This window comes from Canis lupus, chromosome 32 (genome assembly GCF_003254725.2).
Source record: "Canis lupus dingo isolate Sandy chromosome 32, ASM325472v2, whole genome shotgun sequence".
NCBI lineage: Eukaryota > Metazoa > Chordata > Mammalia > Carnivora > Canidae > Canis > Canis lupus.
Window position 1 is genome coordinate 36002905 of NC_064274.1, and position 72089 is coordinate 36074993.

General features: G+C 34.9%; 1 pseudogene; it reads left to right on the forward strand.

Annotated features, from left to right (window-relative positions):
• Positions 1 to 28510: 28510 nt before the first annotated feature.
• Positions 28511 to 28728, forward strand: LOC112671755 (ubiquitin-like protein 5; annotated as a pseudogene).
• The last annotated feature ends 43361 nt before the right edge of the window (positions 28729 to 72089 follow it).

Below are 72089 nucleotides of genomic sequence, written 5' to 3' on the forward strand. Positions count from 1 at the left end.
ATTGATTTTTTAAGTGCCAGCCTTTATAACCATGTCCTACTTATCTATGACATAAATTAAAATAATTGACAATATAAACAGTGAAATGATCTCATTCCTGCATATGATTTAAATTTTAAGTAGACTTTTAAGCTAGCATTAGTTTAGCACTGTCTCCTAGGACTTGCTGACATTTAAACAAAATATTAGAAGCTGAGTTATTGCTACTCTTTTGGGGTAGGATGATTTAAATTTTGCTCATAATAGAAGATTTTTTTAAATAATATTGTTTTTAATTTTAATTCCAGTAGGGTTAATGTGAAGTGTTATATTCATTTCTGTTACACAATATAGGGATTTAACAGTTCTATACATTACTCAGTGCTCATCAATGACAAGTATACTCTTTAGTCTCCATCACTTATTTTTCCCATTCTCCTGCCCACCTCCCCTTTAGTAACCATCAGTTTGTTCTCTGTAGTTAATAGTCTGTTTCTCAGTTTCTCTCTCTCTTTCTCACTCCCTCTTTTTTCTTTGCTCTTTTGTTTCATTTCTGAAATTCCACATATAAGAGAAATCATTTGATATTTATCTTTCTCTGATTGACTTATTTCATTTAACATTACACCCTCTAGCTCCATATCATTGCAAATGGCAAGATGTCATTCTTTTTTGCAGCTAAATAATGTTCCAGTGTGTGTTTGTGTATGTGTGTGTGTACACCTTCCTGGTCCATTTATCTATTGATGGACACTGGGGCTGCTTCCATAATTTGGCTATTTTAAATAATGCTGCAATAAACATAGTGATGCATGTATCCTTTCAAATCAGTGTTTTCATATACTTTGGATAAATACCCAGTAGTGCAAATACTGGCTCTTAGGGTAGTTCTATTTTTAGTTTTTTTGAGGAGCCTACATACATCCTCATTTCCACAGCGGCTGCACTAGTTTGCATTTCCACCAATAGTACAAAAGGGTTCCCTTTTCTCACATCCTCACCAACACTTGTTTCTTGTATATTGATTTTAGCCATTTTGACTGGTGTGAGGTGATATCTTATAGTATTTTTGATCCATATTTCCCTGATGATGAGTGATGTTGAGCGTCTTTTCATGTGTCTGTTGGCCATTTGGATATCTTTTTTGGAGAAATGTCTGTTCATGTCTTCTACCCATTTTTAGTTGGATTATTTTTTCCTTTGATGTTGAGTTGTATAAATTCTCTATATATTTTGCATACTAACCATTTATTGAATGTGTCATTTGCAAATATCTTCTTCCATTCAAGAGGTTGCCGTTAAGTTTTGTTGATTGTTTCCTTCATTGGGCAGAAGCTTTTTATTTTGATGTAGTCCCAATACCTTATTTTTGCGTTTATTTCCCTCACTTCAGGAGATATATCTAGAAAAAAGTTGCTACAGTGGAAAGAGAAATTATTGCTTGCTTTCCCTTCCAGGATTTTTATGGTTTCAGGTCTCACATTTAGGTCTTTCATCCCTATTGAGTTTATTTTTGTGAATAAAGTAAGGAAGTGGTTTAATTGTTTTCTTTTGAATGTAGCAGTCCAGTTTCCTCAAACCATTTATTGAAGAGACTTTTTCCTATTGGATATTATTTCCTGCTTTGTCAAAGATTAATTGACCATGTAAACATGCATCTGTTTCTGGGTTTTCTATCCTGTTCCTTTAATCTATGTGTCTATTTCTGTGCCAGTACCATATTGTTTCGATTACTACAGCTTTGTAGCTGATACATCCAGCTTTGATTTTCTTTTTCAAGATTGGAGTCCTTTGCAGTTGCATACAAATTTTAGGATTATTTATTCTAGTTCTGTGGAAGATGCTATTTATATTTACTAGGGATTGAATTACATCTGTAGATTTCTTTAGGTGGTATGGATATTTTAACAATCTTTTTCCTTCTAATCCATAAGCATAGAATATCATAATATTTGTGTCATCTTCAATTTCTTTCATCAATGTTTTATAATTTTCAGAGTACAGTTTTTTTATCTTCTTGGTTAAGTTCATTTCTATATATATTTTTTAAATTTTTGGTGCAATTGTAAATTGACTCGCTTTCTTAATTTATTTTCCTGTTGTTTCATTATTATTGTGTAAAATGTGATGGATTTCTGTAATTGATTCTGTATCCTGCAACATTACCAAATTAATGTATCAATTCTTGTGGTTTTCTGCTGGAGCATTTAGGGTTTTCTATGCATAGTATCATGTCATCTGCTAACAGTTAAATTTTACTTCCTTCTTAGCAGTGTGGATACTTTTTATCCATTTTTCTTGTTTGATTACTGAGGCTAGGATTTCCAACGTTTTATTGAATAAAAGTGGTGAGATGGACATCATTACCTTATTCCTGACCTTAACAGGGAAGCTTTCAGTTTTTCACTATTGAATATGATGTTGGCTGTGGTTTTTCATATATGACCTTTATTAAGTTGGGTTATGTTTTCTCTAAATCTACTTTGTTGAGGGCTTTTATCATGAATAGATCTTTTGGTTGGTTAAATCTTTTTCTCCATCTGTTGAAATGATCATATTGTTTTTATCTTTTATTGATATAGTGTATCACATTGATTAATTTGTGAAAACTGAACCGCTCTTGTATCACTAGAATAAATCCCACTTGATCATGGTGAATATGTTTTTTAAAGTTTTTATCTATTTATTCATGAAATACAGAGAGAGAGAGAAGTAGAGACATAGGCAGAAGGAGAAGCAGGCTCCCTTTTGGAAGCCCTATGTGGGACTCAATTCCAGGACCCTGGGATCATTAACTGAGCTGAAGGCAGATGCTAAACCACTGAGCCACCCAGGCATCCTGGTGAATAATTTTTAATGTATTGTTGGATTTCATTTATCAATAGTTTGCTGAGAATTTCTGCATATATGTTCATCAGAGATATTGGCCAGTAGTTTTTGTTTTGTTTTATTTATTTATTTATTTTTATTATTATTTTTTTGTGATGTCTTTAACTGGTTTTGGTATCAAGGTGATAATGGCCTCATAGAATGAATTTGAAAGTTTTCCTTCCTCTTCTATTTTTTTTTTTTTGAGTAGTTTATTATTGCCTTTTTTCTACTGTGTTGGGGTTTTGTTTATTCTTCTTTTTCTAGGTCCTTTAGATGTAAGTTAAGGTTGTTGGAGATTTTTCTTGCTTCTTGAGGTAGGACAATATTGCTATAAACATCCCTCTTAGAAACACTTTTGCTGCATCCCAAAGGTTTTGGACCATTGTGTTTTCATTATTTGTCTCCATGTAATTTTTATTTCTTTTTTGATTTCTTGGTTGACCTATTCATTGGTTTGTAGCATGCTATTTAACCTCCATGGATTTGTGCTCTTTCCAGATTTTTTCTTATGGCTGATTTTCTAGTTTATAGCGTTATGGTCAGAAAAGATCAATCTTTTTGAATTTGTTGAGATTTGTTTAGAGACCTAATATGTGATCTATTCTGGAGAACGTTGCATGAGCACTTGAAAAGATTATGTATTCTACTGTTTTGAGATGGAATGCTCTGATACATTCCGTTAAATCCATCTGATCCAAAGTGTCATTCAAAGCCACTGTTTCTTGTTGATTTTCTGTTTGAATGATCTGTCCATGATATAAGTAGTATATTAATGTTCCTTACTATTAATGTATTACTTGACTACTTTCTTTATGCTTTATGCTTTATGTATTTCAATGCTCTCATGTTGTATGCATAACTATTCACAGTTGTTATATCTTCCTGATGGATTGTTCCCTTTATTATTATATAATGTCATTCTTTGTCTTTTGTTACAATCTTTGTTTTAAAGTTCATTTTGTCTGATATAAATATTGCTACTCTGGCTTTCTTTTTACATCTGTTTTCATGAAAAGTACTGCTCCATCTCTTCACTTTCAATCTTCATGTGCCTTTAGCTCTGAAATGAGTTTCTTCTGGGCAGCATGTAGATAGGTCTTATGTTTTTAATCATTTCATCACTCCAATATCTTTTGATTAGAGCAACTAGTCCATTTAAATTCAAAGTCATTTTTAATAAATATATATTTATTGCCATTTTGTTATTTGTTTTATGGTTCTTCTTATAGTTTGTCTTTGTCCCTTTCTTCTCTTGCTCTCTTCTCTCATGATTAGTTAGCATTCTTAAGTGGTATACTTGGATTCTTTTCTCTTTATCTTTTTCATATCTGTTACTAAGTTTTGATTTGTTGTTAACAGTTTGTATACAACATGTTTTGTATATGACAGTCTATAGTAAGTTTATGGTCTATATTAAGCAGTATATATTAAATTTGAACTTTTTTTTTTCTTTAAGACATTCTTTAATCCTGCCCTCCCCATGTTTTAGGTATATTGTACCATATTTTATATATTTTTATTTTGAGAATCCTTTGACTTATTTTTATAGATACACTTATTTTTCCTGCTTTAGTTCTTCCTATTTTTCTTATTCTTGCTTATGGTCTTTCCTTTTCACTCAAAAATATCCCTTAGCATTTTTTTGTAGGAATAGTTTAACTTTAACTTTTGTTTGGGAAATTCCTTATCCCTCCTTATATTCTGACTGACAGCCTTCATGGATAGAGTAATCTTGGCTGCAGATCTTTTTCCTTTCAGCACTTTGAATACATAATGCCCCTTTCTTACAGTCTGCAACATTTCTGCTGAAAAATCAACTAATAGCCTTATGGGGTTTCCATCCTATGATTGCTTTCTTTTCTTTTGCTGCTTTTAATATTCTCACTTTATCACTACTTTTTTTTTCCATCGAAAATACTATGTATCTTGATATGGCCCTCTTTGGGTTGATTTTTTTTGAGTGATCTCTGTGCCTCCTGGATCTGGATTTCTGTTTCCTTCCTCAGAGAATTTTTTCAGCTATTATTTCCTCTTCAAATACATTTTCTGCCCCCTTTTCTTTCTCTTCTCCTTCTGGGATCCCTATACTGTGAATGTTATGACCCTTCATGGTGTTGCTGAATTCCCTATCTATCCTCATTTTACATAATATTTTTCTATCATCCACTGAGTTTGATTACGTTCTGTTACTCTGTCTTCTGGGTCACTGATTCATCCTTTACTGCTAAAATAATGTTATTTCTCCTGAACTCCTAATCTCAGTAAAGAAAACTTTTGGAGAACTCAGAGAGGAAGCGCATATATGACAATACTGGTTTCAGCAGTTACATTAAAGCATTGTAAATACACAAGTCTCCACCAAGACTTGGGGAAAACTTTTTTCTCACTGACTTTATCCTTTCCATTTGACAATCACCCATTGAAATTCAGCAATATATTGTAAACTGGGTAGCTTAAAAAGAATACACATTTATTTCTCAGTTTTGGAGGCTAGGAAGATCAAAATCAAGGTTCTGAGGCAGGTTCACCATCTAGTGAAAGCCCACTTCTTTTCACTTTAACCTCAAATGGCAGAAGAGGCAAGAGACTACTCTTGTAGTCTTTTTTATAAGTATACAAATTCTACTCTCCTCGACTGGAATAGCATACTGGTGGCAATATCAGAGACTTAATTACTTCCTAAAGGCCCTCACCTCTGAACACCAGCACACCAGGGATTAGGTTTCAACATATGAATTGGGAGGACACTATAGCCCATAACAGGTATTTAGATATTTTTGTCATTCAACAAAACCACAGATTATGGAAAACTATCTCTTTTTAGGTCCTAGATATTCTAATTTATCATAGCTTTCATCATTATTTCACTGTTATAATCATTTATCTAGTACAATTATACAATTATCTAGATGTACTATATATGCTTAAATTTTCTTTTATAATTTTAGTCTTCTGTATCTCTTTTTTATCTCTCATTATATCTTCATATCTTCTATATCTTATATCTTCATTACATGCTTACCTATAATTGGGCCATTAGCTACCTCCTCTCTAATATTGGGCACTTTAATTAAGTACTTTATTTCAACAAATATTTCAGCAAGTATATTTTTATATCCAAGAATGTTTTATCTATGATTATTCTTTATGGTAGCCTGCTCTTAAAATCATATGCAGTATCATCTTAACTGTATATAAAGCTATTGATTATTAGTTTTTTTATCCTTAGTTTTATTCATTTTCTTTGTAATAGAATTTTTTAACCTACTGTGCCACAGACATTAAATAATGAACTAATTAATTAACAAAATAACTAACTAGAACATATCTCTACTTTTATTTTGATGCACTTGTAGTTAGATGTGCCCTCTAGCTCAGCTCTAATAACAACAGTGAACCTTCACTGTGTTCCAGTAGCCTATGCCAAAGCTTAATGCTGTTATATATTTTACCACTGAGAGAAATTGATACTCAGAAGACCTGGGCATCTTGCTTAAAGTCAGAGTGCCAATATATGGTGGAGCCAAATGGAACATTGGCATTTTAGTTTCAAATTTGTTGTTTATAATCATTATAATATATAGTCCCTTATAGAAACTACCCAATGTTATGTTTTTATTACTAAAATGCATCTGATAAGAAAGGAACAGTTAATGTTACTAATCAAAGGATGTTCTATTATTTTTTTAATATTTTATTTATTTATTCATGAAAGACAGAGAGAGAGAGAAAGAGAGAGGCAGAGACACAGGCAGAGAGAAAAGCATGCTCCATACTGGGAGCCCGACATGGAACTCTATCGGAGGTATCCAGGATCAGGCTCTGGGCTGAAGGTGGAGCTAAACTACTGGGCCACCCCGGCTGCCCAGGATGTCCTATTTTTATAGTAACACTTCTCTGCCCCCCACCAAAATGCACAAAAATTTTATATAGGAATTACTTGATATGGATTTTGATCTTCATGCATATGGAATAATACAAAAATATAGGTTTTCAATAATCCACACATCAAGCTTATAAAATAATATAAAATTTAGGATTTTTTTCATTTATTCATTCATGAAAGACACAGAAAGAGAAAGAGAGAGAGAGAGAGAGAGGCAGGCAGAGGCACAGGCAGAGGGAGAAACAGGCTCTATGCCAGGATCCTGATATGGGACTCGATCTCGGGTCTCCAGGATCACGCCCTGGGCCAAAGGCAGGCACTAAACCACTCAGCCACCCCAGGATTCCCAAATTTAGGAATTTAAAGCTTAGTTTTATTTTTAAGATAAACTGATATACTTTGTTTAGCTGTATATTATCAAAAAACCACAAAATCAATATTTTCAAGTTTTTGAAAAATACCTATGATTATTGATCATTGTATTTTCAAGCATAATGAAATACCTTTAAAATATATTTAGGGCAACCCTGGTGGCGCAGCGGTTTAGCGCCGCCTGCAGCCCAGGGCGTGATCCTGGAGACCGGGGATCGAGTCCCACATCAGGCTCCCTGCATGGTGCCTGCTTCTCCCTCTGCCTGTGTCTCTGCCTCTCTCTCTCTCTCTCTAGCTGTGTCTCTGTGAATAAATAAATAAAATCTTTAAAAAAATAAAATAAATAAAATAAATAAAATAAAATAAAATAAAATATATTTAAACTAAATCAGTATAAGCTTGGAATAGAGACATAATTATAACCAAAATGTAATATACTTTATATGAAATTAAGTCTAAAAAAATCTGTTAAATAATAACATTCCTGAAGATTAGAAAAAAAAGGGGGGGCACATGTTTTTTTGTTTGTTTGGAATTTTACTTATTTATTCATGAGAGACACAGAGAGAGAGGCAGAGACATAGGCAGAGGGAGAAGCAGGCTCCCCACAGGAAGCCCTGTGCGGGACTCGATCCTGGGTCTACCAGAATCATGCCCGGAGCTGAAGGCAGCGCTAAACCGCTGAGCCACCCCAGGCTGCCTGGTACCTGTGCTTTCTAGATGTCCTACAACTACAGCTTAAATCTTGCAAAAAGTGCCTGTTAAAATCCCTAGTTAAAAAAAAAAAAAATCCCTAGTTAAGCCCTATTTTCAATGAAGTAAACTGCATTAATTAAACTGGTAACAAAACTGTTGACACTGGCACAGTCTCTTCAGTTGTGAATTAACTACCAAGAAACCCACTTGTAATGTCAGCCTTAACTGATATGAAATAGAAATTTAAACCCTTATTTGATACTTACTTCTATCTGTCCTATTTAAAGCTATTAAAATGATCTCAATATGAATACTAAGATTAGATTTATGAAAAGTGTTCAGTAACTTCACATATTGGAAAGTGCAAAAGTGGAAAACTCTAATTTGAGAATAAATTAAATACAACAAGATGATTTAGAAATTGTGAGCAAGAGCAGTAAGATTTTATAAAAGTGTCAAATACCTACAGCCTTCTCCAACATCTTGGGAGTGAAAACTAAATCTGAGACAGGTTTATCTAGAAGGCCTTGTGAAGACAAAATGGAAGCCACTTGCCAATAGCCCTAGATGATGAAAAAGATGGAGATGATTGATGCCCACACTGAAAAGGAGAGAACAAAGAAGGAATGCAGCTTACAGAATACATTTAAGCAATACATTATTACAGTGCATTAAGAGATTTTAGGCAAATATGCGTAAATGAAAATTGACTTCAAATTCATTAATTTTACAAGTATCTACATCATAATAGTTGGTTTTACCTGTCCTTTCAAAATTTTGTCTAAAATAGATTTGGAGTAAGTTAAGTCACACACAGCTATATTTCCCCCAAGAAAAACTCTACTAAGAAGTTTTGGAAAAAAAAAAATACAGTCTCTTGAGACTTCTGTATTCTAAGATGAAAGGATTTGAAACAGAAAAATTTTCTAAGACAACTAGAAGTGTGTGTGTGTATGTGTGTGTGGTAAAGTCTAGTTAAGCTACTTCATGGTATTGCTGCCTTAGCATGCATTTTGTTTGGTCAGGATCCCACATTAAAGCACATGTGCTGGATAACAGTTCAAGCAAATGGAAGTTTCTTTATGACTCCCCCTCTAGTCTTTGTGATCATTAGTCTCTCCTTTCTCCTAACACCTTCCCCTTCAGTGTCCCTTAGGGAAGAACATAGGCCACAAAAAAATAAGAAAATATGACAAGACCCACTCTAAAAATTTTTCATACAGGATAAAAAATATGCAAAAACTGAGAAATGCAGAAATAAATGAAGAGTAGAAAAAATATATTGCTTTATATCAAATCCATTATTTCTCCTGTCCTCTTGTTTATAGTGATCTTATGGTTTATATAACTTCATGTATTAAGTGAAATTACCCTGAGGCCGAGAGATCTTTTTCCAAAGCCCAATGATATATTTCCACCGGAACAATCCTTGGCATTTCAGAGTCAACCTGCCCAAAATTAGATTCATAATCTTTCCTCTGCAATCTTCTCCTTCACCCAAGGCTCCATAGAATTTAAAGGCAACATCATCCACAACGTCACCTCCAGATTTAGTTTTTATTCTTCCTAACCTTAATAATAAATAAGATTTGTGGGTTTTGCTTTCTAATTATTTTTTAAACAATCTCATCCTCTCCATTTCTACTCTCCTGGCGTAATTATCATGGCTATTTTGATAGTCTACTGCTCCCATTGGTTCTTTCTTTCTTTCTTTCTTCTTTTCTTTCCTTCTTCTTCTTTCTTTCTTTCTTTTTTCTTCTTTCATTTCGTCCTTCCTTCCTTCCTTCCTTCCTTCCTTCTTCTTCCCTTCCTTCTTTCTTCTTTCTTTCGTTCTTTCTTTCTTTCTTTCTTTCTTTCTTCTTTTTCTTCTTTCTTTCTTTCTTCTTCTTTCTTTCTTCTTTCTTTCTTTCTCCTTTCTATCTTTCTTGATTTATTTGAGAGAGAAAGCACACAGAAGAAGAGGGAGAAACAGACCTCCCACTGAGTTGGGAGCCTGATGTAGGGCTCAATCTCAGGACCCTGGGACCATGACCTGACTGAAGGCAGATAACTAACTGACTGAGCCACCCAGGCACCCTGTTGGTCTGTTTCCTTTCCTAGTAATGATGGTATTCATGCTGCTGCCATTTACTTTTCCAGCATAGATCTGATTATGCTTCTTTTATAATTAAAGCTTAATTTTACCACCTCACATTATAATGTAATTTTAGAATGTAAGACCATTGCAGTGTGGACCACCAACTTCCTTGGTAGTCATTTCCTTAACTGAACTTATATTCCAGCCATACTAGTTGACAGTTCTTAAACACCCCCAATCACTACCATCCTCACACCTAAGGATACACAATGTGTCTACTTTATGATATGTCTTTACTATTCGTTGCTTATGAAATTTTATTCATTAACTAAAACAGGGAAAAAAGCTATCATTTTTTTCTGAATTTTTTTTTCTCAAATGCTGCCCATTTCCTATCTGTGTTACAGTCAAATTTTCTCATCTAAAATCTCATGCAGATATTTTCAAAAGCTGTGAAGTATACTAAAAAGATCACTAGAATATTAGACTTCTCCTAAGAGAATTTACTTTTAATCTCTCTCCTTCACTTTATACTGATATGACTTCAGAGAAGGTGATTATGTGACACCTGGGTGGCTCAGCGGTTAAGCTCCTGCCTTTGGCCCAGGGCATGATCCTAGAGTCCCAGGATCAAGTCCCACATCAGGTTCCCTGCATAGAGCCTGCTTCTCCCTCTGCCTAGGTCTCTGCCTCTCTCTTTCTCTGTCTCTCATGAATAAATAAATAAAATGTAAAATAAAAAAAGAGAGAACGTGGTTATCCATTTGGGAAATTGGTATTTATCTCTGTATACAAGAAAACTATATCTTTTTTTTTAAAGATTTTATTTATGCATTCATGAGAGACACAGAGAGAGGAAGAGACCTAGACAGAGGGAGAAGCAGGCCCTCTGTGAGGAGCCCCATATGGGGACTGGATCCCTGGACCACAGGATTACGACCTGAGCCAACGGCAGATGTTCAACCGCTGAGCCACCAGGTGCCTGAAAATTACATCTTTTAAAGGTAGTTAAATAAAATCTAGTATAGAATATAAACCATAAATTGTTAAGAATCTATTTATTTAATAAAAGGAAAATAATCATAATGAAAACTAATTTGCCTGTAGAACTGGTGAATGCATCAGATCTTTTCAAGAAGTATTGCAATTTGTGTGAATGTGCCATGCATAATTCTAAGCATTTTATCATTAATAACATTGCTAATCCGTGTGGCAACCTTACAAAATTGGCAATACTGCGACCCGCATTTTACATATGAGAAATTATAGATATGCAAGGTTAACCTGCCTGAGACCAAATAGCTTCTAAATGGTCCAACCGGAATTTGAGCACAGGCACTCAGACTACAGGACTCCATATGGCCATTAAATGTAAACTTAAAGCTACTTTGGTATTTGTGCTATTTCCCTAAAACTTTCTCCCTTGTTTACAGTCTGCTTGTATTTTGGCTTTTATGTCAGATGCTTTTTTTTTCCTGCTTTGATCACAGCTTTTGAAATTTCGATTTGAAATTCAAATCTGGTGGCACAGTCAGTTAATCCTCTGCCTTTGGCTTAGGTCATGATCCCAGGGTCCTGGGAATAAGCATACTGTCAGGCTTCCAGTTCAGTGGAGAGCCTGCTTCTCCCTCTTCCTCAGCCCCTCCCCCAACTCATGCACTCTGTCTCTCTCTCTCTCTCAAATAAATAAATAATTAAAAAAGAAAAAGAAATTTAGGGGCTCCTGGGTAGCTCAGTGGTTGAACATCTGCCTTCAGCTCAGGTTAGAGTCCTGGGATCAAGTTTCATATCGGGCTCCCCTCAGGGAGCCTGGTTCTCCATGTTCCCCTGTCTCTGCCTCTTTCTGAGTCTCTCATGAATAAATAAAAAATAAAACCTTTAAAAATAAAAAAAGAAAAAGAAAAGAAAGAAAGAAGAAAGAAAGAAAGAAAGAAGAAAGAAAGAAAGAAAGAAGAAAGAAAGAAAGAAGAAAGAAAGAAAGAGAAAGAAAGAAAGAGAAAGAAAGAAAGAAAGAGAAAGAAGAAAGAAAGAAAGAAAGAAGAAAGAAAGAAAGAAAGAAAGAAAGAAAGAAAGAAAGAAAGAAAGAACGTTAGATTTGATCTAAACCCCTCCACCCTTCCCAATTAAAACCACTACAAATGGCATTAAGTGCTACAACTAGCATGATTCATTCATGTCACTCCATTTCTACTGATTCTAACTTTCACTTGACCAGTTGTTTGACCAGTAACCTTCATAGGAAGTCATTATTCTAATTTTTCAAAGGAACAAGACAGGTTGTACTACTCTGATTTTTTAAATAAGTCAACTATAAGAAATATGTAGTTAGTTTAATTCAGATTTTCAAATTAGAATCAAGTTCCATAATGAAAATGATTAATGCTTTGCATAAGGCAGAGAGTTTCTTTTTTTCCTTAAGACCTCATTTATTTATTTGAGAGAGAGAAAGAGGGAGTATGCATACACACACATACACACACACACACACAGTGAGGGTAGGGGCAGAGGAAGAAGCAGACTCCCTGCTGAGCAAGGAGCTCTCTTCAGACTCCATTCCAGGGCTCTGGGATCATGACCTAAGCCCAAGGCAGACGCTTAACCAACTGAGCCACATAGGTGCCCAAGGCAGAGTTTCAGTATTGATTTCCCATAAAAACAATTTACATATGCGAGCATCCCAAATTAAGTTTTCCCTTATTTCTAAATGAAAGAGTAGTTGTCCTGAATCTATACTTGTATCTTCATACACTTTTTTTATAGAAAAAAAATACCCAAGAAACCTAGAGAGACAACTCTGGTTCTGCAGTAATATGACTTTTCATTTCTGATAGTTTGATGTGATAAATCTAAATGCAATATTGTGTTTTATTTTTAAACATCAAATTTTTTCTGGTTTTAAGAATTTTTCTTCATATCAAGATTCTTAGCAACTCTTTGAGAATATAAAAAATAAAATACAAATGCGTGAGGCAGAAAATATTAATCTTTTGCTTTCTTTGCTGAGGATAAATTTGTAGTAAAAATAATTAACTGGCAATTTAAATAAAAATTTAAAGAGGTTATAAGGAATGCTATCAAGCTTCATTAAGGACACAAAAAGCAATGTCCTAATCTCATATATAGGAAGAACTTCTGATAGGATAAAAAGAGTGTAAAGCATTTCTTCCCAGCTTTTCTTTTGGTACATATATCGTCAGCTGTAATGCTTGAATGATTAAACTCCCTCAGGCAAACCAAACCGAGAAGGATATTCCGATCCCCTGGAGAGCAGAAGTATCTGTATTACCTGTTATTCTACTTCAGTCTTCTAGCAGCAAAGAAAAGGTGTGGCATTTGTGACTCCAATTTAAAATTGATTCTAGGGACAGAATGATCCTAAAGTCCAAGGACAGACAGAGCAGTGAATGCAGCATAGTGTGCTGGGCATCAGCGTTTAATGTTTTATGGGAACTGATTATAGGGAGAAAGAAGTTAAAATCATTCTATTCATCTGTGTCATAGGACAAAATAACCGTTCAGTAATATGCTATTAATCCTGACAAGATTCTTCCAAAAATAGGTCTTAGAAAATTTAACAGAATTTAATCCGGTCATTCTGGTGAGCACAAAGCTAGTAAACCCACGTGCATGGTCACCATGCTCTTGACATTAACTGTTCATAGTAGTATAGCTTCTATCATCTATTGTTGAAATCTGAGCAACAATGAGGCTGTTGACCTACAGAGAAAACGGATAGCTTCTTCGGTGCAGGGGAGAAAATAGATGCTCATAACTGAAACAAAATAGTCACATAAACTCTCTTGGTCTAAATTTACCTACTTGCTAGCATAATGAAATCATTACCCTTATTTACAGTTACTACGCTAATGAGCAGAATGTGCATGATCTGTTCTACTTGGACAGAATCCAAACTGCATTTTTTAGACAATGAGGTTTCAACATTTTTCCTATAACAAGAAAGTCTTCCTCTAGCACACTACCAACTACCTCCAAACTCACCAATTTGTATACTGTAAATATGTACAGATTTTTATATGTCAATCCTACCTCAATAAAGAGTTTAATTTTTAAAGTAAATAAATCTTTAAAAGTTGTGTTCAAAAGTAATTGTTGATTGCAAAATAATTTTGTTTTTTAAAGTTATTCTTGTATATCTTTTTTTTTAGTTGGAGAATTACTCCTTTATGCATCTGCACTAATTTATGATCTATTTTTTAAAATGATCAGTGTTCCACATTGTCCAGAATGGAGGTCCTTACTAAGAAATTGTAATAAATTTGAATTTATATATAGTCACTACAAACAAATAAGAATATAAAATGAAATCAATTTTGTAATAACTAATTCAGCACCTCTTTACTGAATGATAGTGCTCGCAGCTCTGTGGGAATAGAGAACATGCCACCCCAAAATATGCTAGTCTGGCATAATGACAGTTTTGAGTAATAGGTGCTTGAAAACAGCAAATATAAGAGAAAAACATTTCTTCTTTTCTTCTGACTTTCTGACCTTCCTTTTTTCCCTAAAATCAGGAGATGCTTTTCTCATGTGAAGGATGTCCTTCCTATTCCAGAAGGAAAGTAACATTCTTGTCATCAGGATGCCATGGAGTGAAACCTAGAGAATTCCACATAAACAGCCTTTCTTAAAATAAATCTAATCTTCCTTTCACTTCCCCACAAAGCTTAGTTACTTTTCTGCAATTGCCTCTCTTTGTTCAACCTAATATAAAAACAAGTAGGTTTTGCCATTTGGGGAGGGGGGGTCATTTATTATGAAGGCTCTTGTGTCATATGAAATTTATATCAAATATATTTGTATGTTTTTCTCCTTTTAACAGTCTTATATCAATTTAATTCTCAGGCCCAACCAAAAAAATGATAATAATATGAAGATAAAATTCTATCTCCTCAGTGACTCCAATCCAAGCCAATTTCTACATTCAGTCAAGGAAATGTATAGGCATTTAGGCATACAAACAAAATAGCAAAATTTCAAATGAAGGTAATTAAAACCAAGTATGCAGATCAAGTGCCTGAAAGCAAATAAATACAGGATTAAGCAAGAAAGCCATTTTTTTCACAGATTCTTTTTTTTTTTTACAGATTTACATTCATTAAAGGGAAAATACCATTAGGATCATTGGGGAATTTTTCGGGTAATGTTAAAGACCTGGTTACTTTTTTCATTTTCTAAAATATGATAGTAAGTTGCTTAAAGTGGCTTAAAGGACTAATAATACAAACAAGCCAACGAAAACTACAGAAAATGGATGTTCCCCAATTCATACTAGTTCTACAGAAATACAGAAGAGAGCTGATATTGTTAGATTATAAATAGAGCAGAACCTGCTATGACTCTGAGGTCATTACCTGCCAGGTCTGACCATCCCCAAGCACTCAGAAAGTCTGCCTTTGGTCCCTCTCACCTGCCACTTCCTTCACTCACCAGGCTCTGTTCAACCACAAGATTATCATATTGCATAATTTGATTTTATATTCCATTTGATAAAACATTTTATTTTGTATTCTATCATGTTACTAACAGCGGATAGATATTCAAATAGATATAAATACTACAAAAAGCCATTTGGTTGATAACAATACTCCCAGATGCAGTATATTTAAGATTCTTTAACTGTTTTTCAGAAGTTCAAAGTCTTCTAAAATAATTTACATGCCAGCGATTCTATAAATACTTACATTTCAGTACAAATGGGAAATTCTTTTTTCTTTTCCCCATACAGAGGGCATGTTATTTAACACAAATTTTCATGCCTACTCACAGAGTTTTAATTTCATAGCTCTGGGTGAGAAATCATCATCTTTATTTTTAATCTTTGACATTTTAATTATTTTATGCCTTAGTGTCGGCTTCCTTGGGTTACTCTTGTCTAGAACTCTATGTGTCTCCTGAATCTGGATGTCTATGTCTTTCCCCAGCCTAGAGAAGCTTTTAATTATTATTTTTTTAGCCACTATTCCTTCAAATAATTTTTATGTCCCTTTCTCTCTGTCTTTTCTTTCTGGAACCCCTGTAAGGAAAATGTTTGTTCATTTAATGTCCAAGAGATTTCTTACCCTATCCTCATTTCTTTTTATTCTTTTTTTTTTTTCTTTTTGCTCTTGAGCTTGGGTGCATTCCATTACCCCATCGTCCATATCACTGATCCACTTTTCTGCATCCTCTAATCTGCTGTTGATTCCTTCTAGTGTATTTTTCATTTTTGTTACTACATTCTTCAACCCTGACTAGCTCTTTTTTATATTTTCCCTTTGTTGAAATTCTCACTGAGTCTATCCACTCTTCCCTCCAGTCTGAACATCTTTATGACCATGACTTTAAACTCTTTATCAGATAAATTGGTTATCTATGTTTTATTGAGTTCTTTTTCAGGATTTTTTCTTGTTCTTTTGTTTAGAGCATATTCTTCTGTCTCTTCATTTTATTCCACTTTGTGTTTTTGTGAATTGGTAGAATGGCTATTTATAAACTTGAAGCAATAGTATTATGTGTGGCTGTCCCCTGTGTAGACTTTGTGCACCTGGTTACTTTTACCTTGCTAGAGCTGTGGCTGGCATGAACTGGAGGCCCTGTGGCACTCTGTGCTAGGGCTTCCCTGGTGGGATGGTCAGAGCTGAAGTGGGTATAGGCCTGGGTGGTCCTGAGGCTCTCTGTACACAGGGTGCCCTGTTAGGACAGCTAAAGCTGAAGTGGGCACAAGCTGAGGTGGGAGTCCCATGGCTGTCTGCAATGAGAATACCCTGGGGAGAGAGCTGAACTGAAATGAGTGCAAACTGTGGTGTCCTGGAGTGGTCTATGCAGAGGATGCCCTGCTGGGGCAGCTGGAGTTGAGGCTGTCATGGACTGAAGGGTGGTTCCCAGGATGCAATGGGAAAATATTCTTGATAGGAAAATAATCATGATGCTAATGATAATGGTTGAAGATGTGGTCAGAATAGTGTTGATGATAATATTTTTAAAAGTTCTACTGTAGAGAATGGAAGGTTCAGACAGGCTAGCATTATATTTCAGAATAAAGGCAACATCATATGAAGATCTAAACTCTTGGCAGATGTGTCATTTCAAGCTGCCCATTTTGGAACAGGTGCACATAAATAAGGTACAATATAGAAATGGCACATAAATAAGGTACAATATAGAAATGGCTCCCAATCAAGTTCCCGAAGCACTACTGTTGTAGCCATTTAACTTTCCCATAGTTTTATCTTCAAGGTTGTCAGGAAAAATAGATTGCTTTTTGTCCCTTGTAACTGAAGAGAAGCATCTATAGTGAAGCATCCCAAAGGTGAGGACTTCATATTCATCTTCAATTTGGGGAAGAAATCCAAGTAAGGCCAATGTATGATCATCAAGAGAGAAAGAATAATAACAATTTTTATTCACTGTATGTTTACTATCTCCTGGCCTACAGCACTGAGCTAGGTACTTTGTATATTACTTCAGTGAATCTTCAGAAAAATACTATTAAGTAGATAACATTACTATCATCATCATCTCCATTTTTAGAAAAATAACCCAAAACAGAAACAACTTAATAGCTTGCCCAAGGTCACACAGCTGGTGAATGACAGAGCCAGAAAATGACAAAAGAGGCCATTCGACTCCAGATGTCATGCTCTTAGCAGCCAGACTATATTGCATGTGTTTAATGACATTTATGCAAACAATTCCTTCACATCCCCTGCCCCCTCATATTACCTTCAGGAGAAAAAAAGACAATTCATTTTCTACATTCTTTTTTACCTTAATTTTTTTCAAAAGTTTTTAAGATCCCCCTTCAAAGATTCTGGGTTAAATAAAACTCTCTAATCTTTAAATTTCATTCTTTTCATATATAACTAATATATAATACAAACTACTTAGAGCTTATAGAGGCAGCTCATCTTTCCTGAGCAAAGTAAAAATCTGATAAAAGAAATATAATCTTTATTGGAAATTTTTCTCAATACTTAAAAGTAATGTTAAAAAGACTATGGAAATTTTGACAAAGAAGAGAAGACACACAGAATATATTACCTTTAATTGATGATTAGAGTCAATGTGGCTGAATGAATCTCATATATCTCCTATTGTGGAAGGGCCTGGGGCAGAGAACAAATTAGCAAGTGACAGTGTTTTATCTGTTACCCACACACTTAATTGTAACAATTTAATGATATGGTTGCACTCATACACTCTGTTAGGAGTTTTTAAAATCCCTGGATTTAATTCATAAATAAGATATTCTCTAGACACATGGTAACGTGAAAACTCATGCCCTTAATTGTAGAAGAAAAAAAAAAAAGTTAAGTCCTTATAGCAATTGCTAGAGAGGACAGGCAATATTTAGTGAATGAATAAATTGTCATAAAGGAAGTTTAAGCAGAATAGTATCATGTTTACTCTGAAAATAGCTAGCCTGCCAGTATATAGGGTCATAGATTTCCATAGTCAGTACTTCACAGATTTTGAATACTTTTAATCCTCATTTCCATGGAGACAGATTTTCAGGTTCTTAAAATTTCAAACACATTTTTGTAAGATGTTGGAAAGTTCAAAGAAAAATGAGAGAATCTAATGCATGCTAATACAAATCTATCTTTTAAAATATCTTGAGCAGCCTGAGTGGCTCAGCGGGTTAGCACTGCCTTCAGCCCAGGGCATGATCCTGGAGTCCTGGGATTGAGTCCCACGTCGGGCTCCCTGCATGGAGCCTGCTTCTCCCTCTGCCTGTGTCTCTGCCTCTCTGTCTCTCTCTCTCTCTCTCTCTCTCTCAAATTTTAAAAATAAATAAATAAATAAAATCTAAAAAAAAAATCTTCACCTTAAAGTACATATTGCAAGTCAGATTCCCCAGGAAGTGGACCCTAAAGGAAAGAGAGTGTGATAGATATTAATTATTGAATATTCTCAGGATTCACACCTGTGGTTAATTTCAAAATAAGCATAGTGAATACATATTGATTTTTAGGCAGTATGAGCTTGGGTTTGTCCCTAAATTTATTACTTAATAAATCTATATAATTTTCCAATAAGTCTTTTGGGTTCTCGGTGAATTCCTTTTCACCAAAGTTCTGTGTTAAAGACGGGAAGGACTGTCTCTCTTCACAGTGCTGGGAAGAAAAACTCTGGGAAGCAGCAGCTGCCGGGTCATGGTCTATGCAGCCAACGGGTATACCGGGGTTCTGATTTACTGGGAGGCAGGGCCAGCCTGGTGAACTGAGAGGCTGTCTGGTCCAAGACACGAGAGACCTGAGGGTTTGAAGTCTTGATAGCACAAATGTTTCAAAAGACTTATTTGCAATAAACCTAACTACTCTTGGCTAATTAAAATGAAAATGAAAAATGAAAAGGGATGCCTGAGTGGCTCAGGTGGCTAAGCGTCCACTTTTGGCTCAGGTCATGACCCTGGGGTCCTGAGATCCAGTCCCGTCAGGCTCTCTGCTCAGAGGGGAGTCTGCAGGTCTCTTCCTCTGACTTTCTCCACTTCTGTTCTCTCTCTCATTCAAATAAATAAATAAAACCTTGAAAAAACTTAAAATTAAGTTAAATTAAAAGTCCCCCATTGAGATTCCTTCCAAAAGGAATTTAGCAAAGAATGTTAACAAATGCAAATAGTATTTATAAAAATTAGAGTATTATGAAGTATATAAATTTCTAAAGAAACTAATAAAATATTGGCTGAAAAGAATTTTAGATTGTCCTAGAATTAAAATATGCAGGAAGTTGCCATAACCATTACAGTATTATCCAAACACCTTCCATTTCAAGGGAAAATACTGACCAGATTTGGGCAGCAGGTACATTCATTGTCTAGACTGTACTTGGCAGTATCTGTCAAATGGGAGAAGCAGAGAAAAATGTCTATCAGAAGCCAACAATTATTTTCTTCTTCTCTTGACACAGTATCTGGGTCATTTATCTAGAAAGCACGCTATTGCTTTTGACATCATAAGCTCTGTAGGAATCCTGTGTCCCTTAACTTCTACAAGTCTTTTTTTTTTTTTTTAATTTTTTATTTATTTATGATAGTCACAGAGAGAGAGAGAGAGAGAGAGAGGCAGAGACACAGGCAGAGGGAGAAGCAGGCTCCATGCACCGGGAGCCTGATGTAGGATTCGATCCCGGGTCTCCAGGATCGCGCCCTGGGCCAAAGGCAGGCACCAAACCGCTGCGCCACCCAGGGATCCCAATTTTTTTTACAAGTCTTTTTTTTTTTTTAATTTTTTATTTATTTATGATAGTCACAGAGAGAGAGAGAGAGAGAGAGAGGCAGAGACACAGGCAGAGGGCTGTGTCCCTTAACTTCTAAGAGTGAAACCGGGAGGATAGTAGAAGCATTTGGCCAATTATTTCAGAAAACAAAACAAAACAAAACAAAACAAAAACAAACAAAAAAACAGTAACATAGAAGGGTCAATAATCTCAAAACGAATATTTTTAATGAACTTTGTTTCATCTTCTGATTCATCATTCATGATTGGTGTATGCATCTTTTATAAAATAAGTAATTGTTAAGGAATTAAACTGGTACTGCAATAATGATAATTATCCTCATTATTTCCATGACTCAGCAAATTATTTTGACTTAATAGATACTACAAATCTGTTACACTTGCAGTAAATCCTTTTGTAGAATGACTTGTTCCAGTAGGTAATTATTGCATAATACTTTCTTATTATAATGTTGATTCTAATCTTATAGGAACTTAGAAACTCAGTCTTAAGGTAATACATTTTTTATCACTCCTCCTGTTAACTTTCATCTCATTGAATGCCATTCTCTTTCCTTTGAGTTATAGTACATATATTCTTAAATCTTTATACAAAATTTCTCCTAGGAGTATAAGCACAAAAAATACAAAAAAAACAAACACCAAAAAACTAATCTTTAACAAATCTCTATCTCCAAAAGTTCAAGACCTAAACTTTGCCATATTAATATTGATGTTGCAGTAAACAGGTATTTATGATGTTTTATTTCCATGAAAATGACATAAAATTGTATTTTATAGTATATAACATTTATTCTCTTGTAAAACTCTCTAATTGTGCTTTTCTTTCTTTCTTTTTTGGTATGTTTGTTACTGGTGAAAGAGTCTGTGTTGTGTGAGGTGAGGTCTCTGTCAGGGATCTGCCCTCCATGAAAGATAGCAAGAAGGAAAGGAGCAAGCAGGAAGCAGTTCATTAGAGTGAGAATACACTCTCCAGGTGGGAGTGTGGGCAGGTTCCCAGTGATGGAATGGCTCCTGGGTTGTTTTGGGATTGGATATAATCAAATCTCTCTGGGCTGGGAGGAGCTATGAGATAGAATGGGGTGGTCTCTAATGAAGGCCACTTCTAATCAATTGGGGAACTCCTCCCACAAGCCTGGAGGGGGAGTTTTTAAACCTACAAGTTTTCTACCAGAACTCTTATGGTTCAGCCTTTCTCCCTGGGTTGTAGGGGATAGGGGTGTACTGTCAATGCAAATATATTATAATAAGTCTGGGGTTTACCCTGAGGCAGCAGTGGAACAAGAGAAGCAGGCTCTGCACTTACTACTCTGGATCTCTCTGACCCAAGGTCTTGGAAGGCACAAGGTCAGAAAGTGGTACTCCAGGGCTTTTAATGTGTAGCTTATTTATCAGGGTCCTTGCCTCAAGTTCCTGTCTCTTTGATACGGAAGAGCTTGGTTCCTGTCTCATGGAGTCAAAGAATGAATCTCACAAAGGAAAGTGAGTAAAAGGATAGAAGTTTATTAAGTGAGGATACAGAGAAAAGTCTCAGAAGTTAGAGGGGTCTTAACAGGGTTGCCACTGAGGGCTTGTAGGGTTGGTCTTTTATCGAGAGCCTCATCAGGGAACCTAAATTCCTTTAACATATCCATTGGTACCACCATTCACTAATGGCTTACTCCCTTTTTAGAGTCTGATGAATTTTTTGTTGGTTACAAGTAGCTGTTATAACAAGACACCCTCCCCGCCCACACCTAGGGCAGAGTGATCTGGCTTGTTCCCTTATGTCTGGTTTCCTTACACCTCAGCATTTTGGGGATTTTTGTGAGCTAGCTTCCATAGCCCCCTACCGAGCCCTGCCACGCCCCATTGTCCCTAATTCATCTTTCCCCTTCAAGGATTTAGGACTCTTCCCTCCTGTTATTCCTTCCACTGCTCTGATCTAGCTTCTTCCTAACATTTTACAGATATCAAAAGAAGAAACACCTAGCAGTTTGTGAAATTAATTCACAAACCAATATAGTTCTTCCCTATTCTCTAAGAATTTTGGAGAAAAGTTTCTTGCAAGTCACAGAGTCTGGGGACACTTAAAATATTAGCCTGTACCTTTCCTTTTACTTGCATAGTTAACATTAAACAGAACAAAGAGCAAGTGTCTTTAAGTAAAAAATAAGTTTATTTGGGAATAGCAAGAGCAATTGCAACTTGGGACAAACAAGGTATGCTGAACCATGGACAAGTCTGAAGATACAAAGGGAAGTTCAGCTTGTACTAGCTTTTAGGAGGAAATTGGTTGAACAGAAGTTATTGAAGCAGAGCAAGAGTTTGAGGTTATGGCAGTTTCTCATTGGCTGCATGGGTTGGATGCTGTTGCAGTGAGGGAACTGTTCCTTCTTTTCCTTAAAAGAGAAGATAAAATTCCTAAAAATATATCATTTCTTTTGAATTAATCCTTACTTTCTAACTACTAGTTATACTGGCTGCAAGAAGTAGTATGTGGGGGGAGAGCTCCCCCTTCAGGGTTTCCTGACTCAACTTAAATTTCCTTTATTATTTTATTTTAATAATTTAATTTAATTAATTTAGTTTTATTTTATTATTATTTTTTTTCACAACAGGTTCTAGAAACTCTGTGGAGAAGAATTTGAAATTAGACACTGTATTACTTTCCTCATGATACCATAACAAATGGCTAGAAATTTATTATTTTATAGTTCTTGGAGGTCAGAAGTTTCATGTGGGACTCACTGGACTAAAATCAAGATATCTACAGGCTGATTTCCTTTCTGTAGGCTCTAGGAGAGAATGTTTTATTTCTTGTCTGGCTTCCAGAGGCCACGTGCGTTCCTCAGCTCAGGTGTGCTTCTGCACAGCCAGTATCACATAACAACACTCTCTTTTGTCAGTTCCTCTTCCACTTTTGAGGACTCTTGTAATTCCAGTGGGTCCACATGGATAATCCAGTATAACTTCCCTATTTAGATCAACTGTTTAGTAACTTTAATTCTGTCTGTAATTTTCATTGCTCTTTTGTCATGTAAAGTAAAATATTTACAGATTCCAGGGGACTTGAACATCTTAGGAGGGAGGTGGGAAGGAGCATTATTTGTCTACCACCATCTTTTTTTTTTTTTTGAGATTTTATTGATTTATTTGAGAAAGAGAGGGAGGAAGCACAAGTGGAGCAGTGGAGGAAAGGACAGAGGGAGAGGGAGAAGCAGACTCCCTCCTATGAGAGATTCTAGGACCCCAGGATCATGACCTGAGCAGAATGCAGATGCCTAACCGACTGACCCACCCAGGTACCACTGTCTACAACTATCTTAATTAAGTTTCATACATGCCTTTGTTTGAAAGACTGGGAAGCTGTAAAGAAAGCTATATCAGCATGAAAAATACTAAGTTACTGGGGAACCACCATACCATGAGTGGGGAAAAGGTTTTATGGAAAGGCTGAGTGATGTTCAGTTTCCTGTGGAGGAGAAAAAAGACTACATTTAAAAGAAAGAATCCCTAGAGGATAACGCAGGCAACACCCTTTTTGAACTTGGCCATAGCAACTTCTTGCAAGATACATCCATGAAGGCAAGGGAAACAAAAGCAAAAATGAACTATTGGGACTTCATCAAGATAAAAAGCTTCTGCACAGCAAAAGAAACAGTCAACAAAACTAAAAGACAACCTACAGAATGGGAGGAGATATTCACAATTGACCTTTCGATAAAGGGCTAGTATCCAAGATCTATGAAGAACTTATTAAACTCAACAGCAAAGAAACAAACAATCCAATCATGAAATGGGCAAAAGACATGAACAGAAATGTCACAGAGGAAGACATAGACATGGCCAACATGCACATGAGAAAATGCTCCACATCACTGTCCATCAGGGAAATACACATCAAAACCACAATGAGATACCACCTCACACCAGTGAGAATGGGGAAAATTAAAAGATAGAATCATATCAGTAATGGTTTTGGCCTCAGAGATCCTTTGTACCACACAAACATATGTACATTTCTTTACAAATAAATTTATTGTAAACCTTGCATATGCTAACTTGGTCACTCAGGGTCTGGCCCTCAGTGCTTGTAATTCTGAGGTCTAGCTTGAAAATCATCCCATTTGGGATTCAGAACACATCTCTTGTAAGTTCCATTTAAACAAAAGTTAGCCATTTCCAAATATTAAGTCAGTTTCGGGTTTATACCCCTGTCAATATTCACAAATGGATACTTTTATGGAATGCAGGAAGGATTTGGGAATCATGGGTTCTTAAGGGAGTAAAAAGGTAAATTACTAGCATGTGAAATTCCTCTTCCTAGCACAAATGCAAAAGATACTGTCATGCTGAAGCGTCATATCTGAGAGTGCTGAGGATCTATATATTCCCTGTTTCATTTTCAATTATAAATAAATAAATAATCTTAAAAAAAAGAAAAAATGATTTCTTATTACTTTATTTATAGTCTATTATAAGACATGGAATGGTATAAGAGAAAATACCTTCAACAGCATTTTTATTGTTACTGTTTTTACAGCAAATACAAAAAGATATTTCACTTGATCCATACTTGAAGGTAAAATCTGATAAATTCATGTCATTAAACACTATTCAGGATTTTATTTATATTTTTGATTCTTTATCAAAGCTAGCAGTGAGCAAGAGTGTTCTGCGTCACTCAGAAATGCTTGTTGGAACTCCAGGGACCGGCATCTGCAATGAATCAGTGGAAAGGATCACTGATAAAACATACTTTGATAGAGGAAAATGTTAAGTAGATCCAATGATTCATGAAGAACCTTTTTGATCTTTCTCTGTATTTGTGTTCTGAACATGCTGTGGATTGTCTGCAGCCAAAATCTGATATGAGAAATAGCAGTTTTCCCTCCTGCTCAGAGAAAAAGTATTCAGTGTGGAAACGGCTGAAAATGCATATTTTGAATATTGCTACAATCCAAATACTCCATGAAATGGTTTATTTTATCCTATGAATCGATGTGGAGAACAAAGGCAAAAGAAATATAGAAAAATATTAAATTTCCTTACAATGTACAGCCCATTGATAATATTTTAGACAGTGTGAGTGATCTTGCTTATGGAGCTCAACTGCCTCAATGTTAATCCTTAGCTAAAGGCAAAAGACAATCTTAGTTTGACATTAGCCTGACCGCCTTATGCTATCCCTAACCCCCGTCCCAACTTGAAACTATATAATCAGTCACTACTCACAACCCCAACCACAGTCCTGTTCACATTTGTCCCTATGCTTTAATAAAACCACATTTTTTGTAACAAAAATATCTCAAGAATTTTTCACCGTTCACTCCCAGACACCAACATTTCATGTCACAAGGGGCTGATCAATATCACATAAGATTAATTTTTTTTGAAATATGTATAGTTCACTTTCTAATATGTGATAACCTATTGTCTTGCTTCTGAGCTATTAAGTAATATGAAAAAAAATAAGTCATATAGAAGGAGTAGGTCATGGGATCCCTGGGTGGCGCAGCGGTTTGGCGCCTGCCTTTGGCCCAGGGCGTGATCCTGGAGACCCGGGATCGAATCCCATATCAGGCTCCCGATGCATGGAGCCTGCTTCTCCCTCTGCCTGTGTCTCTGCCTCTCTCTCTCTCTCTGTGACTATCATAAGTAAATAAATAAAAATTTAAAAAAAAAAAAAAAAAAAAGAAGGAGTAGGTCAATGTAGAGACTAGGTATTATAAATAAGAAGTTCATAGGGAATATAAATAAGAGGAACTAAACAATTGAATGTATGATTATTTGAATCAATTAGATTACCCTTTAAAAATTGCTTTCACTATATTTGGAAAAAATTTATTTTTACACTTTTTTTTTTAAGAAAAAATTATGATAGGGATAGAGATACATATACATATGATAGAGATTCTTATACATATTTTTATGTACATGTACATTTGTAGAGGATAAATTCCTAGAAATGCAATTCTTGGATATAACAGTCCATGCATTTTTAATAATTTTTATCTTCATTACCAAATTATCCTTCTGAAAATCTGATATGTAGAATTTGATACTATTAATTCCTCCCTTCCATATTAAACATTATAATTCACTTAAATACTTGACCTCACAATTGGCAAAAAATGGCAGCTTGTTCAATTTCCATTACAAGTGAAATTACTTTTTTGTTATGTATTCATAACATCCAGAAGATGCAATGTCGTTACTCATGCTCTCCACGTGCATTTCATAAGTAAAATGTTCAGTTCATTCTCATTTGGTTTTATTAGAATTTTAGAGATTTAAAAAATTTACTTTGTCATTTATCCTCTGGTAGATTATACAGTGACATTTTCCTCCCATAATAAGAAAATAAAGAAAACAAACACACAAAAATTCAAAATTGAAAAAGTTACCTGATGATCAACATTTTATTAAATAGTTTTAAAATATGTATCTTTTAAGAATTATTTTTGAAACTTAAATCTGTTACTAAAGATATTTCTAGGAAATAATTAAGTTATCACCCAACATATTTTGCTTAAATGAAATATTTCAATTTACAGGTTTTAGTGCTCATTATCAATAAAACCAATATGCCCATTTAAATAGGCCTACATTTCAAGTATATTTAGAAATAACAATTTAATTAAATATAATTTATTTATGTAAAATGTACCACTTTTATTTTTAATAGAATGCAATACCCAGCATCATCTATTCTTTTATTTATTTATTTATTTATTTATTTATTTATTTATTTATTAAAAATTGTATTTATTTATTCGTGAGCGGCAAAGAGAGAGAAGCAGAGACACAGGCAGAAGGGGAAGCAGGCTCCATGCAGGGAGCCCGATGCAGAACTTGATCCCAGGACTCCAGGATCATGACCTGGGCCAAAGACAGGCACTACACCACTGAGCCACCCAGGCGTCCCTCTTATAGATATTTAGAATGTAAAATAATAAGAAAAAAAAGGAAGGAAAAACAGAGATAGAGGACAGAAAGAAAAAGAGATAGGAAAAACAGCTAAAACAAATGCAAATTCAGATGTGTAGTACTAAGAAAACTCAAACTTTGAAAGTAGTAAAATCACTTGCAAATTTACACAGATATATCTAGCATATGTAAAAGAAAATAATTTAATACAATTTTACAACTCATTCTAAAATTCTAATAAAACCAAATGAGAATGAACTGAACATTTTACTTATGAAATGCACGTGGAGAGCATGAGTAAACAGAAACGACATTGCATCTTCTGGATGTTATGAATACATAACAAAAAAGTAATTTCACTTGTAATGGAAATTGAACAAGCTGCCATTTTTTGCCAATTGTGAGGTCAAGTATTTAAGTGAATTATAATGTTTAATATGGAAGGGAGGAATTAATAGTATCAAATTCTACATATCAGATTTTCAGAAGGATAATTTGGTAATGAAGATAAAAATTATTAAAAATGCATGGACTGTTATATCCAAGAATTGCATTTCTAGGAATTTATCCTCTACAAATGTACATGTACATAAAAATATGTATAAGAATCTCTATCATATGTATATGTATCTCTATCCCTATCATAATTTTTTCTTAAAAAAAAAGAAATAGCTTTCTTACCCTAATATGACGAAAATTATGTGGCATTAAAAAGCAAAAAATGTAGTAACTCCTCAAGTTTTTGGAAATGTTTAAGGGGCAATGCAATGGTCATACCAGAGCTTACCATTTCAAAGCCTTAAGTTATTCTTAAGGATTTTCTAATATGCAGTATATTTGGGGAAACCTCCACTTTCTTCTCACAAATATCAGCCAAGTAGCAAGGCATGGTAACCAAAATAATCAATAAATACAAGCTCTATTGAAAATATATTTTTTAGTTTCTTATCTGGTATATGTGTATGCTTAAAGATTATTAATAGAATACATCAATCATTTTACTAATTTCATTTATAAAGTTTTTCCTTGATCACGAGTGCATTTAAGTGAATGACAACCAAAAGTAAGCAGACTTTAGATTAAATCAAACATGTTTTCATTCTTATATACAGATCAAATTTATAAACTCTACAAAATGACAACTGTTTGCAGATTATATGATAAATATAGTTGTAGCTTCAAAAATGACTATAACGAACAGAAAAAAATTAACTTATCAAAAACTTTTCAAATTTCCCCATATACTTAACTAGGTAGGCCACAGAGTATGATAGTATGCAAGTTATTAAAATCTGTTAGCAAGGCATAACACATATATTTCTACTTAATGAGGTTTCTATAATCAAGGCTTGTCAAGTCCATTATGTTCTGGGCATCATAGACTATATTAAGAAAAACCCGGCCAAAAAAAAAAAAAGAAAAAGAAAAAGAAAAACCCAGCCATCAAGGGTGTGCATGTCTGTGAAAGCTCCAGACAAGATGATCGAGGTTGTTTGCAACGACAGTCTAGAGAAGAAGGTGGCGTTAAGTGCAACACTGATGACACCATCGGGGACCTTAAGAAGCTGATTGCAGCCCAGACTGGCACCTGTTGGAACAAGACCATCCTGAAGAAGTGGTACATGATTTCCAAGGACCAGTCTCTGGGGGACTATGAAATCTGCGATGGGATGAACCTGGAGCTTTATTACCAATAAAGCAGAATTCCTTCCCCCTGTCCTGCCCTGTCTTGCCCTCCCCTCAACTCCGCACCTCCTCTTCCCTCCTGTTCTCTCCCCTCCCCTCTTCTCTACTCTCTCCCTCACACTGCTAGGGATGTTTGTTTTTAAAAACTCATGTTAATAAAATCTTAGAAATTGAAAAAAAAAAAAAAAGCTGTTTGGTCATATCCAAATCAGGTCTCTTACTAACACAATATTTTTTTGGAGTTGTTTTATTCATGATAAACACCAAAGGGGGAAAAAAATATTCTCACAGCCACGAAAAGTCATTAATTAGAGCTGACAGTTATGCTACAAGACAGTATGTTCATCTCAATTCTGTAGACAGCTTTAATTTCACAAAACTTTTTTAAATTCTTAAATGGTATGCAGCAAGAACTAGATTTGATGATCAATATGTCAACCAGTGTTTAAAAGTTGACTCTTAGGGAGCTAATAACATTTCAGACTCTTGGTTCCAAAAGAGGAGATCTATGCGTCAGAGGAATTCATAAAACAAATCATGGTTGAAAAGAATAGGTACTCTCCTTCCCTCAAAAATTTAGATAATATGGTATAGATGTTGTGCCCAAGATTGTGAATCCGAGAAACCACCAAGGAGCTGTCACCAATGCAAGTACACGAGGGTTTATTAACAAGCTCGAGCTTGGGTCCAAGTATACCTGACACAGCGGAGCAGGGACTTGGACCCCAGGTGGGTTTCAGCTTAGTTTTAAGGGCTGGTCTAGGGTACCTCCAGAAGGGGGGGGGAGGAATTTCTTCATTCTGATATGGGGGAAAGGGTGGGGGGAGTTTCTTAAACTCTGTTTTCATTCCAATATGGGACTTTCTGTCAAGGATGTTCTGCAGTTTTTCCTGTAACTGACGTCGGGTAAAGTTCAGCTCTTGTTCTCAGGGGCCTGAGATGGCTGTACTTGTGCTAATGCTAAACTTGAGGTGGAATGGCCTTAATTTTCTCGGCCTCCACAATAGAAGATATAGCAGCAAGACAATAAGTAGCTCATAGTTTGGGAGGCCAATAAAACCAAAGATTTAGGAACTTCAGCTCTTTTGCTTTGATTCTGTAGGAACATTTCATCTGAATTCTCCAGAAATATCCACTTCTAATTTTTCAACTGTCATAGAGGTATCAAAAATAACTAGGGAAAGACCACAAGTTTAAATCCCTAAAACCTAATGGAAATTCTAGAGCTTATCCCTAATTTCTAATGATTCAGCTTTTTTTTTCTTTTTACTTTATCATGGTGTGAAAGTGATAAGCATTCATTAAAAACTGTACTTCGAATTGTGGATTTGGATCTTTTTCCAAGCTAGCTATGTGTGGTAGGATAGTATCCAGTGATTCTGATCAACAGCAATGAGCCACACCTCCCAGTCAGTCACATGATCACAAAGGTAAACAAACTTAATGCCATTCTGTACCCATACAACTATTCGATTTTTTTTTCAACTATTCGATTTTTTACTTCCAGTACAGTAAATTATATAAGCTATTCAACACTACATTATAAAATAGAATCCAGGTTAGGTAATTTTGTCCAACTGTCGGCTTATGTGAAGGTTCTGAGCAAGTTTAATGTAGTCTAGACTTAACTATGATGTTCAGTAGATTAGGTGTCATGAATTCATTTCAATTTATGATATTTTCCGTAGTGGATTGATGGGTGTATCCTATCAAAATACATATACAGCAACCAATGACAACAACCACAAAAAGTGCAGACCCACTGAAGAATTGAAATGCAAATCAGAACATGGAAAAGAAGTCAAATCATCTAGCTATGCCAAGTGGGATGGATTTAATGAGAAAGTTGCATTTATATCACATGCATGACAAAAGTTCCGTTCTCCCAAACCAACTTAACATACATAGAAATTAAAAACAGGTCATTTAATCGACCAGTGAGAAGGAACTTCTGGTACTATCAGACATTGATTGTCTCATTACTTCAGCCACAATATACGACTGAGACTAGTGAAGCCAAAAACTACTGTAGGCTCTTGCTGTAGTAGGCTGACACTAGCAGTCAGTGAATAAATAAAAACCTGAATATACAGTTGAGCCTTTTGAAGAAAAAAAAAAAAAGTGACTAGCAGCTAGAACATGTGAGAACAGGGATGGCCCACACCCTAGTCCTTAGCTTCTGAAAGATCTTATCTTCCTTCACAGGAAGGAGCTGATCTTAGAACAGAAACAAAAATACTGGGATGCCTGGGTGGCTCAGCAGTTAAGTGTCTGCCTTTGGCTCAGGGTGTGATCCTGGAGTCCCGAGACCGAGTCCCACATCAGGCTTCCTATAGAGAGCCTGCTTCTCCCTCTGCCTGTGTGTCTGTCTGCCTCTCTCCCTCTGCGTGTCTCTAATGAACAAGTAAATAGGATCTTAAAAAAAAAAAATACTTTGATAAAAGTGCTATTGGATAGTGGAGGCATAGGAAAGGAAGTAATTAATTTTAGCTATCCCAGGAATAAAGAGAGTTCTCAACAAAATTTTTTATATGTCCTATAAAAGATGAGAAGAGTTTGTGAATCATCAAGTTCAGTGCAGGGATTCCATGATCACTCTGGGAATACACTCCCCAAGATCAGATGCTGGCTTTGTCACTCACTGACTGTGTGACTTTGGTAGCTTCGGTTAAGGCTTTTATTTCTTAGTTTCCTCTTTATGCCTGGTAAAATTGTAGAATTTGTGTTTCAGGGTTATTATGAAGATAAGTTAATATAAATAAAGACTTCCAAGATTCCTCAACTCACAGCACAATATTTAGGTATAAGAGTTGCCATCAACCAAGATGGGGAAGCCTGCTGGTAGCACAGGTTGGGGAAATGAAAGCAGGTGTTTAGTTTTGCAAAACATGGTAAAGTAGATGATTTCTATTATATACTCAAGTTTAGAAGTAACAAATGAGATAAATTAATAAATTCAGGAAAAGTACCTGGGATGGGAAAAAGAGAAGGCTCCTGAAGTCTAGCACCTTCCAATGTTAGATCAATGAAAAGAGGAAGAACCAGCACAAGAGACTGTAAAGGACTACTATATGAGATTGGGAGAATTAAAAAAAAAAAAGATATTAAAATATTTTAGAAAACAAATGAAAAAATATCCAGGATTATGGAGGAATCACAGTGATGAATACTGCTGATGCTAAAGAGGGCTGAGAATTGACAACAGATTTTTGCAATGTCATCTTAATCCTGATGAGCAGCTATATTGGGTGGTGTGAGCAAAAGCCTAACTGGAATAATTTCAAGAGAAAACTTAGAGTTACTATAGATAATCCTTTTGGTGATTTTGCTCAATGAAAAACAAACCAAAAATGGGTTAATAATTGACAAGAGAGAGGACCAAGAATATTTTGTCCTCTTTTTCTTTTTCTTTTTTTTCTTTTTATCTCTTGTATTTAACAATAAGAAAGGGCACCTGGGTGGCTCTTGATTTTGGTTCAGGTCATGACCTCAGGACTGTGGGATCCAGCCCCGCACTGGGCTCCACACTTGGTGTGGAGTCGCTTGCAATTCTCTATCTCCTTCTGCCACTCCCCCTGCTTGCATGTGGTCTCTCTCTCAATGAATAAATTTAAAAATTTTTTAAAATAATAAAACAAGAAAACAAGAAAAGTGGTTGCATGTTGATGAAATTCTTTTGGTAGAGAGAAGAAAATTGATGTGAAGGTAAAAAGACTAAAGGGACATTCTAGAGTAGGTGAGAGGGGATAGAAATTAGTGCTCAAGTGAAAGGACTGACTTTGGCAATAAGTATTGATGGTTTATATATAAACATGGGATAATTTAAGTAGAAGTTTGGGCATATATTCCAGCAAATTTTCTGATCAATTCACCTACTCTACCTCTAGCTTTTTATTCATTAATATTCTAGGCTCCTGGAATACTGTAATCAATATATAATTGAAGCTCCAAATATAGGCATTGGCATAATTTTTGGTTCACAGATTTTGGGCTTATATAGTAAAGTTGAAGATATGGAAACCTGAACATATAACTTACTTATATTCATGGGGTTACATTTACCATGATTCCCTAAACCATAATTCTTGAGGCTCCTATGCTTTCATATACTTCAAGCCAAATGTTTCTGATTGAAAAACACCCAGGGAACCGAATCTGTAATTCTGAAGGCAGACACAGAAGCCATAGCATGTTGGGTGGCAAACAGTGGCACTCAGTAGACACTTGTCAAACGGGGACACCTGGGTGGTTCAGTTGGCTTAGGATCTGCCTTTGGCTCAGGTCATGGCCCCAGAGTCCTGGCATCAAGCCCTGCATTGGGCTCCCTGCTGAGCAGGGAATCTGCTTCTCCCTCTCCTTCTCCTTCTGCCACTCTCCCCGCACCTCCCCTCATGCTTCTTTTCTTTCTTTCTCAAATAATAAAATAAATAAAATCTTTTAAAAAATGTTTGTCAAACAGAATTTGATTTCAGAATTTTGCTTTGGTGCTCCAGGGTATAGTGTCTAGTTCATAATGTCAGCACATTTAAAACCAAATACTTCAGTCTGCTTGTGAGATTTACATCTACAACACCCCCTGATTTGCCTTAGCTATTATGGTGAGCAGAAATATGACCCCTACAGTTGTGTAAATCCTCATCCCATAATCTATGAATATTTTACCTTAAATGGCTAAAGGGATTTTTCAAGTATAATTAAGGTTAAAGACTGTGAGATGGGGGTCACCCTGGATTTTCCATGTGGGACTGATGTAATCACATTGAGAGAGGCAGGAGGATCAGAGTCAGAGGAAATGTGATGATAGAGGCAGAGGGAGGAGTGATGTAGCCACAAGCCAAGAAATGCAGGCAATTGGAAGCTGGAAAAGGCAAGGAGTAGATTTTTCCCCAGAGCCTTTGCTGACACTGGATTTTAGCTCCTTATGACTCATTTAAGACTTCTGACCTCCAGAACCATTAGATAATAAATCAGTGTTTTTTAACCCAAAATTTCTTTGGTAATTTATTCCAGTGGAAACATTTAGGAGGATTAGGAACATGAGGAAGGAATGTGGCTATGAACCAGAATGTGTATTGTAAACACTTTATATAGATGAAGATGTACAACTAGAGTGCTCATGACACATAAGATTCCTAGTAATACCTGCCTGAAAATTAAGCCATGTTGGACAATTAAAATATCTGGAAAGGAGATAGTCAATTTAACAAAACCATAAGTGTTGAGGTAAATGCTATCTTATTAAAGATTTTATTTATTTATTCATGAGAGACACACAGAGAGAGGCAGAGAGATTGGCAGAGGACAAAGCAGACTCCCTGCAGGAATCCTGACATGGAACTCAAGCCCAGTGTCCCGGGATCACCACGGGAGCCAAAGGCAGATGCTCAACCACTGAGCAACCCAGGAACCCAATGTAGATATTTTAAAGAAATTATTTGAATAGAATTTGACCAAAAGCATTATATTTAAAATTTATTAATACATAAATGTTCAAGTCAAAAATATTTCTGTAAGTATCCAGTTGGATCTCTCAGATATTGATCCCATTAGCCAAAAAAAAAAAAAAGCAAAGATACATACAGCTTTGGAAATCCATTAGTGGCAGTCTGTAATTTTCTCTCTTTGCCACCCTCCAAACTCAACCCTCTACCCTCTCTCTCTCTCATTTTCTTTTATTCTTCCAAATGTTATAGCAGATCCCAAGGGAAATATAATATTACTTTGGATTGCTATTATATTAATCCCCAAATGTAAAAGAAATGCCTAGATGGAAATATGTGCATGCGTGTTTGTGTGTGTGTGTGTGTGTGTGTGTGTGTGTGTAAATAAGTGAACTGATAAAGATAAAATCCTGTCAAAGTATATTTATATTTAGGCAGCCGAAGATGAGGTGGCAAAGGTTGTCACAAGAGAAGTAGATTAAGCTCTGAGAGAGTGAACTAGTGATGGATGTATCTTCCTTGGAAGAGTATCTATCTCAATACATATTAATTCTTCTCTGCCCCTTTGATTTTGAATCAGCATCTGCTTGGTTCACCACAAACCACAGAGGGTTCTTGTGACCCAAGTCAAAGGAATTAGAGTGATTCAATCCCTGAATAGGGAAATTGGTTTCTTGCTTGATGCATGATTAAAGGCAACAATTCAAGTTCTTCCCTGGAAATTTTGAGAAAGCTACTAAGACAATCTTGCTTTCCCTGGAATACTAATCATCTTGCCAACACATAGATGAGTCTATATTAAAATAAAATTAGATGGAGATAAATAAGTGAATAAATAGAGAGAAAGAGGAGAGAGGATGAGAGATCAAGACAAAGCATGGCAATGCACAAAAGCTGATGGAATTTAAAAATTTCTATGAAGATTTGCCCAACCTCCTCCAATGCTCTTTACAAATGTAAAGAGACAGCAGCTCAGGCTGGGTGTGTTTTATTTGCATAACAATAGTCCTGAGCAATACGGAGATGCTTTTTTTTTTTTTCGGAGATGCTTTATTTTATGTTATGACTCATCAGTTTTAAAGACCTGTAGAATAGGAAAAAATATAGTTCTGAGGTGATAAAATGAAATAATTGATAGAATTCAATAATGAACATTTGATGGAAATAGAAAGTTTGAGATTAAAACTCAGGGGCATAGCACTAAATCTAATGTAATGCAAAATCACTGGAGAATAACAATTTCACATGAAAAGCAATAAAAAAAATAACTAAAATTAATTCAAGGAAATTAAGTTTGGAGATAGGAAAATCAAGAATCACTGCTAAATGTATCATTATATAATTAAAGTTACTTAAACATTACAGTAAAATGTCTTGATTTGTTTTTGAACTGTTTTTAATGTAATTTTGTTGACTATAAATGAATGGAAATGTGTAGTGAAGGAGGATTTTCATATAGGACCAAATTGACAGTATTTGAATAGCGCTCAGTATGGGTAATCAGTTAGAAGAAAGTTTTCCAGTTCTAAGGATTGCATGTCATGAATATCCTTTTTCCATACATAAACACAGAGAAGAGGAAACCTTCCTTTATTTTGGCAAACTGAGTTTTCAGAATGACTTCCATTTCTGCCTTTTCGTAGAGGAAACAATAGTGGCTCATTAACCACCATTTTAAAATTTATTCCCTAAACACATTTCTCTGTCAGTTTCTCAGAAGCTTCACTGCATTCAGCTTTCACTGGCCCTTCTAAGGGAGTAAGACTGTAAACAATTCCTAAAATGAGGTTTACAGTTTCTACATAATTAATCCATTTTTAGCTTCCTATTAGTCTTCACATAAGAAGTACAATTGCTTAGGGAAAGGAGCACATAGATTTACTCAAATTTTGATTTAAACCAAAAATAGAGTTATGCATTAACAGTAACATTAAATAGAACCAACAAGCAGCAGTGTTTTCCAAAGATTTCTAATCTCATGAACTAGTTAGAAATTCCATTATCAACAACTATGTGAGGGAGAATGACATTTAAATTCCATTCGTAATAGAGGGAAACTTCCTTAGCTTGATAAATAATATCTTCAAAAAACTATAATTAATATCATATGTAATGGCAAGAAACTCAAAGCTTACCCTCTAAGATCAGGAATAAGGCAAGGATGTCCTCTCTTCCTCTCTATTCAATATGATGTTGTAAATCCTAGCTAATGCAGTGACAGAGGGAAAGGAAATAAAAGGTGTACAGATTGGGTTGGGAGAAATAAAACTGTTTGTAAATGACATCACTGTCTGTGTAGGAAATCTCAAGAACCCAATGCAATCCTGATTCCAGTTGGTTTGGTGTTCCAAGGTTATTTTCACTTTGTTTTAAGCCCGTACCCTACAGGATTTCTCAATTTGCTGACTGTGAAAAGTTCTTAGAGGATGAATTTTTAAGGCAAATGCCACCAAACATTTTTCAATGAAGCATTTGGCAGGGTTGTTTAGGTATCAAAATTTTTTATTATTTCTCAATGCACTTTTTTTAAGTTATTGTACTGTTCTTGTGATATTGTAATAGCTTTGATTTTCTCATTATAGGTCAGGGAGCCTTTAAAATTTTGCTCTCAGGAAGAAAAATGGGAAGACTTATTCTGTCTTTTTTTATTTCCAAATTTGAATCATACTGAAATGGAAAATTTCTTTACCATCAGCAACAACACAAAAGAGACATGGCTATTTTGGAATAAAAAGAAATGAAAGAACTACATTTTTTTTATAAGAGTTCTCTTTATGAAAAAAAAAAAAAAAAGAGTTCTCTTTATGTTTTTATCTGGCAAAGTCCAGGCAACAATGCACATAGAGCAAGAATTTTCTTCTCTTGGAAAACTGGGTTGCTATTGAAGGTTAGCAATGCAAATCCTTATGGAGTTTTACAGAAGTAACATAGCAGCAACATGGGGATTATGAATATACTGAAGTCTCCCCATCCCTGCCCTGTCAAATGTAAGATGTAATCAGAGAAAGAGAGGGATGAATGAATCTAGAATATTATACAGAGGTTTGAGGGAAACTTAGAGAATTGGGTCATAGAAACCAAGAGGAAAAAAGATTTTCAGTAAAGCAATAAAATTTTATAAAAGTAATTAACTTAAGAATAAGCTTAAAGGGGATCATTAGACATGGTTATTGATACTAGTCGCATGACAGAATGAAGGTTTTTTTTTTTTACCAAGGCAAAGATAAAAAATTGAAAAAAAAAAAGGTAAAGAATTGAAAAGTATCATTAGAATGAAGATTTGAACATGTGTGCTTTTTTTCTCTGATTCCTCCTAAGATTTGAAATGGTAGTAAAGCAAAAAAGTATAAAAATGTTTAAACCCATTAGCTATATAGAGTACTAGAGAGGAGATGACTCAGGAAGAGGTATCAACACTTCCTCTGGAGATGAGCAGCAGAAAGATCAATAAGATATAAATGACTTACAACAAATTGAAGCTAAGAGCTAAAAGTCTGCATGGGATGTAGCAATGAGGAAGCACATTGTGTTATAGAAATTATCACTGCAAGTTTCCAGGAATGGAGCCCCAAGGTATTTCAATGAGGTAAGTGCATAACAGCTTCTTTTTCTTTTCTTTTTTCTTTTCTTTTCTTTTCTTCTCTTTTCTTTTCTTTTCTTTTCTTTTTTTTTTAAAGATTTTATTTATTGGGATGCCTGGATGGCTGGCTCAGCAGTTGGGCACCTGCCTTTGGATTGGGTTGTGATCCTGGGATCTGGGATTGAGTCCCGAATCGAGGTCTCTGAGAGAAGCCTGTTTCTCCCTCTGCCTATGTCTCTGCTTCTCTCTCTCAGTCTGTGTCTCTCATGAATAAATAAATAAAATCTTTATTTTTTTAAGATTTTATTTATTTATTCATGAGAGACACATAAAGAGAGGCAGAGATATAGGCAGAGGAAGAAGCAGGCTTCCTGCAGGGAGTCCTATGCAGTACTCATCCTGGTGGGATCCCAGGATCACATCCTGAGCCTAAGGCAGGTACTCAACCACTGAACCTCCCAGGTGTCCCTTTTATACAGTTTCTAACAGTCTACCAAAGGCAAAGTTAGACTGATCAATCTTCCCCAAACCAGTACAGACATATGAATAGCCCTTCCTAACAAAGCAACGGATACATGCTTATTCTCAGGAAAACCTGAGTCAAAATGATCCTGGTTTCAGGAAAATTAGGGAGAGTTAATGATGAGCATGAGGGTGAAAAAATGTCCTGACAATCAGGGGAATAAATGAAATTGCTAATTAAGCCTTACAGTCTCCATCCTATTTCTCCAGTCACCAGCATGAAAACAGCCAGGTGTGTAACACCAAGCAAGATATTTGAAAATTCATCTCTAAAGAAATTGACCTAAAAAGATTCAAACAAGCAAGCTAACAAACAAAAGGCAAAAGCAAAGCAGTGATCACAACAAAAACTATAGACATAGCAATTTGGGATTCTATGGTAGAACTTTATTATGAAGAAGTCCATCATTCAACAAGTGCCCTCCTCTACACATGCCCACAAACACATGTAGAGCCTCAATAAGCTTTTTTAGTGCTTCACTTTAAATCATGATTTGATAGCCAAAGATCACTAGACATTTCATGAATGCTTATAATAATGTTGAGATTATCTCCCAGAAAGTAGAAAATAGAAAAGCAAAATGGGATATTAGAGTACAGTGTCCAGTTTTTAAGTAATGTGTATTTTAGAAAAAGTGAACAGAAAAAATAAGTAGATTATAAAAAAGTAATATTTCCAAAATAATGAATATGTCTGTCCAGAATAAAAGATCCAAATACCCACCATTATCACAAATGAAGATAAAATGGGGCTGCCTGGCTGGCTCAGTCTATTGAACATCCAACTCTTGGTTTGGATTCAGGTCATGATCTCAGGATTATGAGATTGAGCCCCCTGTTGGGCTCTGTACTCAGTATGAAGTCTACATGAAATTCTCTATCTCTCCCTCTCCATCTGTTCCTACCCACTCCCTCTCTCTTTCAAATAAAAAACAAATAAAGTCTTTTTAAAAATGAAGATAAAATGATTCTATCACAAGCTATCCTAAAATTCTAGAACAGAGGGAATTTTTTAAAAATCCTAAAAAAAAAAAAAAAAAAATCCTAAAAGTAGCAAAGAAGAAAAACAAAACAAAGCAAAACAAACAAACAAACAAACAAACAAAAACAAAAACAAAAACAAAAACCAAAACAAAAAAAATGGATCACATATCACAAAACAGAGAGGAGATTACCATTAGATTATTCAAGAGTAATACTGAGACACAGGATACAGCAGTTCATGCCTTCAGAGGCTGAGAAGAATTGATTAACAATCTGAAACTCTATATCCAAATGTCCACCAAAGTCAAAGACAAAAATGATAACATATTTCTTGCATGCAAGGCCTCACCAATACCTCATTTTCCATCGAGACTTCTTCAAAAAACTACTGCAGCATAAACAGCCTGAAAAAGGAATAATATTAGAAATGGTCAAAACATAAGACTTTGGAAACCAGAGAGGGGTGGGGGACAGAAGGCAGATGGGGGAAGGGATATTCTGGTCTGTGGCTATGCAGCTGGCTAGCAGTCATCCAGTACAGATTGGAGCAGCTTCAAAAGAAGGATTAAGAAACTGTTTACTTGATTTCTTTAACTGTAGTGAAAAGGATTTTGCAGTTCCTTTTCATATATTTGGGAATAAAGGAAAGTAAACAGCTTTGGATTGGGCAGGACTAGATAACTGCATCCTTATAACACAATAGTAGATACATAGATAATTTATGAGAGATATATCAATAATAGTAGTATGAGCATATTATTGAGCAATATGGTGGTAAATACCAGAATATACCAATAAATAATTTAAATGAGTTAACCTCTGTGGCAGTTTTCCCCCTTAGGTTGGGACCTGGAGTAGGCTGGCTAGTGGTTTTTGCTATTATTATTATTATTTATTATTATTATTATTATTATTATTATTATATTAAGATTTGAGTATCATTTGATTTTAGGACATGTGATACTTAGATAAAATTCATAATTTTTAAAAAATTAAGTGGGTAGTGGGAAAATAAAATGTATTATGATAAATTGTTTTTATAAGATACCTTAATAACTTAGTTTAGAAAGAGCAGAGTAATGAGGTATGGAGCAATGTTCAGGGTTGACTTGAAAATGCAGATGTTTTGGGTTTAAGATAGAGAAAATTAAAATACATTTGTATCCTGAAAGTAAAATTTAGAGGATCAATTTGAATTTGAATTTGAATTGATGATTTGAATGAAAGGAGGCATAATGATGGAGTGAGGTTCTGGGAGAAATAGAAGTTTGAAAATGGGCACAAAAGTCATTGGTAGAAGAGTTATACCTTAAAATAGTAACCACACTTCATTAAATCCTTCTTTTACCAGTCACCAAATATATAATTTTATTTTTACAGTAACTATGATGCAGTCATGTTATGTTATGTTACATATTATGTTACATAATAACATAAAGCCTGAGTTTCAGAGGTTAAGTGGTGGAAAAGGAATTGAACTGTCTTGGAGCACCTGGTGGCTCAGTGGTTGAGTATCTGCCTTTGGTTCAGGTCATGATCCTGGGATCCTGGCGATTGAGCCCCTCATCAGGCTCCCCATGGGGAGCCTATTTCTCCCTCTGCCTGTGTCTCTGTTTCTCTCTCTGTGTCTCTCATGAATAAATAAACAAAATCTTTTTAAAAAATGAACTATCTCAATTCCAAATCTGTGAAACTAAATTTTCTAAGCTTTACTTCCATCTATAAAATGAGGGGGAAGTACCTGAGTAGCTCATTCCTTTGAATGACATTTTTAAAAAAAATATATTTATTTATGAGAGACACAGAGAGACAGAGAGGCAGAGACACAGGCAGAGGGAGAAGCAGGCTCCATGCAGGGAGCTCCATGTGGTACTCCATCGTGGGACCCCAGGATCACACCCTGGGCTGAAGGCAGGCGCTAAACCGCTGAGCCACCCCGGGATCCCCCAATGTCTGGCTTTTGAGGTCGGCTCAGATCATGATTGGAGGCTGTATGATTGAGCCCTGCATTTAACTCCTTGCTGGGCTTGGAGCTTGCTTGGGATTCTATCTTCCTCTTCCCCTGTCCCTCCTCCCTCCATCACTAGTGCTCTCTCTCTCTCTCTCTAATAAAAAAAACAAAAAAAAAAACAAAAAAGACCCAAAAAGTTATTAAATGTGGGAATACTAATGCCTCATTCATTGAATTATTTTTAAAAATAAAAGAATAATGTAAAAATATGTTAAAAGTATAGCACCACAGTTGAGCTTGAATGATCACTATTAGTTAGCTCTTATCATTATTTCTATTATTGCCATCAATCTCTCAACTTATTTACAAACAGACAATTACAAAGAGAAGTTAAAACTGGTGAAGTAGAAACAAATTTGTAGCTATAGTCACATTATATTATATAGCTAAAATATCATTTCTTGGACAGGAAATTACTTTTAAAATTATACCAGAAATAAAAGTCGACTAATCTGTTATTAAGCAGAGACACAGAAAGGAAAAATGTACGTGTCGACTATTTCAAATAAAAAATTTGAGATTGGAACAATCACAACTAATTTGATACATTTGCCAAAGAGCACTGTAAGTTTTGTTGTGACACTCGTTAATAGCTGAAAAAAACAGATCTCCAAAATATTGAAGTCACAACTGAAAATTAATAACACATTTAGCATTAAACTTAAAATGATCTGGGTATGTCTGTGTGCATTAAAATATACAACGCACCAAGGTGCAGAAAACTCTACAGTGACGCATACCAATTTTATTTTCGTATGCTAATGGGCCTGTGAGGAGGTGACCATGAGGCAGGGAGATAAAGAACACTAGGCTGTTGTATCATACAAAATACAAAAGTGCACTGGCTGAAGTCAATTTTTACTAATGAGTTCTTGACTATTTTTCCCTCTCCCACTTCTTTTTTTTTTTTTTTTTTAAGATTTTATTTACTTATTCATAGAGACACAGAGAGAGAATGAGAGGCAGAGACACAGGCAGAGGGAGAAGCAGGCTCCATGCAGGGAGCCCGACGTGGGACTCGCTCCAGGGTCTCCAGGATCACGCCCTGGGCTGCAGGCGGCGCTAAACCACTGCGCCACCGGGGCTGCCCTCCCTCTCCCACTTCTGAAAATCAATTTGCAGAGACAAAAGAAGTCTTCAATATTTGAGACTTCTTTCTTCTTTCATCTGAATCTTAAATTACAAAAACAAAGTACGACAGTATAATTCACTCATTTAAAATAAAAATTGTATTGAAAGACTGCAAAACTATGTGACAGCTTAGCTCTGAATCCATAAGAGCAGGATGATATATGCATATATCTCAACCACCTGGCTTCAAGTTGGCATATCTGCTTCAATAACTTTGAAAATCATACCATTACTACTCTAATTCCATCACATATGCTGAATTTCCCTTCACTTCTGAATTTCTCTTAAGTGTAATAAAGAATGAATCCACACAACTTACCAAATAATAATGAACTAAACAAAACTACATATGTTAAACATAACTACTAATAAGTTGCATGATGTGTTCAATCAGCTGCTTCTTTGTCCCTAACTCATTTGTTATGTAAATTGTGTCCACTTTCTATTAATGAATGGAAGCCTTTATAAATGAACAGGTAGAAAAGACATGCTAAATCAAAACTACTTGACAGCGAAAAATAATGCTGGCAAGGTTAAAATTATTTGTATAGTAATAGAAATTTGCTTTAATTGCAAGCTAATTTAGTTATGCTAATACAATACAGTATTTGTTATTGACTTGCTAGTCCTTTTCAGTATTTTAAGAGTACTCTTTACAGATCCTCTCTCTCTCTCAGACAATATGCTGCATTAGCTATTCAATTAAAGAATGAATGTGCTGTTGGTTTCACTTTTACTAAGTAGTTTTAGTTTCTTGGATACACATTAACCTGTGCCACTGTTACAAATATTAATACCAGAGAGTCCCATTTGGAATCCTCATCCTGGCATTTTTCAGGCAATGGCTCTTTGCTCAAGATTTACATCCTAAAAGAAAACTAAAAACATATGTATAAGCCACTTAGTTCAAGTGTAGTTGGACTTGGGAATTAGGGAATTAGGAGTCTTCACTCTGTGCAGGAAGAGCCTGCCTTCTTAAGCTGAACTCATTTATCTGGCAACTTAAAGACTAACTTCATGGGGAAGTTAGAACCAACCCAACCTTGTGCTTCATATGGAAAAAAGTCTGAGCTGAAACATCAGCTAGCTATATGTCCGCTTGCTGCATTAGAAATAGAGATACCCCCCCCCCCATTCCGAAGGAAATAAGAGATATGGAACCACCAGACATTTAAGACAGCCTGATTCATTAGGTGAGAAGTGTTATATCAATTCAGAGATTTGCTCTCCTGAAGTCTGAGCCACCAGGAAGGAAGATGCCATCTCTTCCTTTCTCACACCTGAAGGGCCAGTTTCATCATTATGGCTAACATGTGCACTGACTCACCTCTCTGACTGCATGCTCACCTGTATGTGTGTGCTCAGTTTTAGAACTTGTAAATTTTAGTAGAGATGTTCCAGTGGTAACTGGAAAAAAAAATTGTTTTGGAGCACAGAGAAGTGACCGGATCTGAAAATGAAGATTTTGTATTTTCTTAACCCTTCTACTGGCATGACTCTCTCTGTGTACTCTTATAACAAGTGAAATCTGTCAAGGGAAGATGATAATCATCCATATGGAGCAACAGAGAGTAGAAAGGGCTTAGATTTTACTTTGATTTTTGGAACTCAGATTAAAGTACTTAGGAAAATATTCTAAAGGTAAAAGCCTATTAGAAACAAAAACAAGTTGAAAGAGAAGTAAAAAGGGGAACATGAAGAAGGAGGCAGGATGTAAATGCTGCACACATTCTCTGCTTATCTAGGTCAGGGTGTGTTTTCAATTTGAATTGTATGAATTCTCTGAACACCAGAAATACCCATTTATGATATAAACACATAGTTATGTTCCACTTCCAATGGCCTTCTTTTTTTGTACCACTCTTGTTCTTGACAACTATACATAAAAACAGAAGCTGATTGTATTTTTTAAACAAGAATATGTTATAATTCTCGGCCACCTGGGTGGCTCAGTGGTTGAGCATCTGCCTTTTTTTTTTTTTTTTTTTTATGATAGTCACACACAGAGAGAGAGGCAAAGACACAGGCAGAGGGAAAAGCAGGCTCCATGCACCGGGAGCCCTATGTGGGATTCGATCCCAGGTCCCCAGGATTGCGCCCTGGGCCAAAGGCAAGCGCTAAACCGCTGCGCCACCCAGGGATCCTGAGCATCTGCCTTTAAGTCAGGTTGTGATACTGGGGTCCTGGGATCGAGTCCCATATCAGGCTCCCTGCAGGGAGCCTACTTCTCCCTCTGCCTATATCTCTGCCTCTCTCTTTCTGTGTCTCATGAATAAATAAATAAAATCTTAAAAAAATGTTTTCTCATTATTTATATATATTAATGCTTTAAAAAAATTATTCCTAAAAGGAGTCCATCAAAAATCATACATTTAAGACCATAATCTAGACAGGGCCTCAAAAGTGAATCAGAAGAGGAAGAAATCTATTACTTTCAGTGAAACTGTAGCTTGAGAAGATAGTATTATACCACCCATGAAGAGGTGAGACCTGGAAGTAAGAAATTTCTTTACTACATCTCTCCCAAAAGAAAGGCTATAAGGAGAGTACAGGGAAAAGAAAAAAAAAAAAAAAGGAAAATATCTGAGTTTAGTATATTTATGTCATGAAAATGAAGAAATTAGCCAGGAATTAGCTATGACAAAGTCATAAATTCTGGAGTTTAAATAGACATTTAACTCCATAAAATAAATGTGCTTATCTGGAAAGGTGCTAGAATTGTAAAAATCTAACCATTATGCCTTAGAGTATTCAAGAAGTAAATCAGTGTGATTAAATCTGTCCTCAAGATTTATTAAGACTTCTGTAGAATAACAAAATCTATTTAAGTATCTTTAAACCATGAGTGGTGGGTGTCCAAAAGAATATTTATCCCTATTTAAGTTCTAATAATTAATATTTCAAGGAAAAGAAAAAATACTTTTGGTCAGATGGTTTATAGCAATTGGAGTTTAACAGGAAAGGTGTAATGATGTTTTATAGGAAGTTCATAAGTGAATATAAGTAGGCAAATGAGTTTTCAATTTAATAAGATCTATAAGATTACTCAGGAAAGGCAATGATAGAAAAGTTTTTTTTTTTTTAAGTTCTCATCCCAGTAGTAGCAAAAGACAAGAAAAAAATCAGTTAATTGTGATATTCATGACATTTTTAAAAATTAAAATAGCATCAAACTCCCTATGTTTTTATTATTTCCAAGTCTAAACTTATTTTTCTTGTGGTAAAGTAGATGAATAGAAATCCTTCTAGAAGCGTTGACATTTTCCATTACCCTAGTTGTCAAATTTTCTGTATAAACACTTGAATAGTTTTTCAAAATTGGTATTCTAGAATACCAAGGAAGCAATGTTCTTGAGATTGTCTTAGAAGTAATGTAAGATGGCATTTAAAATAGAAAATTCAATGGACATCAATTTATGACTTAGAGCTGAAATTAAGATTTATTATCTGTGGATTGGTAATATGAAAATAACTAAGTTCCAACCCGAGGAGCACTTCATGCTTAAACAAAATAACAGTGTATAGATGGAACTTGTCATTCCAGTAGATGGACTCAGTGAAAACTATTCATAAAATAAATTGAAATCTAAATATGTAGCCTAAGCACAGATCATTTATTATTGAGAAAATGACTGTCAATTACTATGCAAGGCAGACGGAGGCTCCACCCATTTGCAATGATATTGTACTGAAAGCACAAGAGTTACACTTGCTCCCTTAGTTATAAAGTACCACAAAGAACCTACAGCAGAGATGTGGGCTGGATTTGAATTAAAGAGACACTATTCAGAAACTTTCCATCATTCCTCAAATGTCTTCTGGTGTCTAGCAAAATGAACAATGGCATCTGTACTTACAGGAGAATTCTTGAAATTCCACCCATTACCTGTCTTTTCCTTGAAGCTTCATATGACTATCAAGAGAATGTGTTTTTTCTCTTTTTCATGGGATTTTCCACTTAAATGTGTCTCTTTCACTATTGGGGATAGTTTTTAGAAGAAAGTGCAGAAGAAAGACACATTGATGAACTTACTTTGGCACATATAATATTATCTAAAAGGCAATGTTGCTCATTCTGTCAAGAGTCCTTGTCCTTTAAAATAGGTTATGCAATAATATAACGTCCCAAACATCAGATAAAAAAAATTAGTAGAGGTTAGAAGCTTTTAATTTGAACAAAAACACAGGATTTCTTTTGAAAGCCTAAATTAAAATTTATTCTCATAGTATGTCCTACTGCCTCACTGTGCCTCAGGTTTCTCACTGAGCAGGTAGCCTGATGCAGGTCTTAATCTCAGGACTCTGAAATCATGATCTGCGCTCCAGGCAGACATTTAACAACTGAGCCACCCAGGTGTCCTTAAAATGTTCATATTTTTAAGGTATGTTGACTATGTTTAAAAATGTAATCCTTTAGTTTATGTTTCAAGTTAACAGAAAAATATCAACTTGAATAAACTTCATTCTGTAAAAGTGGATAGAAATCATCCCTATTTGTTAAACAAAGATATATCCATCTTCTTATATGTCCCATTATTAAATGAGACAAGCAATAATGAAGTAAAAATTGTAAAATACATTTAACACAGTGCTAAAATGTAGAATATAATGCTTATTTCTGGGCTATTTTTTCTCTCTCCAACTTTTTTTTCCCCTCTATCTCGCTCTCTTTTGTGTGGATTTGGTATTCTTTCTGAACCTAGCACCCCATTCACCTTCAATAACTCTTCCATTCATCGTGACATACCTTCTGAATATTTTAGGCATTTATGACATTCATAGCTTATTATTACGTGATTTTACACTTTTTTTTTCTTAAAGATTTATTTATTTATTTATTTATTTATTTATTTATTTATTTATTTATTTATGATAGAGAGAGAGAGAGAGAGAGGCAGAGACACAGGAGGAGGGAGAAGCAGGCTCCATGCCGGGAGCCCGACGTGGGACTCGATCCTGGGACTCCAGGATCGCGCCGCGGGCCAAAGGCAGGCGCTAAACCGCTGAGCCACCCAGGGATCCCCGATTTTACACTTTGTAGTACATTGGTATCTATAGATCTCTATACATGTCCATATATATATATATATATATATATATATATATATATCCATTGATGTAGACATATAGATATAGATTTTTCTATTTACACTCTAAAAAGACTGAAAAGGCCCTGTTGTATCTCCCATAACCCTAATATAGGATATCATCAATAAATGATGCATTTACTCACACAAACAAAACCCATGAATTGACCATATGATTTTAAAAAAAAAATTAAGTAAACTCTAAGCCACTTGTGGGAGTCAAACTCACAACTCCAAGATCAAGGACAGCATGCTCTTGAGCCAGCCAGGTGTCCTTGACTATGTGATTGTTTAACTATTTATTCTTCCTCTCTAATAGAGTTATGGGACTTATATCAAAAAGTAGTGATAGAAATACTGTTCTTCTTAGAATATTTTTTATGTTTTTCTTACCCATAAACACATTATCAAATTGAGACTCAAATAAAAGGAAATGGACTTAAGCCCATGCCATGACAAGGATATATTTTTTGCTATTAATAACAAAATTCTCCTTAGAATAAAATTCTAAAATTTCCATATTTGAGGAAAAACCTATACCATGATCAGACTTGTAATTACTTCCATCTGTGTAGTTAACTTATTACACATTATGGGCTTCAAAATTCATAACACTGACTAATGGAAATAACTATTAAAATTGATATACAGCAACAAATTATAGTAATAAGTATGGTAGATATTAATGCAACTATATCAGTAATATTGGTGCATTTACAGCACATCAACATCAGTTGAAGTTTAACAATGAAAAAAAAGCATTCTATATCAGAATGATAGATTCAATGCAATCTCAATCAAAATCACAGTAAATTGTTTTATAGGTATTGGCAAATTGATTCTAAAATTTATATGTGGGGAGGCAAAAAAAAACCCAGAATAGCCACCCCAATATTGAAGGAGAAAAACAATGTTGAAGCACTAATGCTATGCAACTTCAGACGTACTATAAGGCTACAAATAAGAGTATAATACTGGCTAAAAAGGTGACAAATAGATCAATGGAATAGAATAGAGATTCCAAAAGTAGACCAACATAAATATAGTCTGATCTTTTATAAAAGAGCAAAAGTAATACAATGAAGGAAAGAAAGTTTTTTCAACCAAATAGTGTTGAAACAAATCGGCACCTACATTAAAAAAAAAAAAAAAAAGAATCTAAACATAACCACACCCTTCACACACACACACACACACACACACACACAGACCTCAAAAACGGATCATAGAACTAAATGTAAAACTCAGAACTGTAAAACTCTTAGAAAATAAAGAGAAAAAAACCCTAGATAATCTTGGATATGATGATAACTCTAGACACTACACCAAGACACAATCCATGAAAAAAAGAATTGGCAAGGTGAACTTCATTAAAATTATCATTATTATTATTGCTTTGCAAAAGACACTGTCAAGAGAAGGAAAAGCCAAGTCACAGACTGAAAGAAAACATTTGCAAAAATAAATCTGAAATATTATGCAAAATACACAAAGAATACTTAAAATTCAACAATAAGAAAACAAATTACTTGATTTAAAAATGAAACAAATATCTTAAAAAAAAAAAGATCTTCATCGATTCCTCACAAAGGAAGGTAGACAGATACAATAATTATATAAATAATATATATTATTTATATATCTCTGGGTGGCGCAGCGGTTTGGCGCCTGCCTTTGGCCCAGGGCGCGATCCTGGAGACCCAGGATCGAATCCCACATCGGGCTCCCGGTGCATGGAGCCTGCTTCTCCCTCTGCCTGTGTCTCTGCCTCTCTCTCTCTCTCTGTGACTATCATAAATAAATAAAAATTAAAAAAAAAGTTGCCCCACATCATATGTTAATCAGTGAAATGAAAATTAAAACCACAATTAAAATCACCTATGACCAAAATGCAGAACACTGACAATGCCCAATACTAATGAGGATGTAGAGCAATAGAACTTTTGTTCATTGCTGGTCAAAATGCAAAATGGCACAGCTACTTTGGAATACAGTTTTGGATTTCTTACCCAACTAATCTCACTATTATGATACAATCCAACAGTGATGTTTCTTGATATGTACCCAAAAGAGTTAATTATTTTGTGTTCACACAAAAACCTGCACATAGTTGTCTATAGCAGCCTTATTCAAAAATTGCCAGAACTTGGAAGCAAGAAATAAACTTTGGTAAGTGAATAGATAAACTGTGATACATCCAAACAGTGGAATAATATTCAGCACTAAAACTAAGTGAACTCTTAAGCCATGAAAAGACATAAAGGAATCTTGACTATATTTTATTAAGTGAAAGATATCAAATGAAAAACCTACATACTTTGTGATTCCAACATTCTAGGAAGGCAAAACTATGAAAGTAATAAAAAGATCTGTGGTTGCGAGGAGTTGGTGGAGGGGTAGTGAATAGGCAAAGCAAAGAGGATTTTTAGGGTTGCAAAAACTACTCTGGATGATATTGTCATGGTGGATGTATGTCATTATACATTTATCCAAAACAAGAGTAATCCCTAATATAAATTATCAACTTCAGGTGATAATGATGTATATACATGGGTATATATATTTTGACAAATGTACAATGGTGGTGTGAAATGTTGATAATGAGGAAATGAGGAATAATGAGATAATGAGGAAATCTATGCATATAGAGAAGCATGAAACAGATGGGAAATTGTTGTGTCTACCAATTTTTTTTTTTTTTTGGTAAACTTAAAACTTGCCTAAAAAATAAAGTCTATTAAAAAAAGATTGATATACTTCTAGAACCCTTTCATTAGACTGTCAGTGTTTCAGTAGGGAATCTTTAATCTGTTGATTCTTATTGTTAGAATACATTTTCACTGGAATATTTTGATTCAGATGTTACCACCTAAGTATCAAGGATAGGAAAAGAAAATGCCTTACAAATTACATCATAATGGTTGTGATATAAATATATGCTTCTGAGAACCCAATACGTTTATATAAAAAATCAAACAGTTGAAGAGGAAATACTAACATAAAGCAGTTTTCTAAAATGTTTTTAAAATAATAGAGGTCGAGTAAGAAACAGTACAACTCAAGTAAATTAACATGTTTTCCTTTTTCAATACTCATTAGAGATGGTCAATTGCCTGCTCAGTATCAAAGAATCACTGCACTCAAGGAAGAATAGTTGATAGGTTTATAATTTTTAATACTTCAACTTTTAAGGATTCCAGTTGACTGAACATTTCCACTCATTCTGATGGTTGCATACATTGGTGCATCCATACTGGAAATTAATAAGGGAAGAATGATAATGTTGATAGTTTTATTTTCCTGTCATTTCTTCTCTAAACTTCCACTTTTCCTCATTGTTAGGGATAGATGCTTTGTATTTCAAATTTGAAACATTGACTTTGGCTCTGTATAATGAAGGGAATTGTTTTTGAAGGGTACAGTGGTAGTTCACAGAAAAGAAACCATGAACCACAAAGATTTGAAAACATCAGCAATCATGAGATCTTTAGGAACCTTAATAGTAAGAGTTTGCCTTCTGTCTCTAGTACAGTATCATTTACCTATCTCAATGAAAATTTTGAGAAAGTAAACTGATTGGCCTTAGATGCATCAGACAAACCACTCATATGGACAGCATGTCTTTGAATAAATATAGCCTCGGGTACTCATATGTATATATTGATTGATTAGGATCATTATAAGATCATTATAAGATAATTATGGTCAATCAAGTAGTGAGCCTAGTACATGCATAAATTGAATGATACCTTTTACACACTTACTTTATTATAAATAAAATCTACCTGACTAAATAAATATTAATAAATAAAAATATTAATTTAAACAAGCAAAGAATTATAACATGCATCCCACCTAAAGCATTTACAGCTCTGGAGCAAGAATTTTTTAAAACCAATGATGCAGACATTTTAATGCTATATTGCCAAACAAAAACAAAAATTGGCTAAACAAACAAATAAATCCAATATATTTTATATAAGAAGATGTACCTATTGTGGGCCTTACTCCTTGCCCAAAGAGCATCCATTCTTCTTCCTTCCTATCTGAGCATCTATTTTGTTCGGCATACACACTTTACTTCATTTAACCCATAAAAACCATGAGAGGATGACATGATCCCCCAACACTGGCAATGTTGGGTGACAAGTCTAAGAATTTATTTATTTATTTATTTATTTATTTATTTATTTATTTATTTATTTATTTTACCAGTGATGAGTTTAGAATGGACAGATGTTAAAATTCAGATCACTGGGAAATCTTCAAGGAAGTTTCCCTCAGCTTTCCTGGCAGTTACATACGATGTTAAACCTGAATTACACTGCCGTTTTACTACATGGAAAGAAAAGACAAGAAAACTGCAGTGAAATGGATCAAGGCTTACACCGTTCTGGAAGTTGATCCTATCTCAAATGATCATTTGTGTAAGCCAACATATTTTCTGTTACTCAGTTCTGTTTGACTTAGGCGTTTGCTTACTTGCTGATGGTAAAATTCTGATATTGTTTCTCTTTTTCATTTTTTGGATAATACTTCCATATACGGACATGGAGAGAACGCAAGGTTATTACCTTACTAAAAAATATAAGTTTTCTTTTTCAGGGAAGATTCATTCTTGTTGAAACCAGTTTTTGGCTTCATGTAGAAAAATGAGGTTACTCTAACTACCAAAGAGTAAAAAGAAAGTAACATAGAGTGCTGCATGCATTGTTGTGTACTAAGTGATGACATCTCCATGATTCCACAAGTCTCTGGCAACTAAAAATTAAATAAATAAATAAATAAATAAATAAATAAATAAATAAATAACAAACAACAAAAGAATTGAAAATAAAAAGTAAAAAATGATAAATAAATAGGTTTTGTTATATTAAGAACCTATGGAAATAGAAGCAAAAATAAACTATTGGGACCTCATCAAGATAAAAAGCTTTTGCACAGCAAAGGAAATAGTCAATAAAACTAAAAAGCAACCTATGGAATGAAAGAAGTTACTTGCAAATGTCTCACCAGATAAAGAACTCCCTCATATCCAAAACCTACAAAGAACTTATCAAACTCAACACCCAAAGAACAAAAAATCCAGTCAAGAAATGAGCAGAAGATATGAACAGACATTTCTCCAAATAAGACATACAAATGGTGAACAGACACTGGGTATTAGAGAAATGCAAATCAAAGCTACAATGATATACCACCTCATACCAATCAGAATGGCTACAATGAACAATTCAGGAAACAACAGATACTGGCCAGGATGTGGAGGAAGGGGACCCTCTTATAATGTTAGTGGGAATGAAAACTGGTGCAGCCACTCTTGAAAACAGTATGGAGGTTCCTCAAAAAGTTAAAAATAGAGCTACCCTGTGACCCAAAAATTCCACTACTAGGTATTTGTCCAAAGTATAAAAACACAGTGATTCAAAGGGGCACATGCATACCAATGTGTATAGCAACAATGTCCACAACCGACAAAATATGGAAAGGGCCCAGATGTCCATCGACAGATAAATGGGTAACAAAGAGGTGGGATATCTATCTATCTATCTATCTATCTATCTATCTATCTATCTATTTATCTATCTATCTATCTATCTATCATCTATCTACCTACCTATCTATCATCTATTTACCTATTTTGGAATATTAGTCAGCCATCAAAAAGAATAGAATCTTGCCATTTGTAATGAGTTTGATGGAACTAGAGTGTATTAGAGTGTATTATGTCAAGCAAAAATAAGTCAGTCAGAGGGACGCCTGGGTGGCTCTGCGGTTGAGTGCCTGCTTTCGGCTCAAGGCATGATCCTGGGATCTGGGATCGAGTCCCACACTGGGCTGCTTTTGGGGAGCCTGCTTCTCCTTCTGCTTATGTCTCTACCTCTCTAATGAAGAGAAGGTGTCTCTGTGTCTCTCATGAATAAATAAAATCTTTAAAAAAAAAAACAAAAATAAGTCAGGGAAAGACAAATACCATATGATTTCATTCATATGCAGAATTTAAGAAACAAAACAGATGAACATAGGGGAAGGGAAGGGAAGCAAATTGAGAGGGACACAAACCATAAGAGACTCTGATCTCTAGAAAACAAACAGGGTTGCTGGAGGGGTGATGAGTGGGGCAAAAGGAAGGATTATTGGGTGATGGGCATTAAGGAGGGCAACTGATATGATGAGTACTGGGTATTAGATGCAACTGATGAATCACTAAATTCTACGTCTGAAACTAATAAAAAAAAAAAAAAGGCAAAACAAACAAACCCCTGTGGAAAACAGTAAGTGAAATAAAGTCCTGTGAGGATTCTCACTGAGGTTTGAAATGATTGAGAAAGTTTACCCATAACAACAGGAAACAAAAATGGCATCTGTGTTATTAGTAGATATTGGAATGATGTACTCTAAGATGTTAATGATGGGCATCACTTTGTTGAGTTTCTCTTGTGTGAGTGTGAGTGTGAGTGTGTGTGTGTGTGTGTGTGTGTGTCTGCTTTCTAAATTCAGGTTGTTTTCACTCTAGAGGAAATAACTTTTCGTGATGTTATGTTAATAGGTATGTTATCAATACCTATTAAGAAAGCCATTTCCCAGAGAAAGGCCAGTAGTAAATCTTAGAGAAAGTGGGGTGTCTCAGTGATGGTTATCAAAGTGCAGGGGATGGAGTCAGACATCAAATAGGGTTTGACACCATGTTAAGTATATATCAGATCTAAGAGTGACACCAACCTCAGTGACACTCAGATGATGAGAGAGAGTAGCAAAGGATTTGATAATTGAATACTACAGTAAAATAGTACACCACTGAAAATGGGAATAAAATAGAACCTATGACATGTTAAAGTAAAAATAATTTATCTACTCTCCCATGGTGTAAATCACCCATCAGATAAAAAAAGAGATATTTGTCATAATTGCTCACAATATCCTATAATCCCACTAGGAGAAAAAAAAAAAACATAGTCATTGTCATTTTACCAGTATATGTAAATCTGTTCCTCTACTGTTTTTGAGTGATTATTTTTTAAAAGGCTGAAAATTATTTTTAAAGATATTTTTAGAGCAGTTTTAGGTTTAAAACAACGTTCAGAGGAAGGCACATAGATTTTCCATATACCCTCTACCACACACACATACACAACAAACCTGCCCATTATCAGCATCAATTGCCAAAATGGTACATTTTTTACTAAGGCTGAACCTCTCTGCATAGTCGTATTGTAATCACCCAAACCTCATAGTTCACATTACAGTTCACTCTTGGTGTTGCAAATTCTGATTTTGGAAAAATGTATAATGACATGTATCCATGATGTTTTTTACATTTTTCTCCCTTTTACACAAACAATACAAATATTTTTTAAAAGAAATGTAATAACCTGGTAAGTATAAATCCAATACATTTTTTATTTTTTGCAAGGTTGCTGAATTAATTAAATCTGCTTCTTTGGGGAAAAAAAATCTATTTTACTAGATAAGTTACGGAATTTTATTTTTCATTCTCCCACCAAGTTGTGCATTCTATTTACATCTCTAATGTGATTAATGGCAAGAATACATGAAATTATCTCAACTGAGTGAGAATTTAGGTGTGAAAAGCGGATAGATTTAGTCACTATCTTTCTTGAGTATCTGATATTTAGTGCAATGTTCTAGATTTGAATAAAACTAATCTTATTAATTTGCAAATTGCAAAGCTTACAGCATTTTATTTATTTATTTATTTATTTTAAATATTTTATTTATTTATTCATGAGAGACACAGAGAGAGGCAGAGACGCAGGCAGAGGGAGAAGGAGGCTCCTCGCAAGGAGCCCAATGCAGGACTCAATCCGGGATTACACCCTGAGCATGAAGGCAGATGCTGAACTGCTGAGCCACCCAGGTGTCCCAGCGTTTTATTTTTAATGCTACCATTCATTACTTAAAAACAAAACAAACAAACAAAAAAACCAGGGCATCATTAAATCTTTTGCACATCCAATTATACACTTTATAATTGTTCTTTGTGAACTTGATGCGTCAAAGGAAAATAAAAACCCTTCTCCATAATATATTTGTATTTAGGAAGAAAGTTTGAGCATTTAGGATTATTTTTTAATTTTTATTATTTTTAAAGATTATATTTATTTATTCATGAGAGACAGAGAGAGAGAGAGAGAGGCAGAGACACAAGCAGAGGGAGAAGCAGGGTCCATGCAGGGAAGCCTGACGTGGGACTCGATCCCGGGTCTCCAGGATCACACCCTGGGCTGAAGGTGGCACTAAACTGCTGAGCCACCTGGGCTGCCCAAGCATTTAGCATTGTTAAGATTCTTTCATTAAATCTTTCTTTGTTCTTGGAAAACTATTTAGGAAGGTAATATGGCTTAAGTTTTTAATTGGGAAACTGAGGTATAGTTCAACTGTAGTTTTGTAAATGTTATTTTTTGGAGTTTCTGATTGGTGTCGTTAGGTACTAACCAGTCCCAAAACACTTATGTAACACCTTTCATACATGAAAGGATGTAGAAAACATAGTGAATAAATATCAAACCTACTGTGAAGTCTTTCAATAGGTATAATTCTGAAATGTCAGATACAAGAAGAGAGCTTGTAGATACAGATGAGTTTTTTGTAAGTACTTGAAAAGTGGAAACAGTTCTTAAAATCTTTGAAGATATGAAATGAACTATTATAAAGATAAAGTCCAAGTGCTTTTCTTCATTCTTTGCCATTTAGATCCAGCTTTGTGTTCCAAATTTCCAAAGACTTTATTTCTTCTTATAGACATAAAATTACAGACATAAATATAGTACTACAAAGAAATTACAATTACTTGAACTTCATGATATTACTGTGATAGAATAACAGGCTAATATACATACCCCCAGAACTTGTGAATATGTCATTTTATGTGGCAAAGAGAATTAAGATTATAGAGGAAATTCAGCTTGCTAATCAAATAATGTTGAAATAGGGAGATTAAATTAGGAGATTTGGGGACATGTATTTATCACATGAGTATTTAAAAGAGGAAGAGGGAGACAGGAAAAGGAGGACGGAGTGGTGTGCTATGAGAGACATCACTTACTTTTGCTGGTTTTGAAGATGGGGCAAGTGAATGACAAATGAAGGAATGTGGGTAACAAACTGGAAGATAGACGCTGGAAAAGCTGGAGGCTAGAAAAGATAAGGCAATGGATGTCACTGTGGGGCCTTCAGAAGGCGACACTACTTCTAGATTTTATCCCAGTGAGTCCCATGCTACAGAACTGTAGGATGATACAGTTGCATCATTTTAAGCTTCTAAGTTTGTGATAATATCACAGCAGAAAAAAAAGTAATAGACTTTAATGCTGGAAGTGGGGAGCTGCTATAATAAGTACTTAAAAATGTGGAACTATCTTTGGAACTGGGCAGTGTGGAGAAGCAGAAGGGATTTTGAGATGCCTGAGACAAAAAGGCTAGATTGCTTGGAACAGATTGTTAGGATAAATATGGATATTAACATTTCTGCAATCGAGGATTCAGATGCAAGTGAGAAGCATGGTAGAAAAATCTAAATTATCTCAGAAAATACCTGTATTATTGTTAATAGACAGCTAGTAGAAAGATGTCCAGGACCCCTGGGTGGCTCAGCCCTTGAGCACCTGCCTTTGGCTCAGGGTGTGATGCTGGAGACCTGGGATGGAGTCCCACATTGGGCTCCCTGCATGGAGCCTGATTCTCCCTCTGCTTGTGTCTCTTGTGTCTCTGCCTCTCTCTGTGTGTCTCTGATGAATAAATAAATAAATAAAAAAGAGGGATCCCTGGGTGGCACAGCGGTTTGGCGCCTGCCTTTGGCCCAGGGAGTGATCCTGGAGACCCGGGATCGAATCCCACATCGGGCTCTCAGTGCATGGAGCCTGCTTCTCCCTCTGCCTATGTCTCTGCCTCTCTCTTTCTCTGTGACTATCATAAAAAAAAAAAAAAGAAAAAAGAAAGAAAGATGGGTGTTCAAGGTGCTGCTGCTAATACTAAGGGCTCAAGAAAGAAATGAGAGATACTTTGCTGGAAGCCGGAGGAAGGCAAGCTCTGTCTTTTAGCAGGAAGGTTGGCAGTTTTGTTCTTCTGTGGTTATGTGGAAAGCAAAATTTACAAGAGAATCTGGAAGACATTAAGATTGCTAACGGCTGACATTGGCACAGAAAGATTATCCTGGATTGTTCAGGTCAAAACAATGTAATCACAAGGGCCTTTATAAGAAGGAGAGGGAAGCAGTTAGATGTCAAAATTACTTGCTGTGAGAAGAATGCAATTCACTATTGCTGGGTTTGAAGATGCATGAAGGGGGCCGTGAGCCAAGGAGTGTAGGTGATTTCTAAAAGCAGGAAAAAGGGATTTTTTTCCATGTCTTTCAGAAAGCAGCACAGCATAGCCCTGTGGATATCCTTGATTTTATCTCAGCAAATTGTTGAACTTATGATCAGAAGAATTATAAGATCATAAGTGTGTTTTAAGTCACTAACTTTGTGGCAACTTGTTGCAGAAGTGATAGAACATAATACAATTGGGGTGCCTGGTGGCTCAGTCGGTTAAGCATCCTACTCTTGATATCAGCTCAGGTTATGATCAGGGGGTCTTGAGATCAAGACCTGTGTTAGGCTTGTGCTCAGTGGGGAGTCTGCTTCTCTCTCTCTCTGCCCCTCCCCCCACTTGTGCTCTTTCTCTAAAATGAATAAATAAATCTTTTAAAAAAGAACACAAATACAGTTATTAAAAGTGTAGGTCTCAAGATTTCTTTCTTTCTTTCCTTTTTTTGGCAACTAATATACCTGAGATAATATCAAACTTATGGAAAATTTGTAAGAACTGAACACAAAAATATGTTTACCCAAATTTACTAATGTTTAACATCTACACATTTGCTTTCTGCTTTATCATTCAGCTCACCCCCTATCTCTTTCTGCACCCCCTCAAATTTGAATATACATTGTATACAACATATATCATCATGGCTTTGGTTTTAGTATGTATTCCCAAAGAAATAATACATTTTTTCTTATGTAACCATGGTAAAATTACAAAATGTAAAAAATGCTACAGGGTGGGGGGGGATGGAATTTGCTTCAAAAATTGACCAAGATCAGTCACAGAAATGCCAGCATTTTCACTATAGTTGAAAATACCTATAGTACTATAGGTACTATATACCTATAGTATATAGGTCCTTTCACTATAGTTGAAAATAACTCGTGAGAGAAAGTATGAGCTTTGAGTGCTGGGTTTTGAAGTATGGCCCTCAGAACGACAATATCAACATCACCTGTGTCCTTACTAGTAAAGTGTATACTCATCTTATCTCACCACCAAACACATTATTCACTCAGAAACTATTTTACTTGGACCCAGATATCTGTTTTATTAATAAACCCTCAAAATGATTCTGATATGATATGTGATAATATTTGAGGCTACAAAATTCTTTATGTAAGAGAATGTGTGCATTAGGTAAAAAAAAAAAAAAATTACTGACCTGACCTGTCTGTACATACCGCCAAATTAAAAAACACAGCTGGGAAACCCAAAAGTTGCTTAGTATTTCTATTGTGTTAAATCATAACTAAATCTCCAATTGCAGGCCATAACTCCGCATTGCCGCCTGGGCTGGGAAGAATGCTTAGAAGTGACAGCATTTTTAGTACTGAGTGTGGAACCTTGATTTGTGCAAAAATTCAGGTGTGAAATGCAGTGTGCAGTAGGGTCTCAGTTTTCTTACTAAGCCTCTGAGGTCCTTAGTAAGTGGTGTATATGCTGGTATGATGCTTTCAAAAATCCTTTCAAAGGTTTATATCCCAAAGAGGAGAAACAAAGAAAGAAGATACATGCTGTATTAAAGGTCCCATGACTCCCACTAAAGGACTTGTAAAATGCCTGGTGTTTTTACTACATAACACAGCAGAGTGAATTGACCATCCCAAGGGTGAAAGCTGAAGTATGGAGTGATTATATGTCAAAATACTAATCTGCTTTTAAATTTATGTTTTTTTCATTCAGTTCCCATACTGGCATCCTGATGGCAACTGTGGTTTGTAACAAAATAAAAGTAAGGAGAAAAACATTTGTATTTCCTGTAATATCAATCAATATACTCTGATGCTACTTAAGGAACCACTCCCAAAGAAGAGCTAACCCTGGATTTGGAGGAGGGGCAGGAGAATGTGGAAGAGCCTGTGAAATGAGAGAGGAAGATGTGCAGGGAGTAGAGTCTTCAAAGTGGGGAAAAGCAGACAATAAAAGTAACGAGATGTTCTTAATGATGATGGAAATACCTTCCAGCCTGTCAAGAGACAGTATACTTCTAGAAGACTTGTAAACCCCTACAGAGAGAGGACTTGGATTCCTTATTTGGGTTTGGAGTCAAAAAAGGAAAACATCTTCTGAACATGGTATAATAGGCATTTTCAGCACAGGATCTATAATCAAATATCCAATATTAAATATGCAATTATTCCAAACTAGCATTGACTATCTTTTGTTTAGGATCTCTGAAAATAGACTTCTGTGTATTTAATATTTACAGCTAAAGCAATGTAAAAAATACACTTATTTTGTAATTAAGTGTAATTTTTAATATGTAAATTTATAATTTGTAAGCATGTTTTTTGTGTATATATATGTATTACAATCTAAGATCCTAAAACAACATGTTAATAAATGTTTTATGTATGCACCTGTGTAAGAGCCATACTTATCAAGATATAAAACATTTTCACCATATCAGAGTTTCTTCCTTTACCTATCTTTGTCTGTCTCCTTTGTTCTGGCTTCTATCATCACATATATTACTGGTTTATTTTTGAAATTTATTTAAATTTGAATAATAACAAGATAGACTCATACCTTTTGTTCAGAATACTGTCTCTGAGTTTCAGGTAGCTTATTTTCATGTAAGTGCATTTAATTTTTTCTGTATAAGATAGCATTTCTATGTGTATACCAGAATTTATTGATGCATTCTTCTTTTCACAGGCATTTTTGGTTCTGTTTCCCATCCTTTTGACAGCAAGTAGTTGTTCTCAGTTTGGTGTTATTGGGAGGACAAAAGCTGCAATGAATCATATTTTATGTGTCTTTGATAGTCAAACGCAATAATTTTTGTTGGACATACATACAGGAGTGAAATTCCTGGTTCCTGGAATAGGAAAGTGCTTAGTTTTAGTAAGCATCATCTAAGAGATTTCCAAAAATTTTTTAAGCCAATTTGCAGTTCCACAAATCACAAGATTTGCAAGTGACTCTATATCTTTACTAACATATGAAACTTTCAACTTTAAAATTTTATTCATTCTGGGATCTATAGTACTATTTCACTGTGGTTTTCATTTTCATTTCCCCAATATTTAACGGTATCAAGCATGATTTTTTTAGTTTACTGGCTACTTGGAAATTGTCTTTAGTTAAGTGTAATTTCAAGACTGTGTCAGTATATGTATTAGATGTTTTCTTTCTTGTTTGTGTTGGTTGCTTATATATTCAGGATCTAATAATTTCTCATATATAAATTTGAAATATCTTCTTTCAGTCTATGACTTGTGTCTTTGCATCTGAGAACTGTATTTTGATAAACTGAAATTCTTAAATTCAACAGTCTTGTTTATCAATTTCTGTCTAGTACTCTTTGTGATCTGTATAACGTATTTTGAATTATACAATGTCATAAAGATATCTCCTATGTCTATTTCTATAATCTTTATAATCTTGAACTTCCATACTTATACTCTGTAATCTTTATTGTTTTAGCTTTCATGTTTATGTCTTTGATCCATACAAAATTAATATTTTCATTTTACATGAGGTAGGAGTCAAAGTTGCTCTTGTCAATTTGTTGAACTGATTCTTTCCTCAAATGCATCACAGTATCTATTTTGCCATAAATTAAGTGAACATATTTGAATATCTCTTTGGTTTGTTCCGTTTGTTGATTTATCTCATCTTGCACTAATAATGCACTATTTTACCAAAGCTTTAAGGTAAATCTTGAAAGCCATATATTAGTTTTCCAATATTGTTCTTGTTCTTCTAATTTGCCTTAGGAACAAATGACTTTTGTATCAAGACAGGTCTTACCAATTCCTTTCCAATGTTTATGCCATTTTCCCCTTGTGTTATTTCATTAGCAGTGATTTCCAGTACCACATGTTTTAAAATTTAAATTCAATTTAGTTAACATATACTGTATTATTAGTTTCAGAGGTAGATTCTAATGACACAGTTGTGTACAGTACCCAGTGCTCATTACATTTTGTGCCTCCTTAACACCTATAACCAGTTACCCCATCCTCCCACCCACCTCTCCTCCAGCAACTCACATTTCCTTCTGCCATCAAAAGACATGCATTAGAATTTTGCCATTGACTTTAATGTTATCTGTATTTTTAAAAAGATTGATAGTTAGCAAGATATAGGAATGGATTGTAAGTAAATATATATACCCTTTATCTGACTAGTCTCTTTATTACAAGTTAATCAAGAACAGTAATCATATATGGGTGTTGAACTGAATAAAACATATTTCCAGCATCCACAGGACAATTATATTTCTCTCCTTTTATCCTGTAGATGTGGTGCATTATATTAATTCATCTCCCAGTGGCAAAGCCCACTCATACTCCTGGAGTTATCTTGGACAAAATTAATCATCCTTTTTATATATTGTTAGATCTATTTGTTTCTATTTAGGGTTTCTAATCTATGTCTATTACAGTTAGTTTGTACTTAATTATATTATTTCATATAATGTGTTTTTTGAGTTTTAGTTGGTCTCATGAACTAAGTTTGTAAACTAACTTTTTCTATTCCCAGAATTTGTGTATGATCAACATTATTTTTCCCTTAAATGTTTGAAAAGATTTATCAGTGAAGCTAGCCATCTTGACTTTGATGTGTTTGTTTTGTTTGTTTTATCTTGGGGTGAGGGAGTAATTTTCCAGAACAGATTCAATGTCCTTAAAGATATAGGGATGTTATATATTTTTATTTTTTCTTTTTTTTAAAGATTTTATTTATTTATTCATGACAGACAGAGAGAGAGAGAGAGAGAGAGGCAGAGACACAAGCAGAGGGAGAAGCAGGCTCCATGCAAGGAGCCCGACGTGGGACTCTATCCCGAGACTCCAGGATCACACCCCAGGCTGATGGCAGTGCTAAACCGCTGAGCCATCGGGCCTGCCCTATATTTTTATTTCTTATAATAGTTTTGATAAATTGTATAAAAATTATCAATTTGTTATATTTATATTTTGTTCTCATAAACATACTTTTACAATACCATCCTATTAATTTGTTTTTATTTTTATTTAAAATTTTATTTATGTATTTGAAAGAAAGAAATAGAGCATGAGCAGAGTGAGAGGATAAAGGGAGAGAGAAAAGCATACTCCCTGTTGAACAGGGAGCCCAATGTAGGACTGGATCCCAAGACCCTAGGGTCACAACCTGAGCTGAAGGAAGATGCTTAACCGACTGAGCCACCCAGGGCCCAAATATGAATATTTTATAATGTTACATGCCGGCACAATTCTTCCTGCTTTTCAGGAGAGAATAAAGCTACAATGGGAGCATGTCCTGAAACATTCGTGTTATTCATCATTCAAATCTCTCTAAATAAAATATCTCTTTGAACTTACAGGACACTCAAAAGAGAAGTGGTGCTTATTAGTTCATAGAAATTGCATATGTTCATGTGTTTGATGATGAACAAACCTCAGATAACATCTCATATCTGTCCTTCTTGCAGGTGGAACCAGTTATAGCACATTTCAGAAAAAAAAACTGTCATCTTTTGTGTAAAGAGTTTGTAGTTGTTTATATCACAATATACTCACAAGTCTTTAAAAAGTATGTTTAAATATCTACAATTTTGAATATTCACTTTTAAACTAATAGTGAGCATGCACACTGTAGAAAAAATCCAGGACAGGGATCCCTGGGTGGCGCAGCGGTTTGGCGCCTGCCTTTGGCCCAGGGCGCGATCCTGGAGACCCGCGATCGAATCCCATATCGGGCTCCTGGTGCATGGAGCCTGCTTCTCCCTCTGCCTATGTCTCCGCCTCTCTCTCTCTCTCTAGGTGTGACTATCATAAATAAATAAAAATTAAAAAAAAATCCAGGACAGATAAAATGTCCAAAAATTATTACATCATAGTATTTTAGTTTAATACCTTAAACACAAAATAATTTTTATTAAATTCAGGGTGTATCCCAGAGAGTTCTTTGGATAGGGGGAATTTTGGAACCTGAGATAATAATAATAACAAAATAATAATAGTAGTAATAAAACAACAATGTTATCTAACATTTATTAAAAAATTTTAAAAAGATTTTATTTATTCATGAGAGACGCAGAGACAGGCAGAAACATAGGCAGAGGGAAAAGCAAGCTCCCTGTGGGGATTCCGATGTAGGACTTGAGCCCAGGACTATGGGATCCTGACCTGAGCCAAAAGCAGATGCTCAACACTGAGCCACCCAGGTACTCCCTATTAAACACTTTCAATGTGCCAAATATTTGTTAAACATTTTTTGTAAATCATCACATTTAATAATTTCAGACTGGTTAGGGGTAAATGATGTTAACATTTAATTTCTGCATATGAGGAAACATATATAGTCAAGTTAAAATCTCAAAGCTAGTAAGTGCTGGAGTTGTTTGACAATATAAACATCATTCCCTAGTATCTCCAAACAGTGGCCATAACTCTTATAAACAAACAATAGTAGAATTGGACAGGCATGCTTTCTAGACTGATGTATTGTTTAGTCAATTAATTCCTCATGGTGGAAAAATTTATGATCTCACTGGGTCAGTTCCTCAGGAAACAGAGTGCCTAAGTGAGGAATCTGTTAGCTATAAAAGAATAGTAACATCTTATAACTGATGAGAGTGAGAAAGGACCATCAATTTAAAGATATCAGCTAAACAGAATTTGTAAAAGCATTATTTTAGGAATAAGAGAGTGTTAAGTTTGTTAATTGAGTTAGCTAGGTATAATTCCCAATAGAAAAAAGCACCTGATGATTTGTAGAGGAGAATATTAGAAACACAACCACCTTTTCGAAATTTGGCTAGTATTCTGTTTTAACTAAGTCTGTCAAAGGAAAGACATTGTGCTTAACATGGGATCTAACACAAACTCATGGAAGGGGAATTTGGCTTTGAATTTACACAGGCTTGAGTTCGAATTCCAACTAAACAAGTTTTGAATTATAAGATTTGGGATCAGTTACATGCTTTCAATAATTGATTTTTAATCCCTTGCAAGCTAATATTAAAAACATTACTAAAGATTTATTTTGTAAGATTAAGAAGTAACTCTCTTAAGTAACTGTTAAACAAAGATGGTCTTAAAATTGCAAAAATTGTAATTATCATTATTATGTTTGAAATTTGTTTTACTGATTCTTAAAATTAGTGATCATTTGAAAATAATTCTCCCAAGTCAGGTTAATTGAAATCAGTAAGGTTATTTCCTAGACAGTAAACCTTTCTGCAGATGTTTTCCAAAATGTAAAAAAGACAATCTTCATTCTTATTTTAGGTTACTTTAAAGCATGCAAACATGAGAATAATAAATTAAAATAAATTAGTGTTCCTGAAATTCAAAAATCATAAGAAACTTAAAAACTGGTAAAGCCAAAAGCTCCAATATAACAAAGTCTTCCTAGGTCTTTCCTTTAAAACTTAAAAAAAAAAAAAAAAAGTCTTGAAAAAATATGTAATGGACAATAACAAACACTGTATTTCCACAACCACTTGTTGGCACCCTGTAAAGCTTGGAATAAAAAAAATGTCTGCTGTGAAATTACACAAAATCACATCCTGTTCTTGTGAGAAAAACTCTTAGTGATAAGTTTCAACTTCAAAATTACATTTGAATGAGAAGGTGAACTTTTAATGGAACTTGTATAACTGCTTGCATATATTGTGTTTATCTGTATCTTGTGTGAAAATTTAATCAGAGATGTCGGAATAAAAGAACAGATGGAAGCTTTATTTAAATTTAGAGAGAATGAATACCACATGCTGAGCTCAATAAAGCAATTTAAATAAGTTTTCCATCTTATATAAATTTTATTTAATGATGTATTTAATTTAGGAATTCTAAAATAGCAAAAACACTATTTATAAAAAAACTAAACCTACCTTTATTTCTCACATGTAATAAGCATAAAAATACATTCTGAGACTATGGAAAATTTTGTGTTGTTGTCCAAAGAATATTAAACTTCCATTATTGATTGATTAGGCCATTTTTTAAAGTCCATCCTGTCCCACAAAAGAAAAAATAAATCACTAATGATTCCAGATATAAACAAGGTTTGTGGTTGAATGCAAAGATGATAATGCATTTTAAGCAGATCCCAGTGAGCTGTCATAGGCATTAGCAGCCTCATAAGATTTAATGCCAGATTTTCTTCAATTACTATCCTTCTTTTCATCTTTGGTTATTATTGTGGATTCCCCTCCCTGGTTTAGTTTCATGATTTAAATGAAAATAATTTTTTTTGCTTTGCCTTTTTTTTTAACACTGTAAAGATAAAGAATATAAAAAAAGACTTTTTGTCTTTTAACTATTTTTCTTTCTTTATTACAATGCATAAGCATATAAAATATTTACAGAACTAAATAATACAAATACAGTAGTATTAGTCATCTTTATTATTAATGTAATTGTTTGAAGATTAATAAATAACATAAAATTTATCCAAGTTAGAAAATAGGTAAGGAGAAGGATTTTGATAATACCAGAGGGTTGGTATTAGACCAACTTTTGCAGAGGAAAAAGTTATATACTCTGCACAATACTTAGAAATATTTAAGGTCACTAGAAAGTGACAAAAAACAGGTAGAAACTTGAGGGTATTTGACCCGTAACAAAAGGGAACTACACGGAGTGAGTCTTACTAAAATATAACTTTTCTGAGAGTGTTCCACAATCCAAGTCGCTCAGCACACCTAGAACCTAAGCAGAGAGCCTCTGAATTTGACTTGAGGTGTCAGAAAATGGACCTGAGAGACGACCAGAGTGGCAGGGAGTTGAGAGGTGCATCCATAAAGGAATGAATTGTAGCAGAAGCCCCCAAGTATACATATGAACCCTTTCCAAATCCTTAGATTGTATCTAAACTCTACATGCAGAAGGAAACTTCAAAGTTTTCAGTGCGAAGCCACAGCAAAAGGTTGAAAAAACTAAGCAGTTATAGCTTACATGCATGACTCTTGAGTTTTGAGTTCAAGGAGTTATTTGACTACTAGAACAAAGATCAACACACTTAAGAAGTAAGAAAACTAAACAATATACTTTTCCAGATGTGCAAAGAACAGTGAAAAATCACCAATGATTAACATAAAAGTAGTTGGGGGGGATGTAAACCTGAGGTGATCTAAACATACACACAAACACACACAGACCAAAGGAAAATATCATAATAAATGACTTAATGGGGAATCGATAAAAATAGCAAAACAAAACAAAATAAAAACAGAAACTCTAAGACCAAAACATTAAATAATCAAAATGAAAAATAACCTTATAGGCTTATTAGAGGTCAGAGAGAGCAAAAGAATCTGGAATCAGATATCTACCGAAATGACCCTATCTGAGGGATATAAAGAAAAGGGTTTATGAAAAGTGCAGAACATGGACTTTTGCATAATACCAAGCAATCAATTTAAATATAATTGGATTCTTCATAAATAAAATAGAGAAAGAGAGAAAGAACAGTTCAGGGAAATAGAGTGAAGAATTAATGGCAAAATTTGTTCCCAATTTTGGTGATGTTTTCAGGTATTTTTTTACAACTATACAGTAGACAGTCTGAGAAGTAAGCATAGACAATTTTGCTGCTTGTCCTTTTATAAGTGTCGCCCAGGTATCTAGGATTTTCATATACTGCTTCTTGGCTATGCAGAAGGTATCAATATGGTTTATTTCAGTATATATCAAGCACAATTAAATTTTGTTTTTAATATATCACTAAAGTATATTTCCCTCAACTTATCTACTTCTTAAGAAAATAGTAATTTGTTAATCAGGGCTAAGGTGTAAGAAATTGAGTTGTAACCTACTCCCAAGGTATCAGCATTATAAATAATAAATTTATCTGCTCATAAGAATCAGTATGGAAAGAGAAAATTTTGCATATTTAAAGAAAGATGGTCCTTCCCAGTCAAATTGTCAATTAATAGCCATAATTCCTTTAGGATGGGTTCTGGATGTGCAGGTGTGAGTATACAAATTATTTTCTTTAATAGACTCTAGTTAGGTGGATGAGTTTCTTTTTCCAGAGCAGTTTTACACGTGTCTCTATGAACATTCTTGAGGTAATTCATTTGAGAAGAAGCATATATCCATTTATCAATGAAAATAAGGCTGGATAAGGACACAGTGAGAAAAAAAAATCAGCAGGAGAAGCATGTTAAAATTTATGTGACCTAATGCTTATTTAAATTACTATATCCAGTCCTATCTTATCTGTGTTTCTGTATCTGGAATGATGATGCCTCAGACCTGGGAAAACTTCCCCCTGGAATTAACATGTCTGAATATTATTCATTCTTCACATCTTTTCTAACACTTCATCATTATCCTGACAACCTGTGCTTATTATCCAACTAAATGTGCTCAGATTTTTACAACATGTTTTTTTTTTTGCTTATGCATATGTAAATTCAATTTCAAGTTTAAGAAAATCTACACACTTTGATCTAGACTGCACAACCCACAGCAGTACACATGCTAAGATGCTATTTGAAATAAATTATTTGTTTAAAAAATCAGTGAAAACAGAGCAGTGTAATTTAGAGGTACTCAAGAATATACAGTTGGATTCCAGGGCATATGCAATCTTCAACGTTTTCAGAAATCTATTTGCTCTATTTTCTGCTTCTTTGTTAATGAGTATATCAACATTTTGAAACCTAAATATAAAAGGTAAGGAACTTGAACAACAGAACATGTCATGTGAGCATTTTTTTCTTTGCAAAGTCAGAGTTAAATCTATAGAGAAGAAGGGAGGCTTGTAATGAGACATAAGTAGTTGTGAGAAAAGACATCACAGGCAGTTTCCTGACTGAAAGACTGAGATTTAATCACCAGAAGCTGCTTTTGCAGCCACTGCCAAAGCTCACTAGCTTCTCTGTCAGGGAGCAGGATGCCCGTGAAGCCTCCACTAAAGCAAACCAAATTGCTGCCAACGCACCGCCTCTGGACAATAGATAATCTTCATCGACCATTTATTTTACTTCTGCACATTTTGATCTTGTGTTTTGTTATCTATAAAAGAAATACCCGGCCTTTATATCACTAGAAAAGGACATCCAGGGACAGAAGACGGCTATTAAATCTATGAAAAGGAGGAAAATGCTTCTTCAGGGTTTAAGCCACTGGGCAGGATCTTGCTGTTGAGAAAAGCAAAGATTTATATTGAGCACATATCCAAAACCTTTCACCTTTAGAGGAACCCAATTAAAACATTTCTTTGAAAAGAGAGGCAATGATAGGAATTATATAATCCATGTAATATTGTAATACTTTCAAATATAAACAAGTCCTTTAAGCTAGTTACGTCATACCTCTTGCGTGATCTTGAATGAGTATCTTAACCTCTTAGTTGGTTTCCTGATCCAGAAAGTGGAAAAGTACATTTCTTTCACTGCTTAACAGAGAAGTAAGTTAGATGACCTATGTATGCTAGGACTCTAGCATATGATAGATACTTAAGACAAATGATCTTTCTTCTATTTTATAGAATTAGAGTAAAATCCTAGATCAACTGTTCTCATACAAGGAATCCACATCTGTTTATTATAATACTCATAGCTGTTCACTAAATATTTGCATAATTAAGTTAATGTATGAACAGTTATATGTTCTAATGCTCACTTCTGCTGGGAAAACATGACACCTGAATCATGACAAAAGAGGACAGCAGTAAGAGACTGTCCACAGCATTGGAAAGAAGGCCAATTAGACTTAGGGTTTCACTACTATCTCAATTCATTTTAATAGACATAGTGTGGGCTTTTAGAAGTGAAATTATGTGAAACTTTAACTTTCTAGGATTCCTCAAAATGTTATATTTTAGCTTTATAAATTTATAAAATTAAATAATACTCAATATTATCCATTAGGTATAAGAATTACAAAGTGCTCAGGCTAATGAGTACTTTAATATAATATACTTTAATATACCATCTCACCTATTTCTCATAACTAACAGATACAGCTTTCTCTGAATATAATGTGTGTATGTGCACAAATGTGAGTACATGTATACACTCTGGATCACTTGTGAGCTGTGTTACTGAGCCAAGAATTAAACTCAAGTATGTTTACCTTAAATGCCTATGCTACTTCTTTTACCCTGTACTGGAAACAGCATTATAAATGTGAATGGTGCTGGTGATTAAAAACAGCCTAAGTGCATTAGAGCTGTCTGTACAGAATTTGATAAAATTACAGAAATTAATTGAGCCCTTCTCCTAGTTTCTTTTTTTTTCCTTCTCCTAGTTTCATATGAAAAACTGTCACTATACAATTATCTGTCCTAGCATATTTACAAGCACAAGAAAAAAATCTTTTATATATTTCTAACCACTCAGAGCCCTTAAAAAGATCTCCATTTCCATTTAGTCATACAAAATTGGGCTATGAAAAACACCAGGTCAAGATAGTTGAATGTGGTACCTATAGAAATGTTCTGTACCTTCCCAAGAAAGTGAAAAGATAATTATAATGCAGAAAAGGACTCTGTATCCATAGTTGGCTGATTTAGACTTCATGTGGCCTGGGAAAAAAGAAAGTAGAGTCAGAGAAAGGGACTTTTCATATACTTTAACTATTTCTCTACTAAACATATCATGAACAGGAACTGTAAATGTTTGTCATCTGCTGAATTTTCCCATTTTGCTGAAGTATATTTCCAGATTTGCAACTCACTGTGGTCTGAACTGCTGGCTCAAAACTGTCATAGTAAGAAAGTACATTCAGAGGCACAAAGCTTTGCATATGGTGAAACCTCTGTTGTACAGCAGCTCTACAGTCACCAAAAGACACCCTCAAGCAACTATAGCAATGTTTAATTAAGTACTGACTGGAGATATCTGTAACTCCTCTCAGATGCTTCCTATGACAGAATCAAAGAAAGTCCCCCTTCAAATAGAGAGTCTATGAAAATGAAGGCTGGCATTCATAAGGCAAGGGTTGGCAAGTAAGTTTAGTTAAAATGACACTAATTAGGAATGCTTATGCTTCATCTGTGAAGAATTAACTGCAGAGAATTACCTTCCCATGGAAAATAAAAAGAATTAGAAAAATGGCAAATATATGAAAAAGAGATTTTGTATTTTGTCAATAGGCAAGGGAGGACTATCTACTGATAAGTGAGAGGAGAAAAGCAAAGTATAGAGGCTGCATCTGCCCCACCTTCAATCCTGGAGGCAGTTTCTGAGCCTTGGGTTAGGAAATAGAAGCTGAAACCTGTGCGGTGCTCATGATCAGTTGAAGAGACAAGGATTGGAGTTTCAAAAGACCTTTTCTTCTTCATGTTTATCCCCCTATAAAACATAACTGCTCTTCTGGTTCTGAATAAGATGGAAGATACAAATTTGTCCTTACCCTTCTTGGGACTGACAGCAAAAGCCCTGCATAGGATTTGTAAAGCAACCTACAGAGCCCCTGAAAGGTAGAGAAGAAAAGGCAACTAGGGGCGTGAAGAACTTGGGGCGTGAGACACAACACAATGATGACGACTCTGTTTTGCTTTGTTCTGTTTCTTTTGCCTCTAGTAAAAGTAGAATTTCAATAATCCATAAATTCAGCTATTGTTTTTATCAGTCATATTATTCTCCGTGATTTTTACATGAAGAATAATTCCTCCCTAAATAAGGAAGAGAAAAGAGACCTCTAGTGCAGGATATCTAAACTAGAAACTTACTTAAAAGGACCCAAGTCAGTGAACGTAAGAATGCCCTAAGATTCAAAATTCAACCCTTCCATTTATACCAAACATGCTTTGTCATTCAACAAAATAAGACAGTCTTTTCTCCCCAAGACTCTCAGACTTTTACTCTAATATCATCCACCTTTCAAAGAGCCATTTCTTGTAGTCGATACTATTGCATCCTGTTGCAACAGTTCATTTAACTCAAAACCAAGAAGCATGACCAAGAAAGACATAAAGGTTGTTAATCCCATGAGCCAGTTGGGCAGACAATTTAGCAGTTCACCACAGACCTGGGAAGCCTAGGCCAGGGGACAAAACTCTCCCACAAAGAAGTAGTGATGGTGAGGATGCTGATATGGACTCTTAAGGACAGCATACTGTCTAAAGAAGATGGCTGACTTTGGTGGCAGCCTAAATAAATTGTGAGGGCATTTTGCATATGATACATCCTGTAGTTTTTATTGTGGGTTTCTAAACTGATTCTACATCTGGCCACCTCTCTGGTGTATACTTCAGCCTTACACTGTCTTCTTTGAGCTACCTTCTGATAAAGTTCCAAAGACAGCAAAAACACTTGGGTTATAAACACCAGAGAGAAAGTACATAATATAAAGATTCTGAAATCTACAGAAAGATTCCTGACTTTTCATGT